Here is a 62,550-nt window from a genome sequence, read left to right as displayed (position 1 = left end):
CTTTCTAAGGGGGAACATAGGGTTGACAAAAACTCTTCTTATGGTGACCCCCCCCCCAAAAAAAAATCCGGAAATGGCCTACTTGTTAACAAAGGACAAGGCTTGCCTCGTCTTATTGTTATTTGTATCTTGTAACCAGAGCAGAAACCAGAAACTACCGTGAGATCAATTCTGTTTGTATTTTGAAGTCAATAAACTGCAGTAACTATGCGTTAAACGGCCGCATGGATTAAATCACTGGCGCCCTTGATTTGCAATAATTTAGCAGACTCTTTTTTCAGACAGAATTCGGAAGCTTTGTCAGAATTTTCATCCGGGTTCTACACACATTGAGGACATCGTGAAGGTGAATGGTAGATCGATATGTTTGTTCAAAATTTGAAGATGAAAAATGGATGCAGATTGAGTGGTCAACAATGTGTATTGACATGACCAGGCCATGTTTGTCTTGAAATATTCATCCAATAATATTCGGTCGGAATCGATAAGTAGTACAATCTATGTAACGCGGTTTTTTAGCATGAGCGCTAGTGAGTCTTAGCGACAAAAACTTCGCCACCAGGGCGTTGCAGCCTCCAGGGTCCGCGGAACGTTAGTTCAGTGGCTAGCTTTTAGCCGTGGCCAACCGGCAAACGAAAATGATGATGCTTCTGAAATAATTGCCTGTAAACACTTAAAATCCATAGCGATATCCACCAGTAATAAATATCCACCAGTAATAATAAAATCCACCAGTGACACAACTTATTTTGGGCATGCGTATTCGCAAATATTAGAAACAAAGACTTCGGCGCCAGGCATTGCAGTCTCCGCAGGCCGCGCAGCATCGGCTTAGATATTGAGCCGTGCCCAACGAATGGATAGAAATGATGACGCTTCTGAAAAAAGTACCTTTAAATGCTGCAGAACGCAAAATCTTATATTGGGAAGGCAACCTGGGCGCCTATTTCACGTGTACGAATCTTAGACTGATGATAAGAACGTATTGACCCTTAAGTCGCCGCGAAGCAGTGCTGGAATCTGGTGATGAAACTGGGGGAGTACAGGCAAAACCTACATTTTTCGTTTTTCTCTAACTACTGATTTGTCCAGAAGACATGTTTAGACGGCGCCTGCCGTCTAGTGGCACTTGCAGTGGCGGACGCCGTTTAGTTTTACGGAAGCAGTGGCGGACGCCGTTGAGTTTTACGGAAGCTGCAGCCCAGGCCATCGCTGTCCTTGCTCTCGAGGTTGCGGCCGGGCACGTTCAAACCTTTTGATGTAATTCGTTTCACTAACCCACTCTGAAAAATGAACGTTCTTGGGCAAACATGGAATGGCCTTGTTGGTTTCCTTTTATTCATTTCGACCCGTTATATTCAACAGCAATGAGACCCCACTCGACGTAACAATAATGAGACCCCTTATTTCCTTCCGGGCAAAGGGGCCCTTGAGTAGAACACCAGGCGCACATCGCCGTTTCCGGTCAAGGGCTGAATGGCCATTCCGTACCATCGTGAAGTGTCTTCTGGCTGTCATTCTGGCGACACTACGCGGGATCCCCTGGTCAATACGGAGGCCATTGGATGCATATGTCGCATCACGTTGTTCCCCTCCCTGACACGGCGGACCCCTCCCTAAAGCCTTCTCACCCGCGCAGTTGGCTTCGGATCAGCACAGGAACCCTCATTGACACAACATCCCTGATCAGCGCAGGTGGTCTAATAATTGTCAGATAGACCCCAGTTCCAAGTTTTTCTGTGTTCTGAGATGTTGGGGACTCCCTGGACGTAGATCATAGATGAAATGGGGTCCCAAATTTGTATTAACATGGCTAATTCATGTTCGTCTTAAAATGTTCAAGATTCAGCCAGAATTGATTACTCATAAAAAACATGTAAGGTGGTTTTGAACATGCGCGCTCGCATGTAATAGCAACAGCCTCGGCACTTGGCGTTGCAGCCTCCATAGAACTCCCGGCGTCAGCCCTGCGGCTGCGACACGAAGCGATGGCCAATGAGCAAACGAAAAAGAATGACGCATCTTGACGAAGGTGGCTGGTGAACTAGGTAAATCGCCATGCATGTTTAATGTAGTGCAAAAGTAAGCTTAACACACCTTTAATCTGAAAAGTGGGGAGCCAGTCAACACTTCTGCCCCCACCTTGAAAAGTGGGGGGCCATGGCCCCCTGCCCCCTCCCCCCCCCCTTGTTCCTACATCCATGTTTAAAGGTGCTCTGACTGACTGTCGGCTGTTCGATCGAGAATCGCCACATGTTCATTCACGCATCTTGCAGGTTAGATGCAGATCTCCCAAACTCACAATATGTGGGCTTCAGCCTCCCCCCCCCCCCATCCCCCTCCCGTGCTCCTCACCACTCACCCACCTCCACAATGAGAGAAAAGTTGGCCAAATTCGGGGTAAAAGAAGTCAGTGGTTTTTGAGGCCGAAGTTTTCAGATTTTTACGGTTAAACCCCAAGCCCTCTTTGCAAGGTTAAGCCCCTGCAGGTCTTTCGAGAAAGCCGTCTTCCTTTTATCACACACTGAAATTTCATCACCACCTCCAGCTCTAGTCCCGTTGTATGGAAGCCGTCGCCTCCATGCCACGCCCGGTATTCTCAGAAGTGTGTGTGTGAGGGGAGGTCCTGCCGGTCCCCAGACACCGCCGCCGGCGCGCCGCTCACCCGGACGAGGCGTTCGGCCAAGGTCACCGCCAGCTGACGCTCGGGCTCGGTGGCCGGTCGCAGGGGGACATTTTTCAAAATCGGTCTGGGGCGAGGGCTCATTCTATGAGGTGGGCCTAACTAAGGTTGATCTAGCTAACCACAACAGCTGATTTCTCCGCGCATTTCAGCCCTTTAAGCTTGGACAAGCTCGGACAATGGCATGTTTTATCATCAAAGCGAGAGAAAGGTCGACACATGTCTCCACAGGTCAAGCGTACCATGCTTGTGTCGTTCTGACCTGTCTGACATCCAGCCTGCAGGGATGAAAACCTTTCCTGAACTTGGAGCAATCTAGCCGAGGTCGTGCCTCATTACGTGTGAGATGGGACCCGAACTTGATGGGACAGTCGGTACAGCCTTGGAATTTGCACACACATGCCCACGCTCTACACTTAAATAATTTTGGGTGGTCTTGCACCCTTTTTGCTGGGTTGTTGGGCTGGAGCCAATTTATGACTGACCGGCCGCCAGCCAACCAGACCGCTTGTTCAAGTGAACGCCCAATCACCGAGACGGTGAAGTGATCCACATGTGTCTCCATATTTCACATGCGCGCACACGTGCCATGTTTGTGCCGTTTTGGCAGGTCTGGCATGTAGCCTGAGCGGAGGTCCTTTACTGAACGTGGAGCATTCCAGCCGAAGTCGCCCCTCTTAATGCGTGAGTATGGATCGGAAAGCGATGAGACGATCGGCACAGCTTTGGCATCTGGTCCCACATGCACACGTGCTACGCTTGTGCCATTTTGGCCGGTCTTGCCCCTGGCCTGCACGGGGGTCCGATACTGACCGAGATCGTTCCCGGCCTCCGCATCTGCTCGGGTGCACGTTGCCGCCGCATTACCGGCCGGGCTGTCGCCCGCCACCTGGTGGAAGTGGTGTGCGAGGGATATCTTTTTGCAAGCTGTTTATTACCTTATCTAATCCTAATGTTTCATATTCAATGTGTATGGGGATTAATTGCCTCTATTTTACATTGGCTCTGCTTGTTATTACTGTGGAAATAAACTTCTTGGGGCTAAGTTGTCTGATTTGGCTGTGACAAAATATTGCGCACTGATTGGTCGGCTCAGCCATCGCGTCAGCCAGGCGAGCAAGGCCGACTGGCGACGGTGGTTGGTGGAGATCTGGCGATATGGGTGTTAGATCTACCCTCCGGCGATCTTTGACTGCGGTGAGAGTACTATATGCAGGCGCCAGGCGCCGGTGAAGCCAGTCGCATCCCCGACTCTGTGCAGACTGCACGCGTCCTCCGCTGAGAGCACCAACCCGACACCATGTGTGGTGAGTATCCGAGCCCCACTTGCGGCCTGCGATGGCTCATGAGATGTGACTAGGTGGACCAAAGTGGCAGTTCCATGATGCATCTCTTAATTATTTTCGAGAAATGAATATGATGGCATTGGAAGTCGGTTAGGCTAAAATAAGATTTTCAGTATTTCAGGAGTCGTGCTTAGGGTAAACAAAGTAAGATTTGTGGCTAAGCAAGGATCAAATAGCCATGGATTTAAGATAGAGAATACACAAATGTTCACAGCATTGCTTATGATTGAGTGAGCAGGGCCTCAATGTCTTTACTCTGCTTTTGCAGAAACTTTGACAAGTAAAGTTTTATGAATTTTTGCTCATGTATGAATATAATCATGTAGGTTTGTATGCTGAGAATAAGTGACCTTTTAGGTATCAAGGAGGTCCAGGTTAAAGATATCGGGCAACCATGCATGAAGGAGGAAGGACATTTCATGGCAGTGCTCATGGTCATGAGTATACAGGAGCTCATGATATACATTTACAATGTGCTCTAGCCTGGTGTTGAGACCAGAAATTTACAATGTGGTGCATTCTATGATGTTGATCATGCACTGACTCCTCCAGCATTCTATCTGATGGTTTTTCTTGTATCTGGCATTGCTTGCACCAGCCATGTGACCTTGTATAACAAGTCCCTGGTCATGATCCATATACTTCGCTTTTGGACATTATGGATTACAGCTGTGCCTCAATTTGTTAAGCTGCAGGATTTTGTTTGGTTTTAAGCTTGGTTTTAATTGTAGAGTTTTGTCACATATTTTGTATGCTTATTGTATAGTCATGCCAATTATGTTATTCATCACTTACAACTTATGTTTGTGCCTACTGTGGATATTTACAATGAAAATAACCTAGCATTTATCTACCTTGAGCATATTGTCATGCAACAGACAGTTTTGTCTGCAAGTTTTGCTTGTAAAATTGAGCAGCTTTTCTAATTGTGGTATGCATTGATTTGCAAAAGCACAAAGTGGTTGATGCTGACATGAGGCAGGCACTGGTTTCTCAAAGCTGTAGTTGTCCAGCCCCAGCAGACCGCACTGGTATCTTTCCCATCTCGCCAATCCCTCCGGCCCCGCCGGTCTCTGCGCGTCACGTGACCTCGACTCGCCCCTGGCGGCAGTCGCCTCTGGGCGGGGCGGTTCGTGAAAGTGTCTGGAGGCAGCCGGGGGCTAGGCCGGTCCGAGTCCGCTAGCTGACCTTGCCTTCCTCCTGGAGCAGCCGGTCGGATGCCGTCCGCGGCCGGCTCGCCCCTGCCAAGGCCTCTTCGCGCCGCGCTCGGGGCCCGGCACCGTCGGCCCGGGACGTCCGGTCGGCGGCCCAGTACCGCCGGCCGGGAGAAATCACGGGGACCGTGAGAACTCTGGGAATATGGGGTGGGTCTGCGCTGACTGAGCACTGCGATTCTGACTTCTCCCCGCGGTTGCCCAGCTGGGGCTCACATGTTGGGTGGGCCACGAGCTGCGTTGGTTGCGGCTTTGCTCACTGTCGCCGGGCGTCTCTGCGCCCCGTCGGGGCCGTGCGTGCGTGCGTGCAGCTGGGGTGATGTCCTGGCGGAAGCTGTCTACTTTAAAGGCGATTGTCTGTCTGGACAATCTGACTTCACCATAGTCATGGCACGTGGCGTGCACGTGCCGACCTGGACACGGATGCTGATACGGAATGCAATGGAATGGTCTCCGCTTGTAGTTGGTTGAGATTGAAGTGATGAACGTCGTTTCTGCCGCCCGCCGCGGTCTCGTCGGATGGTCTGAATGATTCAGCACCTGGCCGCCGTCACGTGTGCGCGCTGTACAGAGCAGATGACTGGTGCCGCGAATGCGTGGCCGGCTGGCCTTGTGCGCAGCCTTTCAAATTGGTCTGGCCGTCGTGGTAAGGTTACTAGGAAATTCGTCTTGCCTCCAGTGACGGCCGGCTAGTCCTTGGGTTGTGGTATGGCTCGGCGGGTCGTTAAAGGGATGATGGTGAACCACGCCCTGTTATGTGATCACTTGAGCGACGTCAGAGGTGATCCTCCGCCGACCAGCCAGTGTTTGAACATTCGGCCACTTGGTTGACAGGGATGTCTGCCAACCAAGTGGCAGACATCCCTGTCGTGCTACTGCGCCTCCGGCCTTATAGTTAACTGCATGCTGTTCCTGCTCAGAATCGGTTATTCATCATTCAGTCGTCAGCCGGGCGGCGGTCAACTCTGAATCTCAGTGCCTCGGGCTTGACGGGTGGACTTAGCAGGTCAGGTGACTGGGCTAGAGGTCAGAGTGCAACGGATTAACCCCAGTGAATCGCATCCTGGGGCTGCCGGAGAGCCAGCATTCTTGTAACATGCATTTATATTGACAACCTGCGCACCCCACTGGATGATTTTTGGAACGCTGCGTTTGGAACGCTGCGGCCAGCCCACATCTTTGAGAATTCCTACACCCTTGTGGTGCGCCTCACTGACTCTGGCCATCCCACGTCGTGCTGGCCCACCTCGGCCTCGGGGCTGTGAGTCGCCTCGCCACGATGGCTGCAAAGCCGGCCGCCGGAGTACCGGCGTGGGCTGTCGGGGCGTCGCCCTTCCTGGCCCCTGCCCGACGCCGCCGTTGCAACAGCCCCGCCTCCCGAACAGATGACCGCTTACGACACGCCGACCGGTCGCGACCCACTGTTGGGGTTGTGCAAACGGCCGCGAACCGGTCCGGCCGTCAGCACCCGTTCGGCCCGTGTGGCGGCGAAAGGACCAGCGGACTGACCGACCGTGCGCACGTGTCTGCGCACGTGGCCGCCTCTCGCCCGCGCGGGGCTCCTCTGCCGTGCCGGGCCTCCGGCGAAGGCGGCCCCTTTCGCGTACTAGCCTTTGCTTACGGGTGAAGAGTACGATTTTGTGGTGGCGAAGTGGGGGACTTTTTAATAGTGGGTTCTTCTGAGGCTCCGATTGGGCGAGCGGCAAGGGAAGATCCAAGCAGGTCTTGTCGCATCCCCTCTCGACCCCCCCCCATGCCCGCCTTTTTTGCGATAGATGGCTCCCGACTGGACACTAAAAATTCGCGGGATGCGTACTCACTGAGCTCCCACTAAGAAAATCTTGGCTGCGTCCCTGGCGAGTGGCTAGCGTGCTGTGATATACGAACAGAAGTGGGTGTATCGGCTGATGCAGCCGCCCCCCAGTCGTCTATCAGCTGTTATCCGCCCAGAGGTGGGTGTGAAGTGTCCAGCAGCATGTCTTGTACGGCGCTCTCAAGCCAGACCTGGCTGATTGACCCGGCTGCGTAAACGGGTCACCAGATGCAGACTGAAATCCGGACGGCTGTCTTGGGCAACTTTCCTGAGCCGGCTGGCTCTAATAAAGAATTCTGTTCCGCTCGGTTTTGACTCTGTCCTATCCCGTGCTGTGGGGGGTATCCTCGCTCCTGCCGGCGGCGCTCGCCCGCGCTTGGCTTGCCCGGCGGCCCCGGCGGCCCGGGCTACTAAAATAACCTTTCAACCAAGCTGAGTATCGCTCGCGTATACAGTCATTATTTACTGCGATGCTACGCCGTCGACCGTTAAGTCAACTTATCCAATAAACAAGCCATGGACGGCCCATTCTGCAGTTGTCAGACTGTTGATCTTCCTTAGCACCAGACTGGTCAGCTCGAACCTTTCTGTATCATGCGTCACCGGTTTAATAGCAGCACTTGTCTAATCCAACATCGCTGATCCCGGCCCGGCGTGTCGCTGGGGCCGCCGGTTCAAGTATCTGGTTTCCGCCGCCCCCTCCCGCCGGCCCAGGTGCCCCGGCGGGTCAAGGTCCGCGTGCTTCCGGTAGCGTTTGCAAGATTGGTCACGACCCGCCCACGGCACGGAAACTCCGCTCGGGCCGCCGTCGAGGTCCACTCCACTCTGCCGGGCCAGGGGCGTGTCCGCTGGTCACGGCCCGCCCACAGCGCGGAAACTTCACTTGGGCTGCCGTCGAGGTCCGCTCCACTCCGCCGGGCCAGGGGCGTGTCCGCTGGTCACGGCCCGCCCACGGCACGGAAACTCCACTCGGGCCACCGTCGAGGTCCACTCCACTCCGGCGGGCCAGGGGGCGTGTCCGCGGCGCCAAACCCCTTTGTCCACTCGGGCCGCCGTCGAGGTCCACTCCACTCCGGCGGGCCAGGGGCGTGTCCGCGGCGCTAAACCCTTCCGCAGGTCTCGATTCCCATGTCATCGATGAACAGGAAACTGGATGCGTTGGTCGGGATAAATTGTTTGTGGTCCACACAAATCCATACGACACAGATAGAAAGTTCGCGGATTCGTACTTCCGATCGACTAAACTAGGCGCTGTCTTGACGCTCCTCAGACGTCAGATGTGCACATCACAAGTGCACTAGAGTCTGCGTGTGCGTATCTGTTGGGTCGGTCGCTCGGGTCTGTCCGTTTAGAGATGCGCGGCTGTCGAAATTCGGGAAGCTCGTGGGTTCCGCAGTGCTCTGAATTTGGAGAGCCGGCACGACTCTCGCGCAGGCTGGCGCGTGAGTTCGGTGAACAAACTGGCTAAACAAATCGCATTAAGCATGCTATTGGATTTTCAGGAGGTGCATCAGTCCGGGAACGAAGCGACCGATGCAGCATTTGTATACGTTGCCCAGTTGAATTGTTAAAGTTGCCTTGATTCCTAATTAGTTTTAATATAATTCCTAGAGTGCCCGCATGAGCGGTCTTGCACTTTTCTGAAGCTCTAAAGCCAATGAGTGGGCGGTCAAATGAGTGTAGATTTAAGTGACTACTTGCGGCGACGCGCTAGGTTTGTTTGCCGAATGTTGCGCATTGCTCCGATCCACAGGGGCACATTGCCAGTCTTGTGGACGCGGCAATGAGAAGCCTCGCCCGGCCTTATTTCACCCATGGCTCAATGGTGACGCTAGTGTTGCGCTCAAGATGCTTTTAACGCGGCCTGTGCTTCTGTACGGGCCTTGCGGCGCACTGCGTCGGACGGTGGCGTGAAACTGCCGTACTTGACATCCACTCGTCTAGCCGACTTTATTTCCTAACTAAATTCAGTTACGAGGTACTTGTTGGCTCTTAACGATAACGCTGGCCTGTTTGGCTGCCTCGTGGCCTCTCTTGACCTCGCGCTGATTCAGTGGAGATGGCCGCTTTGGCAGGAAGCGCCATCCCGTGCCCCGGACGGAGAGTAAACAATGCGACCACCGAATGTGAAACACGCCCCGCGCACTGCACCTGACCTCGATCTGTTAACCCGCGGAACTGGGCTACGCATCCACATGAACTGAGTGCGCGCTGGGGACGAGCGCGGACGAGAAGAGAGGATGACCGCTGCTAGCCTGCATCCTTGAGCTACTTGGCGGGTCTGGTTTTTGGTGTGTGGGCCCGCACGGGCGCCGCCCCAGTGCCCCACTGCTCGGACGTGACCTCCAGGCCAGGGTCGGGCATCCGCTCGCCGCCCGGCAACAAAAAGGGCCCGCCTGACCCCATCGCTGTCTGTCACTGGACAGCTGGGGCTAACTCTGCGAATAAAAAACCTCCATTGGGATCTGGCCTTGAAGCACGGTTTACATTGACGAGTGTATACCTTACAGTGTATGGTGGGTATCATCTTACCGAGGTGATTTATTCAAGGAGTTACGCCAGATGTGGCGGCATTCAGGTCAATATACAACCTCTGTATATATCCACTTTGTCTTAACTGACCTTCGCTATGGCTCTGATTCCATTGGGCAACGCCGGTGGTCTAATCATTGGGCACCTTCGATTGCCTGAAAATTATGTATTTTTACGCGGGCGCTGTTCTGCTTTGCACATCGTAGCGACGTGAACACTTGAAAAACTTTGAACGGACGTCTAAGCGCAATAGATAATTGTCTATGTGCCGACTTGTACTAGTCATGGCGCAATGCAATTCGATCTGATAGCTTTTCAAGCTTGGCATGACGGTAGTTTTGGGCTCCTTCGATACTGAGACTCATCAGCCAGATTCAGAGTACCAATAATTCAGTGGACAGTTGGCCTGGGCGGCACTGCGGGCGAGCGTTTGGAGGCTACCGGCAGCAGCTGGGCTCCATGCGGAAGCTCGTGTTGGACCGCCGTCCTCCGGCCTCTGTCCAGAGATGGCTCGGCCTCAGACGGCTCCGATTGGTGATGAGTGTGTGACGGCCGTAACGGCCTCCAAGGGCGGTGTTCACCGCTCGGCCTCACAAGGCCTATTCAGGTGTTATCCAAGGACGCGAGCGACTTCTGTCGTTTCCGCGACGCCCTGTAAATTGCGATGGATTAGCGGATGACTGCGCCTGGAGGCATGAGCCATGTTTGGCCCATGCTGATATCCCGGGAGGACGGACGCGGGTACAAGTGTCCATGCGACCTTCCTAGTACGCTGTCTCGACGCAATATCCAGCAAGTCGATGGTGCTGGATGGCGAGTGGCTATCCGGCTGGGTATGTTTGGAGATAGGGTAGGATGGGATATAGGATATTGAAGGTGGAATAAATTCAGCGCGATTGATCTCGTAAGACTCCTTTTTAGCTTTTAGAGGTGTCGTCACTCGCGGATAATGTTGCATGGTATGGGAGGACGCCGCGTGGTGGTGAGTTAGAGTCCGGCGAGCGGCTTTCTGTCGGCTCCCTGTGACGACCTCGTTCTCCGTTCCAGGCATCTTTGCGTACCTGAACCACCTGACGCCGAAGAGCCGGCGCGAGGTGCTGGAGATCCTGATCCAGGGCCTCCAACGTCTCGAGTACCGGTACGTCTCTGGCCTCCGCTCTCCGGCGAGCCTGGCCCCGCGCCGGCCGCCAGAGACCGCCGGCCGTACTCTGCCCCCGGCCACGGTCTGTTTGTGCGTCGAGCCGGGGCGAATTTACCGACGCTGGGCGCCCCATGCGCATTCCTGCGTGTTTACGCGTGGAGTCCGGCGCTCAGGCTATTGCGTCATTTTCCTTCTCTCCTACCCCCCCCCCCCCCCCCCCCCCCCCACCGTCGCCCAGCCAGAGATGACCTTTTAGACAGTTCGACGAGCCCTCTCACTGCCATCACGTGATCTGATGGGACGGGGCCAGGGCATTAGGAATGTGAGGGGCCTTGTCTGGTCTGGCTGCCCCGTGCGGTTGGTAGGGAATGTGCATGGATTGGCCGCCCGGGCTATGATCTGTGTAGCGAGTGCAGCTTACAGCCTCGGCTGCCAACACGAGCATGTGTGATCTTTGCGTGCTGAGTTGACGTCTGCGGAGTGATGCACAGCATGTCTGAGGCGGGTTCAGAGCTGGACGATTTGCAGGAACTCGGACCAATTCGTAGGAGTTTGGAAGACACTTGACGTCCGCCTCCCTCCGCTTGGAAAATTCTGGCCTAGTGCCTGATACCCAGTTTGCCATTCTCACCGAACGTCGCATTCACCCTAATGTGACTCGTATCTGCTGCCGAGCGAACATCAAGCCGAAACCATTGTGAAGGATCACGCCAGTACGTCTCGGCATAATCTGCTCTTGTGTCGATAAATTTCGCGAGACCTCAGCCAGTCTTGTTTTGCCTTCCACCAGGGATTTCCCCGGCCCTCCTCGGTCGGAGGAGATGAGTAAGTGGTGTTCATGGCCCTTCACCGGCGGGCAATTACGTCAGGATTTTTTTGTAATTGGATTGCCCTTGTTTACGAAGTCTGGCAACAACGTTTGGAAAGCCCGCTTCTCTGACAAACACGTCTGAGAACCCTGCCGACAGCGGCGCTGGTAATTGCCTCTCACCAGCCACAAGGGGCCGCTGGTGAGGTCCGCCTCCCCCGCCCCTCCCCGCGAAGGTGACCCTTATGGACGGCGGGGTCTGATCACCTGTGAGATGTTTGTGATTTGAACAGAAAAGCCCGGATGGAGTGATGGAGTAGGGTGGCGGGGCCGAGCGCCGACCGCCCGCGGGAGGGGCGAGCGGGGCAAGGGGACGCTGTTGATCGGCTCAGTCGCCGGCCCGCGGGCGCCGCCGCCGCCGTCGCTGCCGCCGTCTGGGAGCCTGTTCGCACCCGCCTAATGAGTCTTTGGCCGCCGTTCGCAGGGGATATGACTCTGCCGGTGTGGGGGTGGACGGCAAGGATGGCAGCATTGCCGTCTTCAAGGAGAAGGGCAAGGTGAAGGTGCTGGAAGACGCTATCTTCTCCGGTGGGTGCGCACGGCCGGGCTCGGCGACGTGGGCGCCGAGTCTAGGTGCGGCGGCTCTCTGGCCGCGGGCCGGCGGGGTACTTCGCACCAGTCCCACGTCAGAAACAGGAGACAGAATTCCGAACGTGTTAAATCACAGGGATGGGTACATTCTTCATCACACGCCTGCGAGACGAAAGCTACACCTTATGTCTGCTGAAATGATCGTACAGCTATCTAATGTTGTGCCAGTTGACGGCTGCCTTGTGGAGCGAACTGCACGTTGCAGTACACGCCACCCCTGTCGGCTGCCTTCGTCGCTCGGGCGCGGCGTTTGTGACCGCCGTTCGCTCGCGCCGTCCGCAGGATCCAACGACCTGGACATGGACGAGATCCTGAGCACCCACATCGGTATATCTCACACGCGCTGGGCGACCCACGGCGTGCCCGCCCCGGTCAACGCCCACCCGCAGCGCTCGGACGAAGACCAGCAGTTCATCTGCGTGCATAACGGTGCGTGTCGCCCCAGCCGCCGGCTGCAGCGGCGCTGGCGGCGCTGGGGGCTGACTGGCGCGGTCGGGACGGTGCGCTGGGTTAGCCAGCGACGCGTGTAGCCACAGGTGACCGATGCCGCGTCTTGACGGTGCGTGCCTAGTTGGTGATACGAGACCCCTCATCTGGCGCTGCTGTATTGATGTGCGGCCATCACTCGCTGGCTCTTGCCGTGCTGCCAGCCGCCATGCCAGCGGCGGCGCCGAGGTGTTGGCTGTGCGCGGTGCGGTTTCCGTGGTCGCCTTGCCCGAGATGGTCCCTGCCTTGGCCGTGGAGCTCTCGCTAAGTCGGCTCCCGGCTGCGCCCTGTGCATGCTGCTCAGGGCTTCGCAGCGGCTGCAAGTCGTGTCTGATGCTAATTCGGCTGCGGGTTGCACGTGGTGTGATCCACCTTGCCATCGTGCGGGCAGTAGGCCGGGTGTAGCGCTATTTATATTACGAGCGTGCAGTGAACCACGTTAAGTTTAGGTGCAATGTGTTTTGTCGTGGCGTGACGTTATCTGTGTACCGATATGGCCTGAGGAGGAGGATAATGCGGCATAAGATCCACGAAATACGTGTGCGGTTTGTAATGGGCAATCACTGCTCATAGTTGAGAATTGTCGTGAAGTGTTTTGTTCTTGTGCAAGGTTCGGTGTTACATTCGTCACGCAGAGCTCCGACGCCTTTTTCTGGAGTAAACCCTGAACAAAGTCTTAGTCAGATTGAGTGCGGTGATGGTGAATACTGTAGGCGGAAAGCGTACAGGCGCTTTTTCTGTGCGTTGCATCCTGACAACCTCGCTTTTCGCTCCGCCGCCAGGAATCATCACCAACTACAAGGATATCAAACAGTTCCTAGTGGCGAAGGGCCACCGTTTCGAGTCGGAGACCGACACGGAGATCATCGCCAAGCTGACTCTGCACATCTACAACGACCACCCGAATCACACCTTCCAGCAGATCGTCGAGATGGTCATCCAGCAGCTGGTGGGTGTCCGGCCGCCGCCGCGGTCCTCGGAGGACTGGTCCCGTGTGTGAGGAGCGGTCTCACGCCTGAGAGGAAACCGGCGAAGGTCCGAAACGTCGGCGAGGAGGGCTTGCTCAGGACGGAGAGTCTCGTGGTGGCTGGTCCCGTCCGGCCCGGCGTCAGTATTGCGTGATCAGCAGTTCTTGCCTCCGATTGCTCCCTGGAGACGGCGCCTGTGCTATGACTGACGGGCACCGTTGCTTCCACGTATCTCCTTTAATGGCGACCTTCTCTGGACATGTCGCGGCCCCTCCTCCGCAAACTGACACCCCTTCGGATTGCCAGTCGTCCATCTGCTTCACTTGACCCCGCCTAAACAGACGCCCATGTCTGGTCCCGCGCGCTCAGCCGCGCTGCCTCCCGCGCACCACCACCGGCCGTCGGTCGCAGGATCGCCGGGCCCGCCGGGCGCAGCGCTACCCTTCGATCTCGGTGTGCAGTCTCTGACCGATAGCCGGCCAGCTGGAACACTAGGTCGTCGACCTCTGCCCCGCCCAGTTGGCCAGCACCCGGCCTTGGAGACGGGCTAACTCCGTCCACCGCCGTCTACGTCGCTGCTCGTGTTCGATTCGCACTAATCGGCTGTTTGTATCTGGTGTCATCGTGAGGGGCGCGGCGCCAGCGGACGCCGCGTGCTGCGGCGACCATGGGCGATGCATGGCCTCGGCGCGACCCGCCGCTCTGGGTGAATGTCCACCTCCGGGGGTAATCCGGCCGGCCGGGCCAGTTTGGCGGGCCCGTTCACCGCCGCAGTATCGCAACAGCCTCCGCTGGCCGTGTCGGCAAAAGTCCTCGGCTAGCACATGGGCCGGGGATTTAAAGGTGTGCTTTCTTCGCTCTATTTTTTCGTAATGTTTTTGATGCGTACCTCGGTGATTGCCTCAACGAGCAATGTTGACTGTGCACAGGCGGGCTGCTCTAGAGCGTGGTTGAGCATCACGTTTTTTGGGCCTCGAGCCGGTCGCGGCTCTGGTCATGCCGCAATGTTCATGTGAGGGAGAGTACGTTGGGCAAGCGGCGCCGGCTGGACCGCGGGCGCCACGGCATTGCGCCGCCGCCCTCGGTCCGCGCAGTCTCGGGGTGGCGCGCACCGGGACTGCGAAGGACTGACGGCTCCAGAGGACTCCCTCCTCAGCAGTGACCTTCCCGGCCGCCGCCTGGCGCCGGGGCGTGCCCGCCGCGGCGACGGGGCGTCTGTCGCGGAGAAAGCACGGGCGCGAAGGCCGCCGAATGGAAAGGTCTTATCTGCCGATCCCGGTGTCGCCATCGTCCCCGATCAGGGGACGGTGAGCGGCCGAGCCCCCTCACGCGCCGTCCTGCCGACCCTGGGGAGGGGCTCACGGAGCCGGGCTGACTTCTGCCAATGGCCAGGGGCCGCCGGCCTGATCAGTATCGGCGTCCTCCCATCAGGGGACCGGCGTCGGTCGCCTCGACTGACGCCGGCCGGCGCGCTGGCGCCGGGTTGTTTGTCGCGCGGCGTGGACGCCCCCCGCGTGCTGGCCGCGGCGTCTGGCGGTAGCTGGTCGTCCGTCCCGGTGTTTGGCTGCGATCGTTGGGGCCGGCGCCGGCGGCACCCGCGCATACCGCGGGACCGGTGCCGCCACCCGGACGCGGCTAGCCTCTGACCGGGCCGTTGCTGGGCTGGCGCGCTGATCTCCGCGCCGGGGTCGGGCGGAGGCTACTTCTGATGAAGATGCTCTGGTGCATGAGCGGCCGGCTCGCGGAATCAACTTTCTCTCTCCCTCGGATGACATCTTAAGCCGTTGCGGAATGCCTCACGTGACCGGGCTGCATGCTGTCTCTGTACTTAATTATGCTGACCGGCTGCTGCCCTTTAGCTCGCTCGCTCCGGCATTATGCCGTCTTCTCATAGGTGGATTATGGAGCATGTGATCGTTATCATTAACGTATGGGAACGGTCCATGCGACAAAAAGGAGCAACTCTTGCACCTCTTGTAGGAGCAACTCTTGTCCCGCCCTTGTACGCCGTTCACCACTCGTGATCGTAAAGCTCCCTGCGCGTTTTTTTCTCCGTCTCCTCTTCGTCTATCTCGTTTTATCTCTGGTTCTCCGATCCCTCCTGGTTTCCGCACGTTGCCCGGCTTCGCCCTTGTCCGCTCCTGCCGGGCCGGACGTCCATCTGCCTGTGAACGCTCGCCCAGATCGCTGCTATACCCGCCCGCCGCGTGGCTCGCCGGCCCCGGGGGTGCGCCGCTGCCATGGTTACATCGACGGCCGTCGGCCGTGGACGCGCCGCGCCGCGCCGCGCCACGTCGGCGTCGATAGGGCTCGCCGGCGGCGCCCCTGGCTGCCGTACGTGTGGCCGGGGCGGGGCGGGGAGCCGGGGTACAGGTGGCCTCCCCGCCGGCGTCAACCCGCATTGATAGCGGCAGCGACGGCTGGCGACGGCTGATGTCTACGGCTTGCGGAACCAGATTGCGGGATCAGGTCGGGGCCACCGCGATATCCGCGGGGCGTCACCGGCACACCCGGGTGCGCAGGTTGCCCGGTTGTCTGACGGAGACTGCCTCGAGGCAGCGCTGCTGGACGAGACCGGGAAGACGGCGGTGGTTAAACGCCCGGTCATGGTCGGCGCGGGTCGGTCGGTCGGTGCGAGTGGCGCAGGCTTCGTCTGGAAATCGTAGTCCGTGCTTGCTGCAGACACGGGCCCGACGCGTGACACATGGCGAGTTGGAATGCGTGCCAAGCTCACAATGTTTACGAGAGTGGACTCTGCCTCCCTTATCTTCTCTTGCAGAATTAATTTGATAGTTTTCCGTTTTCACTGATCGGGTTGACGCGGGAGGTGGACCTTTCAGTCTTCTGAATCTTCAGGTTGTCGATGCGAGCCCTCCCCCCCCCCCTTGACCGGGCTCTCCCGTGTCTGGTCTGCAGGAGGGCGCGTTCGCACTGTGCTTCAAGTCCAAGCACTTCCCAAACCAGTGCGTGGCAGCTCGGCGGGGCTCTCCCCTGTTGGTGGCCATCAAGACCAAGGAGCACCTGGCCACCGACCACATCCCCATCATGTACAGCAAAGGTAGGCCGGCGGGCGGTCACCTGCGGCTGGTAGTGTCCGGACAGGACGCGCCAGAGCTGAAGCCGTGCCAGCCCCGTCTGGCAGCTCAGCTGCCTGGCGTCTGGTAACTCTGCCGCCAGAGAGGACGAGCAGAGGAAGCGTTCATGTCGGTTGCGCTTGGTAGAATCTGGTAGAAAAATGTAGCATTGGTAACCGAGTTGAAGTGCGATTTTAATGCGTGTTTTTGTAGAGGTTTCTTGGTTGATGCGATGCATTGTTCTGTGAACTGCCACTAGTTGTACCTGTAGTTTGCTTTGCGGCAGCGTGCTGGCTTCAGAGCCCAACAGTTGGTCGGCTTCTCGCAAGATCAGCGGTATGTCTGGCACGGGCGCCAGTCGTACGTAACGCTGGCGGCCGCGCTTCACTTTTTCCGTTGCGTCACGACTTAATCTAAATGGCCGGATGATAAACTGATAGTCGTATCGGCCGGGGTGCGAACGATGGCCACGCGTTGGGCGACGGCTATCTGGACTCCCTGTCGACAATGCTAATGCTGCAGACGGTGTTATCTGGCGGAACCTAAATTGCTCGATAGTGCCTCGGTGCGGTCGCTTGCACCAGTTAGCTGAGCGAGGCCTGTGCTGATTCCTGGTCTGTTCAGGATCATACCAAAGGTCGCGGGCGTCGCCTGACACCTGCATGGCCGGCGCGATGGTTTCCTAACATTGGGCGTGGGCTGCGGTACGCCATGGCTTGGCGCTAAACCCCTGGCGTGTTGGCTGACTGTGGCAACGGCCGTGCGGCAGCCTCTGTGCGCTCGCCGGCCTTGACTAACCCTGCCCTCCTGCACCTCCCCCGCCGGCGCATGCTAACCGCGCTGTGCTCCCAAGGCTCTGGCGAACCGGTAGAGAAGCTCTCGCTGGCGGCCATCGGGCTGTCTGGCCGAGGTACGTGTTCAGCCGCCAAGGCTGCGGTGCCCTTTGCATGCTGCCGCGCTGGCTCCGTCCCCGCGGGGGTTTGGCTGACTAGTGCACCCAGCTTTCTCACAGTCGGCTGGCTCTCTGACGTTTGGCTGCAGCGAACGGAGGCCGAACTGCAGATGCCAGTGCGTGGTCGGAAATAAAAGGCATAGAAAGATCGGTGGAATTACGTGCCTAACAGTCTAAGTCGCCTGTTATCGTTAAATTGTCCCTTACCTATATACCTCATTTGGCGCGCAAATGAAAAGCGTCTGCAGTTTCGTCTCTAAGCTGCTGTCTACTTGATGTGGATGTGCGCATGCGTAGAGTGGAATGTATCTGCCAGGATGCCTTGGGTTCGGTCCCCACCTACCTTTGCATGATTCCTGTTCGCGCTGGCTTCAGGTGCGCACGACATGGCTCTGCATGCATCCGTGTGTTTGCAGGCTTTCGTAGACCCTGTGTCGGGCATCTGTAGGTCGTAGAGCGTTTGCGGTTTCATTACGCATGTTAGGTTGCGTGTGGTATTTCCTGTTCATTTTTTGTCACGTCGGCAGTACCGAACGGTTTGCCTCGGACCCAGACTCTCTGCCCTCTACATTCAAAGCTATCGCCTTTCTCGATATTACCAGTTTGGTGATTTCTCTTGAGTTGAGGCGCCTCGGCGGTCTGAGCGCCAAGACGCGGCGTGGTTTCTTCTGTTCTCGAGTGGGCGAGCGTCTGGCTCCGGGGGCCGGGTGCGGCGGCCGACCGCGCGTGTTTCGCGCTCACTGTAGCCCTCTCTGTTGTCTCTCCCTGTCTCTGCTGCTGGCTGTGGCGCATGCTCCATCTTCTCTCTCTCTGAATCTGCAGACGACTGTCCAGGTACGGTGGTGGCACGGGCCGGCCGCGGGCCACAACCACACAATCACACAATCACACAACCACACAACCACACAATCACACAACCACACAACCACACAATCACACAATTACACAATCACAGGCGCACGGCCAAGGGCTGCTACACACGGGAGGGGGGGGGGGGGGGTGCGGGCCTACAGAGCGGAAACACGCGCAAATTGAAGTCTACCTAGAACCGTATCATTGAACCGTAGTTGGCATCATTAGTAAGCAGAAACCGTAGTTGGCGTTGTATTCCATGGAGTCCCGGCGCTGTTTTTTTTTTTCGTGCGCCCACTAATTTAGTTCCGTGTACTGTGTACATTTGATTTTTTATTGCGCTTGTTTGTTTTAGGTTTGTGTTTGCTCGTTGCACATATGGCGTTTTTGTCGGCATGTCATCTGATACACGTGCCGTTTTATTTGCACCTATTTATTAACTGTTTTTGCTTTTACTCATCTGTTCTCGTTTGTTTCTGCTTGCATGTAGTATGTTTTGTTTGCATTTCTAGGCGACGATACCAAGGCACGGAAGATCAGCCCCACAGACAGTAAGTGGTTTCCTTCATCTGGCATCGCTATGCGGCCGCGAGTGTGCACGATCACTGCAGTGATCACACGGATCAGATCACTCGCATCTCTGAGCAGTGCAGTGCACATGATCACTATTACTGTGTGCACTTTTATGGGATGGCGCTAGGCAGGAGCTTGCGCTGAAGGAGTCCATCATGCTGTGGCTGGTAGCCTTACACGGTTTTCCATGTGGGATGTAGTTGCAGTAATGACTAGGTACTGCTCCACCTTGGGAGGCTGGTTGGCGAGGCGAGGCGTGCTGCATCAGTATATTTTCACCCCTTGGAATGTGCCCGCTTCATGAACACTTTGTACCTTCCTCTCTGTTTTCTTGTCAGCACCGGGGCAATTCTGTCATCCAATCTTGCTTTCTTCATGGAGGAGCGGTTTCGCGGCCGGTTTTCAAGTCGGATGTTGTGCTCGCTCCTCCTGATCACCCCTTTTCAATGTCGTGACGCATCGATCCAGCCGCGCAGGACTCGATCAGTCTCTTCGCTTCCTCCGCTTGTGTGGTCTGACTGGCATTATGCATCGCTTCGCGCCGAACATTTTTCGCTGTTAAACTTCTCCCCAGCTCTCCAGGCCACCTAGTTGTGACTGGTGCATATATTTTCGGTTGATCGGCTTCTTTGGCTGACTCCGCCGTCTGACTCCCGATGTCCTGCAAAGTTACCACTCTGTGTCGGTGCCCGTCCGACACTTTTTCGCTTACATGTCGCGTCTGTCTAGTCTCCGTCCCCAGTCTACCCCACGTCGTCGCTTGCCTCTCTTCGCGTCTCCCCCGCGCCGCGAGTGTCCCGGTGTGGGCGCGGGGTCTCGCGCGGCAGCCGAGCCCTGACGTGCTGACATCATGCCTTGTATTGGCGTCACTGTGACGTGCACTGACGCGGCGCCGCCGGCAGTGCGCCAGCCGCCACGAAACGTGCCGCTCATCCCTCGCTCCGAGTCGACGGCCGAGTTCCTGCCGACCGGCGACACGCAGGAGATAGAGTTCTTCCTCGCCTCTGACGCCTCGGCTGTCATCGAGCACACCAACCGCGTCATCTACCTCGAGGTCGGTGGGCGGCGCCGCTGCGATCCCGGGCGCCACGGCGTCGGCTGTGCTGAAATGTGATCGTGTTTGACCTGGCTGTCTAATGGTCTGCTGAGAACCGCGGGAGAACGTTTGATTGGAGATGGTGGCTGCTGCGGTTCTCGCTTGCTCGCTCGCTTCTCGCGACTCTTGCTCGCTCTCGCGGTACAATCTTGCCTGTATATTCCCATGAATGCCGATTTCATTGTGGGGAAAATGAAATGTCTCGCCACTCTTCACTCGTTCGTATTCGCTCATCAGTCGGCAGTCGTCGTTCACTCAGCTGCCAGTCGCTCGGCCATTGCCTGGCCAATGCCGGGGCAGTGCCCGTTCTGTGTCGTGTCTGTGGTGCGCCCCGCGCCCGGGGCTGACCGGCCGTGACTCCGGTCGTCAGGACGACGACGTGGCCTGGATCAGGGACGGCATGCTCACCATCCATCGGCTGAAGCGGGCCTCTATGGACGAGAGCAGCACCCGTGAGGTGCACACGCTCATGATGGAGATCCAGGAGATCATGAAGGGTGCGTACCATGCGCTCCGCTGGACGGTGGGGCTGGGGGACTGGTCATACATGCGGAACATTGCCTGCGTGTTCCACTGCGATGAGAAGCGTGCCGCAGTTTTGCGTTGATTATGTGTATTGAGGGCATAAATGGTATGTTCTCGGCCGCCTTGTGTCTGTGACTTTCATATCGTTACTCTGTAGATGCTGATGAAGGAGATGACGGCTAATGAACCTACCTTGCCCCGTAGGAAGCTACAGCTCGTTCATGCAGAAGGAGATCTTCGAGCAGCCCGAGTCGGTCGTCAACACGATGAGGGGCCGCATCAACTTCGACACCGAAACTGTCGTGCTCGGCGGGATCAAGGCGAGTTCTCGTGGCTTTTCGATCGCCGGTTTCCGTGCAGCCCGGCCGTTTGTTCCGCTGTTCTTCTTTCGGTTCAGACACTGGCTGCATGGGGTGTCCACCCCGTAAGTTGGTTCTGTCGTTAGTCTCTATTCGTTCCAGCATCAGGTTGCTTCCCGTGTATTCTGAGGTCGCGCTTACCATGCATGTGGTTTGTGTGCGCTCCAGTAAAAGAGTTGATGAGCACCCCAGCGCTCGCTCGCCCTCCCTACACGAGGCACCTCTCCTGACACCGGCCCGCGTCGTCTGCCAGGAGTTCCTGCCCGAGATTAAGCGGTGCCGGCGGCTGATCCTGATCGCGTGCGGCACCAGCTTCCACTCCGCCATCGCCACGCGCCAGCTGCTGGAGGAGCTGACCGAGCTGCCGGTGATGATCGACCTGGCCTCAGACTTCCTCGACCGCAACACGCCCATCTTCCGCGACGACGTCTGCTTCTTCATCTCTCAGTCGGGTCAGTGGAGCGGCGCCGCTTCCGTCTGGCGGGTTGGTGGCATTGTCTCTGCTTTGGGAGCTGCGCTGGTCCTGCGTCTTTGAGGTGTGTACGATAGGAGCAGCTCTTGTCTTAACGCGCGTTATGTGGTCAAGGGCTAAAGGGTGGGACATTTGTCCCGCTTGCGGTGGTTTTGGTGACTTTGAACTCGGCAGTCCGTGTCTTGTCTGCCCACGCTCGCCACGTGAATCTGCCCACTCCGCCTGTCGTGCGGCTGACCTGTGTTTCGACCGGGCAGCCGTCATATGAGACGCCTTACGCACGGCATGGCAGCGCCTCCCGCCACACCGTTCGTATCGGCGTACCTCTGGTGCGCGCCCTGACCGGTGCTCCGGCGCTCCGCCAGGCGAGACGGCCGACACGCTGATGGCGCTGCGCTACTGCAAGACGCGCGGCGCGCTGATCGTCGGCATCACCAACACAGTCGGCTCGTCCATCTGCCGCGAGTCTCACTGCGGCGTGCACATCAACGCCGGCCCTGAGATCGGCGTCGCCTCCACCAAGGCTTACACGTCGCAGTTCATCTCGCTCGTCATGTTCGCGCTGGTTGTGTCCGAGGACCGGCTGTCGATGCGGCCCCGGCGCACCGAGGTGAGCTCCGGGGCGGGCCGAGGTGCGGCACCCGGTGCGAGGGGTGGCCTCGCAGTGCGGTGGGAGGTGGTGCGGTGCCTGGCGGGAGGGGGTGGCCGCGCGGTGCGGTCGGAGAGGTGGGGCGGCGCCCGTTGGGGGGGGGGGGGGGCGTGGCTGCGCGACGGGGTGGGAGAGGGGGCTGGTGGCGGTGCGGCGCGGTGGCGGATGGTGGATCAGGCGGGGCGAGCCAACTTTGCGAGCACGGGCATGGTGTTTGTGCTGTTGGGAGTGTCTTTGTCGGATGCGCAGCTGGATGGCTGTTTTTCTGTCTGTTCATTTGATGTCCTCTACGGTCATCTCGTTTGCCACTTTGGTGTGAGTTTTGCTCGGCGTGTAGTGCCTGTCATCCTGCCTGTGTTTTGAGCCCGGTGCCTCCCATCAGATTATTCGGGGCTTGAAGCAGCTGCCCGAGCTGATCAAGGAGGTTCTGAAGCTGGATAGCCGGATCGAGGAGATCGCCAAGGGCCTGTACCAGAACAAGTCTATGCTGGTGATGGGTCGCGGATACAACTATGCCACCTGCCTTGAGGGCGCGCTGGTTAGTTGGCGAAGGAGACGCGGTGTGGCGCCACTGGGTTGGGGTCGTCGTAGAGGAGATCTGACCTGTTACAAGGGACTTGGTGCTTTTGCTCGGGTTCTTGGCCAACATTAAATCTTCGGAGACTAGGTGAAGGCTGTGGTGCCGTCGTGTGATGTAGATTCATAGCTCGGGAAACGAGCGAGGGCTTGCTTATTTGGAGCTGAAGTGTTATGATGGCACGCGGGCGCGGGCTGCTGTGCGCGGTCTTCGATCATGTTTGGTCACTTACCTTGCCATTCAGATGTGTCATGTGTCCCCACTCCTGTCTCGTGGCCGGCCCTCTGAGCCACCGCCGCCGTCGCCGCCAGAAAGTGAAGGAGATCACGTACATGCACTCTGAGGGGATCCTGGCTGGTGAGCTGAAGCACGGTCCGCTGGCGTTGGTCGACCCCGGCATGCCGATCATCCTCATCTGCACCCGGGATCCCACCTTCGTGGTGAGTGTCTGCTGCCTGGTGTCCGCCCGGCAGCGCTCGCAGGACGCGTGCTCGCTCGCAGCGCTCCCGGGCACGGGGCGTGCAGCGGTCGTCTACCGTAAGCTCGCTCGCGGGACGCGGGGAGTGCTCCCGGGCACGGGGCGTGCAGCGGTCGTCTACCGCAAGCTTTCACCGCTGTTGTAAGCGACGCTTGCGTGTTGAAACAGCCGCAGTCTATTCTGACGCTGGGCTCAAATCCTCACAGCAGCGGACGCCGTTCGGTCGGTGGCCTCCCACGCCGGCTGAGGCGACGGCCGGGGAAACCGGAGGGGCCGAGGTGTCGCGCTCCTCTGAGATGGGGACCGGCGACGGAGTCCAGGCCGGACGGCCCCGCCCGGTCGTTCGCTGCTGTCACGTCACGCTTACCCGTTGCTCGTGTTGCAGAAATGCATGAACGCGCTGCAGCAGGTGACTGCCCGTGAGGGGCGGCCCATTATCATCTGCAACAACGGTGACCCCGAGCCGGCCCGATTCGCCAACGAGCTGCTGGAGATCCCGCCCACCGTCGACTGCCTTCAGGTGGGCGCAGCGAACCGGATGAGGTGCTGAGTGTGATTTCGTGGTAGAGAAAGCTGACAGAGTGGAATTGTGTTTTGTGACTCTATTCCTAGGAAGTGTCTGTGTTTGTGGTGAAACTGTGATAAGGCCTCATGTTGACCCGCCATTGACCGTGCCCGCAGGGAATCCTTACGGTCATCCCACTGCAGCTGCTGTCGTACCACGTGGCTGTAATGCGTGGATGCAACGTCGATTGCCCCCGCAACCTGGCCAAGTCTGTCACGGTCGAGTGACGCGCTCGCCCCGCCCCCTAGCGAGGATTTAATGCGTCGAAGGCCTCCGCCACGGACTTGCTGCCAGCTGGCTCAGTCGACGCTGCCCAGCGGCCGCGTACCTCACGAGAGGTTCGCGCCGTTGTCACCAGATGGCCGTGCGTGCGGGCGTTCTAGTGGCGGTGGCGGTGCCACACTTCAGTGGGATTGCAAAAGGAACTATTTGCCGCCGTCGATGTGGCGTTGGCTGGATGCCAGAGAATTGGTGAGGTTACATGTCTGGAGTGGAGGACGTATCATGTGTGTGTGCGTGGGGTTTGCCCTCCCCGTGTTCGGGACATGTTGACGCCGCTGCTGTGATTAGGTAATCGTCGTTGTATTTTTGGTAGGTCATCGGATACGACGCCGTCTCGTTCGCTGAAACAAGTGCCTTATTTCGTTGCAGTGAACGTTCGCTTGGTCACAGAACATGATTTTCATTTTCGTTGTGTGAACGAGGCTGCGTTGCATCTATTGTATATTTTCTTGGTTCTGCTATAATTTCCGGTTTTTCGTCGGTTTAGTGTTGGTATATATAGCTCCTAATGTCTGCAGCATGCGTGAAAGTAGACCGCATCTTGTGTCCATTTTGAGCGCAAGTGTGCATTATTGCTACCCTGAAGGTTTATCCGTACAAAATAACCCTGGGACATCCTGTGTGTTCTCTGAGTCTTGTTCTCTATCGCGAATGCGTGCTTGTAATTGACATTCCATTCAGCGGTGTCTGCCGCGTTGATGGTTGCTAGATGTCGAATGTCTTTGCCACATGTTGCTTTCGCGTGTACATTTTTTCAGGCATATACAATGGCTCTTGTCCACTCTTTTGTGTTTCTCGACTGGAGTCCTCGCTCGATTTTTGTATCTCGAGTCTTCGAATCTTTGTCCGGTGGGTTTCGGGGAAACACGACGGCGTTACTGCGGCTCGGAGGACGTCTGAAACAGTCTGACTCATGCCGGGCTGGTGAATCCGGGTCCGAATGTGGCGCATCCGACCACCGGTGTAACTGCCGTGCTCTGGCCGGTCCGGATGTCTGCGGCTACCGGTGTAATGCCGTGCTCTGGCCGACCCGGATGTGGCGCCTCCGACCACCGGTGTAATGCCGTGCTCTGGCCGGTCCGGATGTCTGCGGCCACCGGTGTAATGCCGTGCTCTGGCCGACCCGGATGTGGCGCCTCCGACCACCGGTGTAATGCCGTGCTCTGGCCGGTCCGGATGTCTGCGGCCACCGGTGTAATGCCGTGCTCTGGCCGGTCCGGATGTGGCGCCTCCGACCACCGGTGTAACTGCCGTGCTCTGGCCGACCCGGATGTCCCGAGACCACTAGTGTAAATGTCGTGCTCTGGACGATCCGGATGTCTGCGACCACCGTGCCTCTGGCCGATCCGGATGTCTGAAAATGTGAGGCAGCATAAACGCCCGGTGGATTATCCCCCGCCTGCCCCATTTTGGAGGAGCTGGCACCAGCCGGCTAGGTCGGTAGTGGCTGGGCCACCTCCTGACGGCGCCGGGCGTCTCCGGCGCATCGGCGCAGTACCCTCTCCACAGCAGTCGCCAATGTAGGTCAGAAGCTAGCTTGCGTAGGTCCTGCGCGAGCTCTGGCGGCGCGATGGAGACGGCGTCACGTCGCATCGCTCTGGAGGTGGGGCCGGCGAGGGCACCGGCATGTGGGATGACGTGAAGACGCTCTCCGTCTTACTCGGCCGCCGGCTGCATGCTTGTGCGAGGAATTGGCTCTGCATTTTTAGATTTGCTTGCATCGCAGAATGCGGTAGATTCTGCAGTCACCAGCACGCCGAGGCAAATAGAACCGGACGGATCAAAAACGCTGAAGTTGTTTGAAAGTGTAATTACATTTTTCACAGGGGGCTATCCCATCTCAAATGGTATGTTCCATCTTAATGTCACTCGGAAACTTGACTATGTAAAATCAACATACAATCAGCAATGACGGGTCACACAGTTCTTTGAGGGAGACTGCTCCGTAATTCATCCAAGGCAAATCATGACTAGCTGAAACAGCGGTCCTCTAATCCTAACTAAAGGCTAACTACACAGGCACAAAGTCCTTTCGAGCTCGACTATAAATATAGACATATCGTCAATGCTCTTTGGTGGGTGCCTCGTTTATTGAAGTGGCGCAACTCATCAAATAGTGTTTCACGCGTGCGCCAGATGCTCGTGCTGCATAAGCCATGCACAAACATTATCGATACGTGCGATTAGCAAACACCCATTCGTGCCACAGAAGGCTGCTGTGTTCACCGCCATCCCCAGCAGGATCGCACGAGTAACACGAAGTTGACATCGATGAATAATTGATCATGGTTGGGTCAAGCCTAAAAAACCGGCATCATCACCCCAGTCCGCAACTCATGACTACGTCAAAACACATCGCTTGACAAGCGTTATACCACCATGATCCAAGGCTCACCAGACTAGCCGCATCTGCAATAAAATTATATCAGGAACTTATCCCTGCCTAAAACTCAAATCCGACGCGCATTCAGACATCATGAACATGCTGCAGCAGGTCACGCCTGCTGGCATACGACACCATCTTGGAATGGTTGGCGGCGTCGCCACCTGAAAGTCCGGCCAGCGGATACTGTTGGGGCGAGATGGTCGGCGGGCCGGCCGACGGTCCGCCGCCATCGACCCAGCCGTCCTGCTGGCGCCCTGGTGGCGGCACAGAGGGGGTCTGCTGCGGCGCAGACTGCTCGTGCCGCCGTGGCAGCGGGGCCGACTCCGGCGGCTGCCTGGGTGGACTCGCCCGCGACTGCTGCCAGTCGGCTGGCGCGCGGCCATCCGGCCTCTGCTGGGGGAGGCCCTCCGAGGAACGGTAGTGGCGCGGGAGCGTGCCGGCCCGCTGCAGCGCCGGTGGCGCCTCCTCGGCCTGATCGTACCACCACGGCGGCGCGCCGGACGACGGCGGCGCGCTATCCAGCCGCGACCGCTGCCGGGGCAGCGAGCCGGTGCCGGACGGTGGCGTGTGCCGCCGGGGCAGGGTGCCCCCGGCCGGCAGCGGCGGCGCGCCGGACTCGCCCCAATCCTGCGGCGGCCACTCCGACGCGCGAGGCCGCGGCGGCGGCAGCGCCAGCGAGGCCGGCCGGCCGACCGCCTCCAGCCGCTGCTGGGAGGCGCTCCGACGGCGCATCATGCCACCGCCGGGCGCCGGCTCCCGGCCACGACCCGCCGGCGCGCCCGCTTCCTCTGGCAGCCACTCGGGCACGTGCCAGCGCGCCGGCAGGTGGCGCTGGCTGTGCTCGTCCGGGAAGCCGAGCGTGACCCCCCGGCACGCGCACCAGGTGTGCCGACTGCAGCCGCCGGATCTGCGCCAGCTGCTGCTGTCGCGTCTGCGCCAGCGGCAGTGGCCGCGCAGCCGCGCCCGGCTGCTCCTTCTGGGCTGACTGGTACGGCTGCTGCTGGACCAGAGCGTGGTGCGCAGGCTGGTACGGCCGCTGCTGTGTTGGCTGATACACTGTCTCCTGGGCTGGCTGGCACAGCCGTTGCTGCGCTGTGTCGTGCGGCAGCTGCCGGTGAGCTGGCGGGAGGTGCGGCAGCTGGCCGGCAGCGGCCCGCTGCGCCCGGGCGCGCAGCTGCTGCACGTCGGCCTGCGTCAGCTGCTTCTGGCGGATGTAGGCCGTCGTCTCCGGGTACCCGATCGGCCAGTGCTGCTGCGGAGACCTCGGCTCCACCCGCTCGTGCTGGGTCTGCGCCGACGGCTGGGCGTGACGCTGCACTGACTGAGGGGAGCGCACCTGCACAAACTGCGGCAGGCGCGGGGGGCGATGGCGGCTGTTGATACGTCTGCCCGGACTGTTGCTGATATATCCGTCCTGACTGCTCCGGATGCATTTGCCCTAACTGTTGCTGATGCATCTGCATCAACTGTTTCGGATGCATCTGCGTTGACTGCTGCTGATACATCTGTGTTGGCTGCTGCTGATACATCTGTGTCGGTTGTTGCTGATACATCTCCGTCGATTGTTGCTGATACACCTGGCCCGGCTGCTGGGGATGCATTTGCTTTGACTGTTGCTGATACAGCTGTACTGACTGCTGCTGATACGTCTGGCCTGACTGCTGCTGCTGCGCAGGCATCGGATGCTGCGGATGCGATGCAAACCGAGGGTTATGCTGAGCATGCGCTTCCGGTGACGGTTGCAGGTACCGTTGCCCTGCCTGTTGCCACTTTGGCTGCTCCACCGCCCGCTCCTGATCGGCCCGACCGGCCAGCGGCCGCTGGTGGCGCCGCTCGGCGGCCGGCGGCACAACCACGCCGCGCACGGCCGGGCGCCGGGAGAAACCGCCGTCGTCAGCGGCGGCGTACCGGCGCCGCAGCCGCTCCGTCCGGTCCGCCTGCAGCTCGACGAAGCCGGCCAGCTCGTCCTCGCGACCGCGCAGGTCGTCGTCCTGGCTGGGAGGAACGTCCTTCGGGCGGAGCGAGCGCTCCACCGGAGGCGAATGGTGGTGGTCGACCCACGTCGGCGGCGGCGGCTCGCTGGGGAAGGCGGTCGGCGCCGCATCGGTCCGCAGCGCGTCCTCGATGTCGTCCAGCGAGTAGCTGTCGTCGGACGCCGTCGGCGACACCTCGCCGACGGCGGGGCGCGACGCGCCGCTTGTTGGCGCAGCCGGTAGCGGCAGCCCCCGCGTCGGTGGTAGCCTGTCGGTCCGAGCCGGGCCGCGTGGCCTCGGCGAGGCGCGGCGGCGAGTCGGGAGCGGGGATCCTCCCTGGCGGAGAGCCAGCAGCGGGGATCCACGCCGGCGGGGAGTGTCGCTCGGGGCTGGAGCTTAACGAACGCTCCGAGGACTGCTGGGAGCCCCGGTCCGGGTCGAGGGAGTCGCCGGGCGGGCTGCCCTCCCCTCGGCCCCGCTCCAGCGTCCTGTCCGTCCACCAGTCGCCGAGAACTGAGCGCGGCGGGCGGTCCGGCGTAGGGCTGGGTGCCGGGCGTCACGCTCCAGAACCGCTCGGGGGACCCTGGCTCACCGACCGGCGACGCGCTCAGCTCGATGTCGGCGCCCACGCTCGTCACCGCACCGTCCGCGGCAGGGGAGGAGTCCGAGTCCAGCGACTCGTCCGGACTCGACTGGGCGGGAGAGTCCGCTGGCGTCGGGTGGGCACGCTGCGCCGACGGCGGCGGCTTGTCCGACGCTGGCTGAGACCGAACAACGCCTCCACGGTCGTCCGCAGTCGTTGTCGTCGCCGGTTTCCGCGGAGAGTCGACCCCGTCAGAGTCGATTTCCGGCTCGGGGATGAACACGGGGACCGGCGTCTCGGGACTGATGTCCGAATACTGCAGCGGGGCAGGAAGCAGCTTCACGGATTCTGATGGCGCCACCGTCGCCTCGTGTAGAGACGGCTCCTCGTGGCCTACTCTCTGGCCGCCCACGCCTAACTCGGTGATGTCTTCGTCTCTAATCACCCGGAAGACATATGGTCCCGTGTCCTCCTGCGCCGGTGTCGGGGACGTGTCCCCTCGCTTTCCGAGCGCGACCGACGCGTCGGATTCGACGGACGAGACTGTCGCATCGTTTCTGCCGTCTCCCTCCACGCTCTCCGTCACCACATCGGGGAGATTCGGCCTCCAGAGCTGCCGACCGTCGTCTCTCAAGTCGGCGGGCGCCATCGCGCGTAGGCTGTCTGTCAGCAGAGCCGTGACCAGCGTCTGTGGCGAGGGGATCTTGCGGACGTGTTGCGAACTAAAGGTGTTGCTAATGTCCGCCAGGTGTGCTGTATCCGCTTCGGTCTCCGGAGGGCTTTCGACGGCATTGTGACCTGGAAAGAGGGGAAGAATAGGTCAAGCACCCCGATAGAAGCCCCGCCACTCGCATCCTGTCACCGATAACGCCACGCGAGGATCATTAGGCCTCAAATGATCCACGACGCGGTCAATGGGCTTCGGGAAGTAAAAACGGCCGGCCGCCTGCTTCGACCACCGGCGTCACAAAAACCTGAAACGTCACGTGACCAGGCAGTCTCACTTGGGCTGCACGGGCCGCAACAGTGAGCAGCGGACATCGGGAACTAACGGCAGCGGTGATGAGGCTAAAGACAGAGGAGACGCGCCAGTCCCTTCCCCAGCCGGCTGGCGGCTCTGGCGCAGCCATCGCCGCCCCTGAAAACGAACAGTGAAAGAAGAAAAGAATGACTTAACAAACTGCGGTGAAACATTCGACAGAATCCGGCTAGCCAAGTGGTTACGTCCATACGCATATCCGATGGCGCATTCCTGCAACGACCTGTATGCCCTCGACACCCACACAATTTAAATCTGGAATCTGAGCCGGTGGAAACCGGCATAGCATAAACATGCGTGCCCACGCAAGCATATGCAGCCGCGCCGATGCATTCAACCCAGAGCCGTGCTGAATGGGGCCATTCTTGGAGCGCTTCAACACATCGGAGGCACACACAAATTCTTGTGGTGTGTTGAGCCGTCCGTGCTGAGGTCTTATCTGGCATCCGGCGGACCCGGGCCGGCCTGCACCCTGCAGCCGACTACGTCACAACTGGCCCACTGCTGCGCAGGTGCCGGACCGACGGCGGCGCCCAGCGGCGCTCCCTCTGACGCGCCGGGTACCCGGGGACGTGCGTCCTGTGGCGGGCTTACCTCGCGGCGAGTTCAGGCCACTGTCTCCTGGTCCGTTGTGAAAGGACTCGGTTCCGCATAAAACCAGTTTACAGCTCACTGAGTCTGTGTGTTGAGACAATACTGGCGTGCTTGCTGACAGGTGCATGCCAAAACGGCAACAGGGTGGTCCTGATTCCCTTTAGGTGCGATGGCGCTTCGCTCCTAAACTGTGTTTGTCTGCTGCGAGAGAAGCACTCCAAACACCATGCACGACCTCAGAGTGCTCCATTCACCATCCTGTCTGTGATGTACATTGTACCTGTCCTCGCGAGCCACTTACACACGGAGAACTTGGTTGGTCGGACAGGTGAACGGTATAGGCAGACGATGTCTAAATATATCCGTTCGATATCCGTCAGTTTAAGGGACGGGACGTAATCGAAAACTGAAGAGTATTCGTTGCTATCAGACATTCAGTACTGAAACGGTGAACGTTTTATGAGGTGTCGTGTTCCACACGGATTCTACAACCCATCAGCCAATGTCAGAACATTACGAATAGTGATGACCAATGGCTATCCGTTGGCTGACGAATACCTCCACTCGTCACAGCTGAATCGTGCTGTAAATGCCACCCCTCACAGCTGGGTCATCAACTTCCCCGAATTTCTTTTAGGTATGAGATCTCGGTGCAATGAATAATCATTGGTTTATGGCAGAAAATGCCTTCATAAATTGACTGCGTTGTGTCTACGCAAGCGTGCATGCGGGCAACACGGCGGTTCTAAAGGCATCGTGTATCCAGAGTGTATTTGCTTCAGAAACACATTACGCCTCGTTAACGTCGGTTCGTATACGACACGACAGCACTGCTAGCAACATCGTGTATCTACTGGAGTGCGTGACGAAGTGGAGCTATCTCGTAGAATCTAATCCACGTATCGTTTGTCGAACTATCAGAGGCGAGTGACGTCACTGGTTTTGGTTCCGGGGAAATCGTGGATTTTCCTGTACTGTGAATATTACGAGCAAGTAGTTCAACTGACCGGGAACCAACTCTTTCCCTCCTTGTCGATGGAATGAGGAAGCTTTGGTCCGGATAGTGGCCCATTAAATGCCAAAAGAGAGTGTAGGCAAAACTTTGCCGCGAAGATACAAGCGTGCGTAACAACAGAGATGCACGTTTTGTCAACGGCGTAATGAGGCGGTCAATGAAAAGGAGGTGAAACTGATGCTGGCCTCCAGCCTAGTTTCAACCACGCGCGCCCTTTTAACGGCAGGTAAAACGTCTTGCATGACCGACAAGTATCTTTAATCACATGACGTCCCATTTACGAACCTCATCCGCTGCCATTTCTTTCGAGCAAGATAGTATGACTTACATACGATATCCATATCCAACACACTTGATGTCAATATCACCCTATACGATATCCAAACAACGACAAAAATGTTCATAAGCCGTTCAAAGACAAGCACGCGCAAGGCGGCAGGACAGTTCGTCATTTTTTGTCGCTGACCCGTCAGCTAGGCGCAGGCATTCCGAGGTCATTACTGCGCGCCAATTCGAGCGTGACGGCGGCAATTTTGATAGCCGCCGCCGATACGGAACCGGGCGCGCGGAGCGGCACGTGGCGTCGGCCGGTCCGACCTGCGTCACACACCCCGCCTAACCGCCGGCTGCCACAGCGCTGGCGGTTCCAGTGCGGCGGTGGCGGACGCGTCGGCATGCGCTGGCTGCGCTGGAATTCGACGAGGGGACCCCTCTCCCCAGCGGGGACAGCGGGCACGAGCTGACGGCGGCCGGGGCGCCACGTGCTGTGTCGGAAGTTTTTCGGATTAGAGGCTGTTGCCGGTACGGGCAGGTGCGCGGGAACGGAGCGGCGCCGTCTCCGAGCGAGTCACGTCCATGAAAGTTCAGCAGCGAGACTGCGGGTGTGAGGCGGGGCGGGGCGAGGTCTGGGATCCGGCGTCCGAACCGGGCCGTCGTAGTGAGCAGTCTCGCGGGGCGGCTGACTGACGTGCCATGAACGTCGGCCGCGGGCTTAACGCCCAGGACGGGCTGGCCCAACACTGGCCTTGACGTACTCAATGTCAAGATGAACCTAATGAACTCGCGCGTTGTGTGGCACGTGATGCTATTCAGTGGGGACATATCCTACCTGCGCTCTGAATGCTGATACACCTTCGATATCCAAAGTTGGTCCCAACGGGAGCCTTTGTCGCAAAGGAGGACCCGCGCCTTACATAGCAGGCACTGCCTTGCGTCAGTCGACTGAAAGGATCATCGGAAGGTTCATGGTACCAAGCAAAAGAAAGTTACGATGTGATCGACTGCCAATTTGAATTAATTGCGTGTGAGCATTTTTGACGACGCTAACCGAAAGCTGCAATGCTTTGCGCTTCGGATAGACTTGTCAAACAACTGATTGGACGTGTACCAAGGACTAACTAAACTTAGTGCGCACCAGGAGCGCGCACGCCGACACTGGTGGCCAAGATTGGCCGTGCCCTCTCTCTACGGCGAGAGGTTTATATTGATTCATTCCGCACGAATTCGGCTAAAACTTGCAGGAATACGGAAAACATGGGACATTGCGTCTCCTTCACGCGCCTTAGGAAAAGTTCTCGCTAAAACATAGATTTTTCTGACGCTACAAAAATCCCACAGAAATGTTTGAGATGCCTCATGTGGCAAGCTTGCTTACGAATACGCCGCAAATTCCTGTTCAAAACTCGATCTCGCAGACCAGCCGTGAACCCAGCTTCATCATGTGAAATCCCCAGTAACACCACCCACATCAACACGGTTTTTCCCGTCCCTGTTCGATGTCTTATATGTGCTCCCTTTACTTCCCCTCAATGTGCCACGGTCCGGAGCACGACTTTGGGCAGGTGCGCAGGCGGTCTCCGTCCGGACACCGACCAGCCACTACACCGAAAACGGCCGGCTTCCGGTCGCCGGTGCGTCGCTCGAGCCGGAGGAAGGACCCATTTCACGCCAGACCGCGGTCCGGACGGAACAATGGCCGAAACACGGAAGCGCGTCGATTGAGTGGCGTCGAGCGCCTGAGGTCCGCCGGCTGGCTGAGCAGGAGCAGCAGCCGCTACCAGCGGAGCCGAGAAGGGCGAGCGGGGCGGGGCGCGGGCGCCGGCAGCGGATCAGCAGCTCCGGTCAGGGGCCCCGGCAGGGACCGGGCAGGGATCGGGCAGGGACCGGCGGCTCGACGCGCGGACCGAACGGAGTGTCCCTCGGAATGGGCACAATCGGAGTGCGGCGCTCACTTTGCGCAAAACCAGTCTGTTACGACAGCCGCATATGCCGGGACAGCCCCTCGGGGGGACGCAGCTTACGGACGTGAGTGCTCTGTTGCGCAACGCCTCGGACGCATTCGATTCCCACCGGTGCGTAGCGGGCGAGGTAAACAGAAGGATAGAGGAGAGAGTCGTGTGGCACCGCACCAGTGGCTGTTGCATGACTGGGGAGCCCCACTGCAGAATGCAGTCAATATCGAGGACTTAATCACACTCCGCAAACAGCCAGACATCCGCAAGCATCAGATAAAGACCAATCACAGCGACTCAGGAATGCGGTCCACCTATAAGACCACTAAGTCGGCGGGCCGCTGAGAAATGCATGCACCTGCACTCATAAGGATCGTTCTAATCGGCGACCTTTGCAATGGTCAGCTCTCAGAAGGAGTCCATGCAAATGAGTTTGTTATAGCACACGACTGCTTCGCACATTTCGCGAGGTCGGTAACCGTTGCATCGGATACTGTTTCCCGCATTCGCTGCTCATATGTTAGAAACAGCCAAAAACAGAGACGACTCTGTTCTGCCAACGAAGCCATCCGCTAAACGCTTGCAAAACAATACTACGAACTCAATCGTTTCCACTTTACTCGGATGGATTATCATTGATGGAAACTGTATATATATATATATTATATATATATATATAGTATATATATATATTATATATATATATGTGTGTGTGTGTGTGTGGTGTGTGTGTGTGTGTGTTGTGTGTGTTGTGGGTGTGTGTGTGTGTGTGTTGTGTGTGTGTGTGTGTGTGTGTGTGTGTGTGGTGTGTGTGTGTGTTGTGTGTGTTGTGTGTGTGTGTGTGTATGTAATACGTGGGGAACTGTGTAGTCCACAGCATGCAAAGGGCATGCAGAGCACCTGTGCACAACATTTGTGCTTCAGGTTAACAGCATGGCACCCTACCTGCCTGGCAATTGCAAGCGCTTTCGTGGCTAATCTTGCCAGGAAAGGCGTACATAAAACATATGACGTGACTGGAGGTCACAGTAGCGCTGTGACGTGACTGGAGGTCACAGTAGCGTTGTCCCGCAATGCAAGCTCAGCTTGTATGATGTCGCATTACGGACACTAAACTTGGTCTGTAGATATATCTGCAGCTGGCTTAGGCTGACAAAATCACCATTGTTAGCGACACTGAAAGTATTAATAAATGCTCCATAACAAGGACCGTCCAGGTATTTAACCGGTAACACATAAGTCCCTACGAGTGTGCAATACGTTATACGGAATACGATAATGTACGTAGATTACAGCTGGGCATTAGAACTCTGAGTACTTACATAACCGACCACACATTCGAAATCGGCGAACATCTGCGGTGCTGAAATCAGCATCCCAGTGGCCGGGGAACTACAATAATTATCTACCTAATACCCGCAGGCATAATAAAAGCACTCGAACGCAACTAAAAACCTAACTTACTGTTCTGCTACGATTCACCTTTAATGAATTCACTACGAACTGTACTTACTTTTTTTACCTAGCAATGCCCTGCTACCGCATGGATGACGGTAAGATAAAAGCGTCCACTATTATTGCCCCCACAGGAAACTAACTGCGCTCCAATTCTGCCAGATCCACAGATGAGTGTTTGACTTCATAGTAAAAATACACCATGACGCAGGGAATCAGTGGAGTATCTATTCCTTTAAAAATATGGGTAAGTCGGAGTCAAAATTGGGATAGCCACATATTTAAAAATCATCAGCGGGTCAACCCAAGTTGACACGCAAGTAACAACTGATATATTTCTTCGCGCGGTTCTTTTTGTGCAGCGATTGGAGTGCTGGATATATTGCATCTTAAATCAACATTCTTGTCGCGTGGGCTTTTCGTTAAGTCGATGGAATCGACATCTCGTGAACTACTTACACCGCGGTCGACTCCACCGGAATCGACTGCTCAAAATGCTGACTTCTCCAGGCTCCTCAAAATTCAGTGTCAGAATCGGAACCAATCACAGCCACCACTAGTCGGAATGTAAAAAGGAGTGCGGCGGAGCGAGATCAATCATAAGTTTGAGCACCACTGACTGCCTGGCTTGCAGGGTAATTTGCAGTCGATGCGTCCAAAAGCTCCTGCCGGACTGCTAGCAGACCAATGATGAAGGCAAACACTTTGAGGGTATTCGCAGCGCTAATACCAAAAGGTTTTCAACGGCGAAGCAACTGAGAATCATGTAGAAATCGCATAACATATACACCAGGTATACAGTTTACCCTGCAGCCTCGTTGATTCGCCTACACGTGCGACGCACTCAGGGTGGATTTCTCTGCCGACCCTCGGCAATGATCTTCACGCCTCATTGACATCCTCCACCCGTGCGTTGTGACTAACAAGATGTGTAAATATGCCCAGGCCGCCTCCGTATGAGGCAGAATATTCACTTGACAATTTGTGTAAAATCCCTGAGCGTCCGAACAAACGCAGGGGCGTGCTTGCGCCACCATTCCAATCAACTTCGATTTCATCACGCTGAAATCACATAAGCAAATAAATTTATCTTGTTTGAGCTGCAATATTCGCCCAGCATGTTTGCCCAAAGCGTATGCATATCGATGAGCACGAGTACTCGTGAGCCGGTGTTTAACACACAGTAGCATATGTATACAACATAAAGTACAAGCCATAGCCCGACAGCTGTAGCATCTCCAATACCACAACCGCACCACAATCCTTCCGCAGAAGCTTTGGACTCTGTTAACCCGGACGTGAGCAAAGGTCGCGATTACGGACCGATGGCCAAAGTCGAAACTGTGTGCATCATTCACCGATTGCTGCCAATACCAATGCGGCGGCAGATTCCCGCCCGCTCAAAGTCCACCTCTTTCACATCCCTAGTGAGAGCACGAGATGTATGCAGTGCAAACCTCCTCTTAGCTCTCTGTCCCAGTCAGGGTGCCTTCCACACGGTAAACCGTGCCAGACACGTGCATTGCGTGGGCGCTTTCCTCCAGCTCGGTCCCTGCGCGACCATCCAAGCTCAGCGTACAAGCCGCGGCTAAAGTCAGCCGGTCGGAGTCATCCGGTGGGTCGGCTCTCGCTGCTGCGCGGAACACACGCACACCAGCGCCTGTGAGGCGGCGCCCCGGCAGGCGGAGTAGGCGCCCGGGCGCCTCTGGCAGGCTGAGCAGGCCTCGCGTCCGGCGGCGCGCCTGAGCGCCGTCAGCAGTCGCCGCAACACCTGTGCACTGGTCGCCAGCTGGTGTGCACATTGCACTGTGCACATGCTCATGTGTTGTGCATCGCCCAAGGCCGGCCGTAGTCGGCTCGTGAGCGGGCTCGCGGCGCGCCGGTCCCTCGCCGGCGAGGCCGCACCGATCGAAAGAAGGTGCGGTCGGCCGCACAACCCGGGCAGGACCGGACCGCCCGGTCCCAGCGGTCGGCCCCCGGGACCATGCCCGGTACGGGCGGGCCCCACCGCTCAACGTTCGCACACAGGACGGCGACGGTCGCGATCGTGGGAGGAAGTCCGGTCTGTGTTCTTTAAACAATGCGGATGACACAGGTATTTTGCGCGAGGTGTTCTTGGCCCATTTGTGTGGAAGCTAGAGTCCGCATATTGGACGTTCATGAATGCCCGAGCAGCAGGAAAAGAAGTGACAATGTTTTGCTCACAGCTGCATCACGGCGAAAAGGCATTTGCAACTCATTTGCAGCGCGGCTTTGTTGTAGACTGGCTCACAGCAAGATTTAGAGTCAAGGCCATGTTACAATCCGCCGAAGGATGACCGCGTCGGCGCCGATAATTTTCAGATAAGCGACACATCGAGTCAACACTTTCACCGCCGCTGGCCATAACCTATGATAGCATTTGATACTTGATTGATCTCCCTCGCGCAGCACACAAAACGCGAAGACATATTTCATGAAGCATGGTGCCGGGGTGAGAGAGGCACGCGGAGCTCATTTCTCCTCGCTGCTTTCTCAATGCAATCATTCTCAACAGAAAACATATCGTTGCACTCACGTACGCGTAGTCTACTTCGTAAGCCTACTGCCACGACCCCGCCCCGTCCCCTCCCCAGCTTCCGATCAGTCACTGAGCCCTGCCAGACATCTCACAACCGCGGAGCCGTGTGCGCCGACACGCAGGGCCGAAGGCCGCTGCCACTCGCATCGGCGTTCCGATTTCAGCGCGGCTCGGCTGCGAGCCCGGCCGTGACAGCCCAGCTGCCAGCCCGGCCTTGACAGCTCAGCTGCGAGCTCGGCCGTGGCAGCTCAGCTGCGAGCTCGGCCGTGACAGCCCCGGCTGCGGGCCTGGCCGCGACAGCTCAGCTGCGAGCTCGGGCCGTGACAGCTCAGCTGCAAGCCTGGCCGTGACAGCTTAGCCGCGAATCTGTCCGTGACAGCTCAGCTGCGAGCTTGGCTGTGGCATCTCAGCTGCGAGCCTGGTCGTGACAGCTCAGCTGTGAGCCTGGCCGTGACAGCTCAGGTGCGAGCCCGGCTGGGACAGCTCAGCTACGAGCTCGGCCGTGACAGCTCACTGAGCCTGGCTGTGACAGCTCATTGAGCCCAGCTGTGACCGTTCACTGAGCCCGGCCGTGACAGCTCACTGAGCCCGGCCGTGACAGCTCACTGAGCCCGGCCGTGACAGCTCACTGAGCCTGGCCGTGACAGTTCATTGAGCCCAGCTGTGACCGTTCACTAAGCCCGGCCGTGACAGCTCAATGAGCCCGGCCGTGACAGCTCAACTGAGCCCGGCCGTGACAGCTCACTGAGCCCGGCCGTGACAGCTCACTGAGCACATCACCTGTTGGACCGGCCCGACGCCACCTGAGACCGTACACGACCGGCCAATCGGCTCCGGTGAGTCAGCACGTGCCAGCAGGCGTCCGTAACGGCACGCCGTCGCAACAGCTCGGTGGCGCTCTGACGCGTTCACTTAGGAATCGCGAGCAAACCGGGCGCGCGTCAAAATCGTCGGATTTTAAGAAATGATGTACGCTACCAACCGTTAGTATTTATCACGTAAAATATTTAAGATGTACTTCCCAATGCACAAAGTGCAGATTTTTCCCAAATGGATAATGCAGGTGCGTTTCGCGCGAATGAGTGGCATTGTGTGGTTGAGCACGTCGGACTTGACTAGTGCACACTATCTGCTTATTGTTCCCTGCTTCCGTCGTCCCGCTCGTGCCAGCGCACCCGTCCGACAAACGACCCATATTCTTCGCGGGAGTCTACCGTTGCCTCAAGCAGGAAGAACTGCGCCGTAAAACGCCTCCCCTCCCCTCCCCCCTGCGAATCATAGAGCAAACGCTTCAGCGCGCCGCTCGAGAGCCCCGTCGCGCCAGCCTCTTGTTCCGTAGCGGCCGAGCCGGCGGGGGGCGCACGATAGCGGCTATCTAATCGCATGGTTCGCGCGACCCGTCAGGCTGTGGACAGCGCCAGCGGCCGGTCCGGGCTCGGCCTGCAAGATGGAGGATGTGATCCGGGGGTCATCAGAGAGGGGCGGGGGCGAGACTGGCCGCACCGCACCTGAGGACGGGTGGGTCAGGGGGCTGAGGAATGGTACGGACTGTTTGGATGCGGAGACGTAAGACTGACCGCAGCGAGGAGAGGATGCGGCGTTCAAAAGTCTATCTTACCTGCAGATGGCTTACATGTCCGCAATCGTAAAAAATGCCCGTCAGGTAAAAGTTGTTCACTAAATGTATGAAGGTGCAAAAAAATCGGTGCATATTTTCGGCAGAAAGGTGGGCATTTCTGCCACCAATGCAATCGCTATCAAACACCGACGTATCAAACAACCCCCAACATAAGCGCAAAGAAAAGGGGAATGTTTTGATAATTAGTGTGAGCACGCACGTCGTGGAACAGGCTGCTAGCCACGATCAGTGATCTCACTCACACGATCGAGCAGAGAAGCTCAGTTCAACAGCTGAAGTTCACAAGTTTTCAGCTGACCCATTTCGAAGGCAGTCAGAAGCGAAGCAGTTGAACAGAGCAACGCAGCGCCGCGCCCGCCCGACCTCACGCATTTCTGAAACAACGCTTCTCAGCAGCCTGCAACACCCACACGAGCCCGCTTCGTTAGCTTTGCTTTGTTCGATGACGCACACCGCTCACCGTCCACGCAGATCGCGACGCATGGCGCACGCCGGCGGGTCACGTGACCTCTATGTGCCGGCCGCGCTGCGTATCGCAAGGTAAACCCGGCCTGGTATGTGTCCCTGGGACTTTCACATGCGGCTGTGTAACACGTGTTGACATTGTGACAGCGGTAAGGCCCGGGAGCTGAGCCGGCGCCGGACCTGGCCGCTGATTTTCACAAGCGGAGACGTGGAGCAGATTGATGCAAGATGATGGCGGAGATACGCTTGTAAACAACCGCGTGGATGTGACGTAACTACGCATGATCCCGGAGTCTTCAAACAGCTCTTTTCCGGGGTCTGATGCTGGATAAAAGTCCGTGCAGAAATTGCTGTGAAAGAGGCGACTGGCAGCCACGTTCTCGAATGTTGCGAGCGATGCTCCACCTGACTGACATCTACCGCGGCGAGCGATGCTCCACCTGACATCTACCGCGGCGAGCGATGCTCCGCCTGACATCTACCATGGCTTTCAACAACCACGTAACGTGGTGGCGCCATGCAAATATAGCATCGCACCACCATCGCCCCCCCCCCCCCCCTCTTCCGACGCACTTGCTCCGCCCTTGGCAGCCTCGCGGCTTACCCGGAGAACGCTGCACCTGTGCCATGTTCCTCCTGGCGAACGCGGCCGGCCGAGTCGCCTGCGATCCAGCGCTCTCACGCGCCGTGTGACCAGCACCAGCTGCGCTGCGTCTCTGCCGACGGCTGCGCTCGCCTTCCCCGCCCCTCCCGCTTACCCACGCTCAGACACAAGCTCGTCGAATCCGACCGCACGGGTACGCCGGTGCGTGCGTCTACCCACGCAGTCTCGGTGGAGCATGCGGGCCGTGTGACATGTCCGGGTCCGGGGCCAGCACGACCGGCCGGGAGACGGCGCCGCGTCTTTTAAATGCTCACACCCGGGCCGGTTTATGTCGTGGCGATAACCCCAGCCCGCTACGCAAGCCCAGACTCTGCGTTAAAACCGCGCCGGGAGTACCGTACATCCCCATTCGCCGATCAGATCAGCTGACCGCGGCGCCAGGTCGCGCGTGTGCGCGCCGGCCGGAATTCCGTGCGAACGTCTCTGTGGACCCGCCGACATCTCCGCGGCGTCGGCGCAAAAAAAAAGAAGGAAAAAAGACCACGCGGGCATCTCCGCGGACTGCACCAAGCCTCGGGCAAAACGTTCCGGCACTGCACGCCTGGCCACCCAGCGCGGAACGGTCCGCGCATTGTGCCGGCCCGGCACGCGCCGGCCAGTCCAGGAAACGGCACACAGCCGTGACTCCGACCCCCGACGTGCACGGCCGCTGTGCACCGGAATCGAAGAACCGGCCGTCTGCACGTCGCGCTACGGACAATTTCACTAGACCCGCGGTCCCTGCCCGCACGCGCCTAAATACGGCGCGAGACTCCCGCGGCCCCCCCCGCTGCAAGGCCGGCCAGCCTGCGTCATTTTTTGCTGCTTCCGAGGCGTTGCGTGTGTGTACGCCGCGCGGCGGTCGGGTACGTGTCTCTGGGGCGCAGGGCGGTCCGTTGGCAAAAGGCGGGAGAATGCACGGTTCTGTCCCGCATTCCGGCGCTGTTTCGAGGGGCCTTGTCCGCTCTTGCGGGCCTCACGGCCAACCCCTTCTTCTGTTATTTCGGGGGGGGGGCGTTTCCGCTCGCGCGTGGGGCGTTGTCGCCCGGCCGGGAGGGCGGTGGAGGAGCCGTCACTCCTAGCGCGCTCGCCGCCGCTGGCCGGGGTTCTCACAAACAGGGGGCGCACCGGCCGGCCTCCAGTTTTTGGCCGGCCGTAGTGCCGGCGCTCTGGCATCGCAGGGCGGCGCGTGCAGCGAGGGTGCGGACGCCAACCGGGTGGGCGGGCCACGAACACGCGGCCCCCGCACGCGGAAAGGAGGCACCGGAGTGCTGGAATTCGGCCGCCGTCGGGCCGCCGGCAAAGCGAGCGCGCTGCTCGAGACTGTTTTCCTGGGTGGTGTGCCGCCAGTTCGGAGCGTATTATACGGGACGTGGTTTGGTCGCGTTCAAGTTGACATGCCAAGTGAAGCTGGGTCGTGTTGTACGGCTCCTGGCCCGCGCTCCGATGCCCACACGCTCCAAACGCAGCCACCCGCCCTCAATTGGGTACAGGCTGTTTGTTACCGCGTCTTGCCGCATTTATGGCCTGTTGATTTCACTTACCACCGTGTGCACCTGAAGTGAGACGTACACAAGTTCTTGTGGGTGGTCGTATAGCCGGCGCCGCGAAGTGTTAGGCCGCTTCACATGTTAATTACGGGGTATGGAGCCAGCAGGGTGCCAGCTATGCTTGGCTTCATCAAAATCTACTCCCAGCACGTTGAGTTAGTCACAAGAACGTCCTCGAACTGGAGTGCCGTTGCTCAATTTGGACTACCAATAATTTCTCCATATAATGCGGCCCAATTTCGAAATCTTTAAGGTGATCCATGCCCGCGTTTTGTGCGGTTTATCAATTAACCTTATTCAAATCTAAAGCATGACGAGTTATGGTTCGGTGGTGGGGGCCACCGCAACGGTGCCGTACTTTTAAAACTGGACAGACCATTTAATTGACGTGCCACACCGACGCCTGTAACGGGACCCGTCACTCAAAAGGTCAAATTACGGATCAATTAGGCGCGCTGTAAAACAGAAAATGTTGCCATGCTCATGAAAACCGCGCCTTTGTTTGCAAACAAAGTGGGACTACATACGAACCCGCCAGTCTGCATGCGCGCCTTCCGGTACGTTTGGCGGGTCCGCCTCGGCCCCGCCGTGTTGTGCACACCGCCCCAGCGCGGGAGGCCGGTCAATGGTCTCCGCGTTAATAGGCAATTACCGCTCGTGTTGCGGCGGGACGCAGCGCGGCGTGTCCAATGCATCAGACACCGATGTTTTGTGACCCACAAACGAACGTCCTCTGCCTCTCCGAGCGCTGTTGACTGCGCCGGAAGTAGTAACTTCCGGCCATACCCGGCGTGACCGACGGTCCGTGGTCTCGCTACCGGCAGTGGGACCGGCGAGCGATCGTCGGGCAGCCGCCGGGCAGCCTGCGGCGGGCAGGGAGACGGGCGCATGACCGTCGGGCAGCCGCCGGGGAGCCTTCGGCGGGCAGGGAGAACCGGCGCATGACCATCGGGCAACCGCCGGGCAGCCGCCGGGCGGTCTGTGGCCGGCAGCTGACAGCGTGGGCTCTCCCATCGCAAACGCGGCCGTCTGCCGGCCGCGAGCACTTGGAGCGGAGCTGTTCCTCTGCGGTTGTGCAAACCGCCAGCGATTAGCTGCGATCTACTGACGGAAGACAACCGCATTTCGCAGTTAATGGTTGACTTTTTGTTGTCATCTGGCTGTGGCTACCGTTTAAACATCATCGAGCGAAAGGTTCTGTTGGGAATTAGCCGACTAGGAAATATTTTTCCTAATAACGCTTAGCCCTTTGTCTGGCCATTGTCTGAAAGTCCGGCTGATGCGTGTGTCCGTGGCATGGCAGCCACGCAAGAACGTTGTTCATCTAACCTGAGTGAAACACGAAACGCGTACTCCTGATGAGAATCGCAATGGCCAGGGCCTGCACACGTTAGGGTTGACGAATTCTCACGCACCTTATCGAGCTCTGAGTTTTGCACGGACACCCCAACAGATGACCGTTTCGCCTGCACAGAGAACTAACGTACCGCGAGTGATGTGAAGGCGTACACATGCAACAAGACGGAGAGGGGAATAGAGAGAGAGAGAGTGAGAGCTGGGCCGAGAGGGAAGAAACGACCGTGTGGGAGGGACGGCGAGCGCGCACACGCCCCCTACCCCACGCCCACGTCCACGCGCGTGGCTGTCCGTGTAATTGATGATCCCCCTCCACACGGGCCTCACGCTGGCGGGTAGCCTTGTCCCGATTCCAGACGGCCGTCCCCACCGGCCTCAGCCGTGTGCCGCATAAAAAACAGGAAGGACAGGTGGAGGCCCGTGTGGGTCCGTGACCTCACAGTGCTTACGATGAGGCGTGAGCGATCCGATGATGACAAACGGTTATGGGCAGGGATTGGGCCGGCCAGCCTGGCTCCATGTCGGGCAGCGGATGAAGGGACGGGACAGTGTGGGCGTGGCACAAACTGGCGGCCGGCAGCCCGCCCGAACCGCCTCTTTACGCCGCCGACTCCCAAAAGGGTGTCGATGTGGCCTGCGTTCGTTTTTTTCCTACCGACATGCCGCCTCGTCCCAGGGGCCACCGAGCGCGGAGACTAGCGCCGATTAGCCTCGGTGGCCCGGGACCCCCGAGTCGATTCAGGTGCCGCCAACTGTGAACACCACACAGCGCGGCCGCCATCAGCGCCCCATCGGCTTAGCGCGCATGCAAACATTCCGCCGCCCGTGCGGCCGCAGCGCTCGACGGCGGCTTACCCCGCCAGGCTTGTCCGCCGTCGTCGCCGCCTCCGACAGCCGCGCGGCGTCCACGTCGGTGCCGACCCCTGCGGTCGCCGCCTTCGTCGGTTGGGGCCGGCCGAAGGCGACCCGCCGGCCCCGCTCCGTTAGCGGCACGTCGTCGAAGAAGAAGCTGGTGGCCTCGCAGTACGTGTTTCGAGCCTCGTCGATCACCACCTGTCGCTTCCGACGCGCCGTGCCCTTCTTGAGCGCCGACTTCAGAGAGCGCGTCGGCGGCGGCGGCCGGCTGACGGCAGCTGCACCACGGTCCCGGCCATCTCCCCGCCGTCCTGCGGCGGCGTCCCCACCGTCCTTCGCACCACCGTGCTCGCTGTGCGGCGCTGGCGCGTGCGCTGCGCGCTCGATTTCACGTGACGGCGGCCACTCCGCAGCTCGGATCCCGCGCGACTGACGGCGACACGGCCGCGCGCCGACCGCTGACGTCACAGCTGGGCCCCCCCCCAGCCCCGGTCCCTCCCCACTCCCGGTGGCGGCGCGGACCGCGGCTGTGTGGAGGGCGAGGGTGTGGCTCGCGAGTAGGACGGGAGTGTGCGTGTACGAGGAACCGGGGGGAGACGGCAGGCGGCGACAGGGGACGGCTGGGGCGGGGAGGGGGACGACCAAGGACGAGATTGGCCGAGGCCGCTGGACGCCGCGGCGGCGCGTTCGGAAGCGGAGAAACACGGAAAAGCTGCGCGGCGGCCGGTGCTCGGGGAGGTAATTTTCACCGGAACGAAAGCAGACTTTCGAAAACGGTCCTCGGGGGCTGCGTGACGACGCCGAAGAGCCCCGCGACGCGCTCACTGTGGCAACCGCGCGCGCGACGACCAAACACGACGCAGATCAATCGCCACACATGGCGCGGAGGGCCGAGTGCGGCTGTCACGGCGCGAGTACTTGCCGCAGCCGATACCAACCGGAGATAACGCCACTGAAGCGGCCGCTCCGCAGACGGGTGGTCGACGCACCTCACAGCGCTTGTGCCGGAAGCGGGCGGAGCGGTGTCGTCGTCTGCAGGGTGACAGGTGGCGTAAGGAGCCCCCCGGTCCTGGGCCGGAGCCGCACCTCCCGCACCTGTGCCGAGTCGGCGCCGGCCCGCCCTGCCGCCGCCACCCCATCGGAGGGCATTTACATACGCCCGGCACTCGGTTAGTGTGCCGGCCTCCACGCCGACGCACACGTGTGACCCTGCGCTGCCTCGCGCGCTTGACCCCGCGCTGACACACACGTGTGACCCTGCGCTGCCTCGCGCGCTTGATCCCGCTGACACACGTGTGACCCTGCGCTGCCTCGCGCGCTTGATCCCGCGCAGACACACGTGTGACCCTGCGCTGCCTCGCGCGCTTGATCCCGCGCTGACACACACGTGTGACCCTGCGCTGCCTTGCGCGCTTGACCCCGCGCTGACACACACGTGTGACCCTGCGCTGCCTCGCGCGCTTCCCCGCGCTGACACACACGTGTGACCCTGCGCTGCCTCGCGCGCTTGATCCCGCGCTGACATACACGTGTGACCCTGCACTGCCTTGCGCGCTTGACCCCGCGCTGACACACACGTGTGACCCTGCGCTGCCTCGCGCGCTTGACCCGCGCTGATACACACGTGTGACCCTGCGCTGCCTTGCGCGCTTGACCCCACGCTGATGTGTGCACGGCGTGAGTGGTGATTTAACTGTCGTGTGGAGGCTTGACTGAGCGCAGATTTATTGCCGTGATGTTTGATTGTGACGGCAGCCAAGCTGACATTCCGCTGTTAAATAGCAGACTGCACTGAGTGATTGTCCCACGTGGCCACTCTCATCAGAGCACTGGGGTCTGAGACAATGGCTCGTTTTTGTTTTTCTTGTCCCGACAATACACGGTAGGTTTCGGCCTCAGAATGATCTGCACCCATGGCCTTCACACATGGCATTCGAAGTTATGTCGCATGACTGCTTTCAAAACGTGTATTGCAGAGTCCATAACTCATGACAACGGGCACCGATATCCTGCACCCGCATCTCAAGGGCGCGCTCAAGGAAATTCAACTAACAGCGCGTAGCCTCGCGGGGCTTTAAGATGTCTTGTGATAGCACAATACCAATTAACTGCCGGTATTATTAGTGTGCCTACGTATGGTAAGCGTATGTATTTGTTTCCCTACAGCCGACGGTTTTGCGCATGTTGTGTGGCTTGCGTTAACATGCGCGTTACTGATCCAACTAGAGTGGTTTTACCAAAGACGGCAGGCCATTTTTGACGTTGGTTTTAGAACGGCGCGCTTTAATTGTTGCTTAAAATTTTGAGTTGGACACTGGCATCGGAACTTACGATGCACTAAACACCGTTAAGTACGTGTGAACACGTCTGGGTGTCAAAAAGGATATTCTCACTTCTTGCATGTTGTAAGCAAAGCGCGAGGATAGCAAAGCCCTGTAAACGTTGCACGTGAACACCCATTTTCATTTTTGTCCCTCATGTTGACAACTTCGATTTATTTTTATCCTTCAAAACGCGGATTTTGCCTATAAAGATGCCGTCAACAAGGAGACCCATTCAAACAGTGACCAAACATAGCATGCAGAGAGCCGAGAGAGTTGACAGCTTGCAGTTTGCAGACAGTTTTCTGGAACCAGACTCCAGCTACTCTGTAACGTGGAATGACATGCCACTGAAAGTGAGAGTAGCTTCTAGCCAACCGGCGCGCTTGGGAAGGACATTTCCAAACCGGACCAAACCAAACCAAACCGGTGAGAGTCAGAACACTGATCTCAGCCGGTGAAGATCAATATGGACGACATTCAGGGAGTGGTTCCGCAACGGGGTGGTGCAGGGCTCGGGTATGTACTGTGTCCACGAGAACACCATGCTTTGCGAACGCATGACTCGACGTCTGAAGGCTGGCGCTTGGGATGATCAGTCATTTACAGCATCGATATTGACATGCCGCTCATTTGCTGAAACTGGCTGTTTCAGGCACATCTGAAGTTGCCTTGCATTTCAATCATTTTTGCTGCCATCCGTTTACACCGCCTAAGTTCCAAGGCGAGGGAAAATCGGTTGTGCCTTTCGTGAAGAGATATCGACGGCAGATGACAGGCTAGCAGCTCCGACCTGACGACCAGCTCACTAATATAGCCACAGAGAATCGGACGATGACGTCACTGGGCCTCGGATACGAGTTAAATACAAAAGGAACGTACGGATGCCAACTGCCGCTGTTCGTGACGGGATGCTGTTGTCGTGTTGTAAAGGACCCAGCCTTCACAGAAACATAAGTTGGGTTCGTTCGTAAGTTGGGCTCATTTTCCACCCTGCTTTTGTCATTTGACGTTGTGGAGTTTTATCTCCATGCAGTGTTATATATAAGGCCATCAATTATTTAGGAATAATTCTGCAGCTTTGTAATAGCATCCTTCCCTTTCTTACAATGAGTATTACACAGTGGTGGCTGGAGGAAAAATATGTGGTGTTTGCGGGAATGTGAATGATAGAAACGTCCAGAAAGCGTCACTGATTCTCGCTGGTTCTACGTATGGTGTGTTTCGACAAGTTTAGAATACTGGTTGGTGCCTAAGAAACTTCGCTGCCTGGGCAAAGTCAGCGATTCTCATATGGAATGGGTTTTTGAGCTCGGCTGGGCACATCTGTGGGCAAAATAGGGTATCGACATTGATCATACGTTTACAAAATTTCGGCTGTACCCTTCAAGAAACACTACATGTTAGTACTGCCTGCGCCTTTGCGTGCCAAAATTACCTTCATTCGCACCACTGCAGCAATTATCCACGCAAAAGAGTAAGTTGTTTTAGTGTACGTTCACGCAATTTGTAACAAGTTGGGTCTGAAGTGCTAGAAAAATACAAACGGGGGCGGGTGACGCGTGGGGCTACTTACTGGTCATGGGCAGCGGGTGGGTATAGGCACAGCTCCACGGATGGCGGGTGGGTATAGGCACAGCTCCACGGGTAGCGGGGTGGGTATAGGCACAGCTCCACGGATGGCGGGTGGGTATAGGCACAGCTCCACGGATGGCGGGTGGAAATAGGCACAGCTCCACGGATGGCGGGTGGGTATAGGCACAGCTCCACGGGTAGCGGGGTGGGTATAGGCACAGCTCCACGGATGGCGGGTGGGTTAGGCACAGCTCCACGGGTAGCGGTGGGTTTAGGCACAGCTCCACGGGCAGCGAGTGGGTACAGGCACAGCTCCACGGGTAGCGGGTGGGTATAGGCACAGCTCACGGGTGGCGGGTGGGAATAGGCACAGCTCCACGGGTAGCGGGTGGGTACAGGCACAGCTCCACGGGTAGCGGGTGGGAATAGGCACAGCTCCACGGGTAGCGGGTGGGTACAGGCACAGCTCCACGGGTAGCGGGTTGGGTATAGGCACAGCTCCACGGGCAGCGGGTGGGTACAGGCATAGCTCCACGGGTAGCGGGTGGGTACAGGCACAGCGTCACGGGCAGCGGGTGGGAATAGGCACAGTTCCACGGGTAGCGGGTGGGTATAGGCACAGCTCCACGGGTGGCGGGTGGGAATAGGCACAGCTCCACGGGGCAAGCGGGTGGGTATAGGCACAGCTCCACAGGTAGCGGGTGGATTGGGTAAAATAAATGTTATCCTTGAACGCCTCCAGATGGTAAAAGCGTGCACGAAAAAATATTATATGATCCGCGGCCTTGAAAAATAGCATGTTTCACTTCAAGGTAATGACAGGACTCGATAGCATTTGTAAACGCATATACATTTGAGGCAGCACGCAGATCACATTTGATAATATCTGTATTTGTAAAACACTTGAAAGCACTTAAAGAGAAGTACTTGAAATACTGGATCGTTGACCTGTTACATACGGTGAAGCACGGCTAGGTCACGTCAGGCCTCGTGTTCATCGACTCCACGTCAACTCCACGAGCTCTCTCTACCTTTCAGTGCTCTTTCGGCGGCATACGTGCACACGTCTCAGGATGAAAGCAGAGAATATTTGTTAAGAACTTACGGTCGTAACTAGAGCAGTCCGAGTGTCATACTGAGCGCTGGACAAGTGCACGTGTCGTATATGCTGCAAAATGTTCGGCGTCTGCTTGCCAAGGAATTTGGGGCGCCACGAACTTTCCTTCCAGGATGTCGGGCGGTACATGTTTCGCCAGTAATACAATGTATTGATCATATGTCATTGATTGACTTACTGTCACTGGTTAGATACCATGGTGGCCTTGACTTATCGTCATCTATAAAACAATTCGACATTTGTGCTACCTATGTAGTCTGACGATTTCTATCCGAGCAACCGAAACCGAGGTGGTAGTGCCCGTAAAGCAAACGCCGGTTGATAAAAATGGAAAACTATCATGTCGCAATCACGATGGAATACGGACTAGCACAGACGAGCACGCTTGGTCTGGATGTCGTAGCGCATTCAGGTTGCGGGCTATGCAACTTACTTGATTTTTAAAAGAATATTAACACAACTGTTCCCGCCATGGGTACAATTTATCCCAAGTTGGGGCGTGTTGTGCAGTTTGAAAGATCATGCAGATGGCGGGTGCTAAAAAACGAAGACGTGCTCTGCTAAACTTTGCCACTGCCTATGAAGTTGAAGATTGTGCCTGCGTGCGGATATAGCAATCTTCAGGCCTCCTGCTCAGGATGGCCTGGTGCACTCGAAGCCAAAAATGCGCCGTAGGCCCACAATTTCCACCAATTTTCGCCGCACAGAGCCTGGAGACCGAACGCGCAAGCTAAGTGACAAGGTACGAATTTAATAATTTTCCACGCTAGGTGTGAAAATGTTTGGAATTTACTTTCCTAATTAGGGCCGTCTTACGAGATGCGACTAACCTAACTTTCATTCTATTACGCCGAACAGCTCGGAAGACATATTCCGCAAAACGGAATGAAACGGAAAGGGTGCATGAAGCCCCCGTGTCGGCGGGTGGTTGATGAGATTGGCCCAAGAAAAGCGTTCTCTAATATCAACATAACATAATATCTTGATTAACGATCACATGTAATGCAAACTTTGACACTTACTAACGTTTTTTGCGATGCAACTGAGATTCAGGAGCTTTCTACACATTTCTACAGTTACATTTCTCAGCAGGCATAATTCAGTAAAAACGTTTTGTGTCCTGCATGAACGAATCCTTATCTCGGCTTGTATCGATTACGAATGGTCAAGATCAAGCTTTGGTGCTCGAAGTTAGTAAAGACTAACAGAAAGAAATCTTGTGATGCAACATGAAGTTACATCATCGCTACTGGGACTTAACAACGCATTTCGCAGCTGAGGCGACATAATGTCGTTTGCCTCTCGCCCTGACAGAAAGGGCGTGACACAGGGCCGTCAGTCTGACACGATAGTGTTATGTCAGCCAGTTTTATGTCAGTTATTGACTTGCAATGGATGCTATCCTAGTAAGTGCAGAAAAATGGGGACAAGGTGCCACCTTCGAGAAATGAAAGTTTGGCTCGGAAAGAAGGGCAGTTAAGGGCATCGCTTTTAGAGGGTACTTGCATGAAACAGGCCTTTTGTCGTCCATCACCACCCGACTAAATATCCCAGACGTGACCTCGTCATGCAAGGAATCCAAGTCAAAACCTGGGACGAAACTGTGATACTTTTTTCTGGGCACGTGCAGAAGGGGACAAGAGGGTATCAAGGGGAAAACTCTGAAAGCGAAAGGGCTGCAAAGTGTAAGAACGTCCAAAATTTTGAGACGGAAATTTGCGAGCATTGTCCGTTGTCGCTCGTAATATGGATAAACTGTGTCTCTAAGATACAGAATAACATGCCGATCATTGGTCACGCTTCCTCTGTTTCATCATTCGAGCGATTTCGATCCCGCATCCAGGAGCACCGTTGGAGCGGGCGTCGTATTGGCGCCTGACCATCCGGGCCGTCGCCCGAAGCTCGCTGACCCGCCCTGCGTCCGCTGACGCAAGGCCTCGAGCTTCCGACCGGCACCTGCCGCCGCCCTGCACGCTGATCGGACGGGCTCCGGTTACAGTGGCTTCATCTCACCCGCTGTAGCAGAGCACTGGCACTAAGCTGGCAGGGAAAGCGAAGCAGGGGTTTAGTTCATTCTCCTCGTCGGTAGCGAAGGGTCAGAAATTACTGGTCCGAGCAGCGGGGAGTCACTCCACAGGCTCTAGGAATCGAACTCTGTCAGGGTGAGTAATCTCTCGTCCCCCGTGAGTAGCCAACGGGTAGTCGCCCGGCATCACCCGTTAGCAGCCAGGCGGGGTAAGTCGCTGCGGCGTGCGCAGCCGCCTCGTTCCCTGTGACCAGCCAGCATGCAGCCGCCTCGCCCCCGCGAGCAGCTAGCAGGCAGCCGCCTCGTCCTCGCAAGCAGCCAGTGGGCAGCCGCCTCGCTCCCACGAGCAGGCCAGTGGCAGCCGCCTCGCTCCCACGAGCAGCCAGTGGGCAGCAGCCTCGTCCCCGTGAGCAGCCAGCGGGCAGGCCGCCTCGTCCCTCACAAGCAGCCCAGTGGGGCAGCCGCCATCGCTCCCACGAGCAGCCAGTGGGCAGCCGCCTCGCTCCCACGAGCAGCCAGTGGGCAGCCCGCCTCGTCCCCGTGAGCAGCCAGCGGGCAGCCGCCTCGTCACCTCGCAAGCAGCCAGCGGGCAGCCGCCTCGTCCCTCGCAAGCAGCCAGTGGGCAGCCGCCTCGCTCCCACGAGCAGCCAGTGGGCAGCCGCCTCGTCCCCGTGAGCAGCCAGCGGGCAGTCACCGGCGTCCTCATGAGCAGCCAGCGGGCGGTCACCGGCGTCCTCCATGAGCAGCCAGCGGGCGGTCACCGGCGTCCCCCGTGAGCAGCCAGCGGGCAGTCACCGGCGTCCCCCGTGAGCAGCCAGCGGGCAGTCACCGGCGTCCTCATGAGCAGCCAGCGGGCGGTCACCGGCGTCCCCCGTGAGCAGCCAGCGGGCAGTTGCCGGCGTCCTCGTGAGCAGCCAGCCCGCCTCGCCCCTCGTAAGCTGCCAGCGGGCAGCCGCCAGCGGCGTCCGCAGCCGCCTCGTTCCGGCTGTGTTCCGTCCTCGGTCCGTTGCGGCGGGCCGAGCCCGTGACGCTCGGTCCGTGCGGTGACGTCCGTGACGGCCGTGACGGTCGGGCGGCGCGGCCGGCCGGTATCGTTGACGAACCACCCGGCGGCTGGGGCCGAGCGGTCCATATCGACGCACGTGACGCGGCCTGGCTGACGCTGGTAACGCAACACCGCACCGGTGACGGGTGCAGGGGCTGCAGGATGTGTGTGCGGCACATGGCCCATGCAAACATTCGTCGCACACAGCAGGCGTGCCGTGCAGCAAAACCACAGCGCAGCACGCTCGCAGCACACAGCGCACTACCGAACGCGGCACACTCACAGTACGCAGCACGTACCACGAAACACATCCACGCACACGACATCCCTCGCACGCCCACACAAACACACCCACACCCACACACACACCCCCACACACCCACACCCACGCCACCCACCCCCCCCCCCACACACCCACCCACCCACACACCCCCACACCCCACGCACCCACACACACACACCCACACCCACACACACACCCACACACAAACACACACCCACACCCACACCCCCCACACCCACACACAAACACACACCCACACACCCCCACACCCCCACCCCCCACACAAACACACACCCACACCCACCCCCCCCCCACACCCCCCCCACACACAACACACCCACACCCCTCCCCCACACACCACACCCACACACAAACACCCACCCCACACCCACACACACCCACACCCCCCCCACACACACGCACACACACACACACATACACACACACCACACACCCAGACACAACACACACACACACACCACACACACACACACACACACACACACACACACACACACACACACACACACACACACACACACACACACCACGATGCCCCCAACATAAAGCGCAACATGCTACCGCGATCTACAGCGTACTCACGACACGCGGTTGTAACCACTTACACCACATACCATCTCGAACATTATGCGGGCAAAAAACCTTGCGCATGCTAGTCGAGTTGTGGTGGAGTATTGATCATAGTATCGAGCATACTGCCATACTGCCGGTCAAGTCGTGGATGGCTTGCTTTGAAATCCTGGATAATTTACCAGGGGCAGACAGTTACCACGCGTTTACCAGTTTACCACGCCCGAGGTACTGTCCACGGCTGAGGTAAAGCATAGCATAATACTACACATGCGCCCCCGTTGCTGTGTGAAAGTGGTCTTGTGAATGAACGAAATCAGGTTTGGGTCTTGAGCGCGGGTTCTACAATATCAGTTTAGAACGACATGAGAAACTGTGAGCAAGGTTCTATCCTTTCCCATAGTTTGCAGCTGCTGAGCGCCCAGCCACGCCGCTCCAGAATGCCTGCTCGTGTGACTAGGAGTCGCAAACTACGCCGACCAGTGGCCTGAGGCTGCTACTGCCGGGTCGTAAACACAATTAAATTACTTCGGACAAAGGGTCCCACTCCGCCAAGCAACTCACATACGCTAGTAAAGCTGTGGTTTCCAAAGATCCTAGAAAGTGCGCTCCGTACTGCCCGTGGGGCGCCACAGTGCGCTCCGTACTGCCTGTGGAGCGCCACTTGGTTCCTATACGGTTTCTCCTCACTTACTCGCTTCGTAAATCGGTTTCTCTTCCTTCCTAAAACTACGGCTTTTATAGGGAAATCGAGCAGAGCGTTTTGGGTTCGCTCGGTCCTAAACCACGCAAACATCCTGTCAGCTGGCTGACGTTGACGAAAATTGCTGGTTGACGCACCGCCCAAGGTCACGCTTGACAGCCTTTTTGACTCAGCGGAGCACGCAAATCACTTAATAGCTTTCATTACGTCACAAGTGACCACCCATCGCGAAAGAATGCATGATTCATCGATAGACAAGACCTATTCGTGTGAAGCTTCAGCGATCCTTTACAATGCATGGAATATGCTCTGGTGTCTGCATAGCGCGGCATAGCAGTGCAGCTGTTTCTCATCTGCGCTGCCTCTGTTTTATTTGCTTTTATTTCCTCAACTGCAAGCTTTCAAACAGGCATCTGCCAATGTGGCCAGCCCAATACGGGCGTCGGCCTGCTTTGGTGCTGACACTTTGCCCTTCACACAGGTTTACAGACGATTTCCCAATGATCGATCGGCGTGTGCTGAACGTCCCAGCACCTGCCGGCGATGTTGCTGGTGACTTGTCACAGGTGCGTAGGCAGGATTTCGCAGTAGAGAGGGCCTACTTTTGTGCCAAAAACTTTAAACACGGAAGTTCTTACACTTGGTACGATTATGTTGAATATATGTGTTGTTTTCAATGCATGTATTTTGACATGTCCGCCACAATGAGTTAATGGCAACAATTACTCAAATGCATATGAATAATTGTTTCAATCTGATGACGGGAAGTGGCCCCGGTTTCCCCCCTCCCTGACTGCACTCCTCAGCTGTTTTCTCTGGCTACGACTGGACCGGAATCGCATTTAGCATGCGGCAAGCTCATGCTCCATGTCCGCGGGATGTAGGAAATACAGGCGGGCATTGGGCGCACGTCCTGCGCGTTTCGATCCAGCGCCTTAAAGGCATTTCTCAAGCAGGAGAACAGGTGAGATGGTTGACCTTACATCCTGGACGTGAGATACAACTTAACAGGGGCAGTCGACAAGAATGAAACGGCTCCTGACCTCACTGGGCATGAATCAGACCCATGTCGCTCGTGCGCCCAACGTCCGCCATCGCCTCATGTTCAGGTGCTATCCAACATACGCGAAATCGTGGCATACTCACTGAAATTAGTGAATATGCCACGATTTCGCATTTAAGATGTTGCTTTCGGTTCCGGGTGTGCAGTAACGGGCGGATAGGCATATGGTGTGAACGAACGTACTGTACCGTTAACCATAGAAACACGTTGATAAATAACCCGATAAGCAGCCATTTGTAAGCAGTCCCCACTAACATCAAAAGCGAGCCACGGGCCCCGGGCCCAATCCCACGCCCGAGGCTGGTTGCCCGTCGGCCGGCGGCACCAGCGGCCGTCTAGCCGCACGCGGCGCCGGCCATACTAAGTGGGGCCGCGCCACGGGCGCCGCGCTCACATTCACACGGCGCACTCGCCGCCGCCGCGTCGGAGCGAACTTTCTCCCGCCGCCGCGGCCGGCCGAAGCGACGGGCCCCGGGGGACGTGTGGGCACGTCCCGCCGACTGCCGAAGGGACCGACCGGACGCGGCCGGGCCCGGGGGACGTGTGGGCACGTCCCGCCCGCCGGCCTGCCGAAGGGGCCGACGCGGCGGCCCGAGGGGCACGTATAGGCACGTTCCGGGCGCCTGCCGGAGGGGGGGGTGCCGACGACGGCCGCCGCCCAGGCGCCGCACGTGAGGGGCCGGATCGAATGGGGGCGGCCTGCGGTGTCCGTGGTTCGGGAGCCCGCGGCCTGCGCCGCTGGTCGGCCGCGCGGTGGTCGGTGGCCTCCCTCCTCTCCCCCCTCCGGTGGGTGGGTCGTGGTGCCGTTTCCCGCGAGCGGGTCAAGGTTGGGCCCGAGCCTGCCAGATGAATGGTCACTCGATATGGGGTTGCCGGAAAACCGGCGCTGGTGCGTTTGTACGATGGGGGCGGGCCGTGCGACGACGCGAACGCGCTGCCGGGCCTCGAGACGGGGTGGCCGCTGAATGCTCTTCAAGGCCGGAACTGCAGATGCAGTCGGACTTTCCTCGTATTGTATCTATCTGCCAGAGCACGACTGGTGCGTCTGGTGGTTGACAAGCTGCTTAGAGGCTCGCCAGCGAAAGCCGTTTGATATTGCCAGATACGCTAATCGCACCTCGTCTTGCCACGCACGACACGCGCGCGTCAGAAGTTGGCGACTTTTTGTGGTCTGTGCATCTGTGGTTCGCTGTATCAGCCACATACCAACATGCAGAAATGCGCTACAGAAATCACAACCACCCAGCCAACGCCAAGTAGAAACATCTGTGGAGCCTTTTAAATCACTTCTGCTGCAGATAGAACAATCACTGCTTATCAAAAATACAAATGGTGTGCTCACGCTATTTTCGGTCAGCTGTTGTTTGAGTCGTCACGCAGAGACAGAGGAGGTTGTTGATTTCATTTTCCTCAGCATCTCAGGTCTGTGTGCACTCGGCTTTGATGTGAGTTTTGAGTGTTACGGATTGACGGCCGGACGGCCGTGGCGCCGCGATTCCTCGCTTTAAAGCGCGCCCCGGCCGGCCACCAGACTTTGGCACTTACGCTTCCAACTTCGTTTTGAGAGATTGCTGTCGTGGTCGCAATTCGACATTCTGGTTTTGTGTAAGCATCTGTATTCGTGTGTGAAGGCATTTCACCTGCGTGTGTTTCCTCTTCCATGTGCCGTAGGTCGATCTGACTGCAGCGAGTACCGGGTTTGCAGCTTCTGAGCCATGGTCAGGATGTGAGCTACATCTCGATATCCTCACGAGATACGGCATTGAAACCTGTTGCCACAATGCGGAAGCCGGACTCATCCATGTGTGATGGGGCCAGTTCACCGTTGCTCTTCCCATAAGACTGCCAGTCACCGACCGTTAAGTTGTGAGATTTCGCCTGGAATGCACGCCTTCGATGCCTGAGCCGAGCAGCAGTGGGGTGGGGAACGCATGCGATCATGCAACCGAAGCGCTTGTCGCCCACTACCCTAAAATGCGCATTTTCCTCCGAATATTTGATCCACAAACGCAGGAAGCTCGTGCGATTTTGACGCATTTCATGAATTCAAACAAATTTATATCCTAGTCAGTTTTGTGTGCGAGAATTATCCAGCTGTACGTATTATGTTGTAAATTTAAGCCAAAAATTATTTCAACGTCACCACTTTTCTCAACTTTTGCCGTGAAAAAACAACCCAACTCGGAGGTTTCAGGTGCGCTGAAATAAGCTGCATTTTAAAGATAAAATGCATGGAATTCATCCACCATGTTCTTTATTACAAAAATCAGACTGTCCGTCCAACCAGCTTCCCAAGAGTATGAGTTGAATTGAATTGAATACACGGACAACGAATGGATTAGGAGCAACTTATCAGGTTGGCCCAACTAGTTCACAGGAGATCGTACGCTGTAATAGCACGGCGCCGTTGCTGGCGCCCATGCTTGAGCCAAACGTGTGAATACCTTGTTTTTTATCATCGGGAACGGCAAATACCTTGCAGGTGTTTTTGGAAAATGACCCCGAAAGAGATTGAAAGTGGCCATACAATATGCACGAGGTATAATGTACGAGGTTAACTTCACGTCGTTGACGGCTGTTGCACGGGGATCGGTCCGGAAAGCTGTTCCCGTAAGACCTGATGTTTTTTTTTTCTCCTTCAGCAAGTGAGAATCTCCCAGGTTTGTCCTCATGCTATGGACAGGAGCGGCGCGCCGCCACTGACTTTTGCCAGGGGGCAAGGAGTTCTCTGGGGCCTCGTGTCCCAACCTTTTTCCAAATATGTTCATGGATCTCGCTCACTTTTTATAAACTGGCACTATCTTAGGCTTATAAACATTCCCTCTGATTTTATGTCATGTTCCTTCCCGGCCCCCTGGACCGCTGATGACGCGATGAAGCATTTTGAAATTCGGATGGGAGGTGGGGAACAAAAAGGCATGCTTGCTCCATCGCCAATTTGGCAATAGGGTGGTTGCTCCTTTGACCATGGTCGTGCTGCCTTTGGTCGTGAACGATTAACGTCTCTCACCTCACAGGCATCACCCGTCCCTCCAACCCTCTCTCCTCCCTCCCCCTCTGTTCAACATCTCTTGGTCGGGGCCCTGCCGCCGTCTAGCTGAAGGTTAGAACGGGCACCGCAACTGGCCAGGTCTCGGGCTAGTTCACCCAATGCGATTAAACTCTGTCATACATGCCGTCGCGCTCGGAGGTCGGTGGGTCGCCGGACCGATCTCACCCAGGCTAGGTTTATGCTCATCCCGCTCCGGCCACCCACCGCGTGCCAACCGCCCCTTGCTACTTGAATTTTCTGTCTCCTTAAAAAACATCGGCAGCCGGCAGTCACGGTGTCGGTCTTCTGGGAGTAGGTCTTCCGGGCGTGGGTACTTCCGGGAGTAGATATTCTGGTAACAGATCTTCCGAACGTGGGTGTGCCAAGCGAAGGTCTTCCGCGCGTGGGTACTCCGGGAGTAGATCTTTTGGTAGCAGATCCTCCGAACGTAGGCTCGTGAGGCGTAGGTCTTCCGTGCGCAGCCGTCAATCTTCCGAGGGTAGGTTTCCCGAGTGTAGATATTCGGGGAGTAGTTCTCTCAGGCGGAAGATCTGCCGAAAGTTGGTTGTTCAACCCTCAGCCGTTGTGTGCTGTTTTGCCTATGCAACTAGGAATCATTCAGCGCGCACGCCGCAGTGCACGAACTATATCAACGAAATAGCCCACCGTGGGCATGATATGAGAGCATACTATTTAGAAAGGATTCAATTATGATTGAAAGCAAACAACATTGGAAAGGTAACTGAACCCCAGCCGCGTTTTCGAAGCGCGGGCGACAAACACATCTACGCAATCTGAGCACATTCGAACATCGTCGAAACAGAGGTTGAACAGACAGAAACAGAAACAAATTGCACGTAACTCGGAGACACCAAGTTTTTAACGAATCTTGTGCTGTATTTTGTCATGGGATTATGAACTGATGCGGCAAAGTCGATCTGTTTCGATTCCATCAAATTTGATACCGCCTTCTTTCAAAAACCTACATCAGCCATAACCAATTGAATTAACAAATACAAGCGGAAGGCATCATGCACAATGCACTCGCATACTTCTCTGTAAAATTAAAACGACACGTGTCATTTTGCTGACTATGGTTACCCACTTATGGAGCAGGATCTAGTCAGTTCTGCAAGCCACCCTGGCGGTACGCATGCTTCATAAGTTAATAGCAGTGAACAGCACGACCTGCTGGGAAGTGCATTTCCAAGTCATGGAGCTCCATGCATGTCAAAGTCACAGCATACATCACTTGCTGATCAGCTGCAATAGAAAGGAACTTGGGAAACCTACATTCTCACTATTCTTGTTCTTATTCACTCCACACTCTTAGACATTCCCACACCCGTAGGTGTTTTAACATGTACGGACATTCTTACATTTTGAGACATTCTTACATTCTGAAATCTTCTTACATTATTGGATTGTCTTACATTTTTAAACATTGTTGCATTCTAAGACATTCTTAGAAAAATTTGAGATGCAATATTTTCAATATTTCTTGAAAGTTGGTGCCCCCGACGGTCATTAACCTCTTGCTTAGGGCATTGGCGCGCGCTAACAGTCGGATGATTCGCACCGTAACGGGGGACTGTGCTGGGTTCGCCCTCACGCACCTCCGACTTTGAACGCTTGTGTCCAGGCTCAGACCATTACGTCAAGCATAAAATAGGAAGTAAGCCCGAGTGCTTGGCAATGGCGACGGCAGAAGAACAACTACCGTACTGTGAAATCAGGGCCAGACATCACGTGACCAACCCAATATGGAGACGGACCGACTGCGGGAGCCGACGCCGGCGGCGGGGCAAGCCTGAAATTAAGTGCGTCGGCAGCCTCACTTTATATCCTGATTGTTTCCGGCTTTATCATTGTGCGTCGAAAAGACAGATGGGCCTGTTTATGATCTGGACGATTTTCATCTGGGTGTGAAAACTGCCGAACGATCGGCAGGAGAAGGTGGTCGGGTCTAAAAAGATGAACTCTGGCGTTCGTGGTGGGATGGAAGGACATGACATGGCTGGTAACACGATTCGTCTCTTCATAGTGGGAGGAAGTGCATCAGCTTATTCCGCCGTGATTGAACGAGCCAATGGTGCAGTGCTCTCCACGCCCGTCAGGAATCAAGCGGTAATGCATGCCGGAACATGAACCTATTAGAGCTATTGTAGCGGATAACTCTCGGTAGCAATGATGTGACCTTTTGCTAATTTCAGTAGAGCTCTGGATGGCCGTTATCAAATCTGCCGTGCGGCATTCTCCACCTATATCATGCCCTGGGGGAGTTTCATTCTCAGGGGGAGGGGATTTAGCCTCTCCTCCAACTTGGGCCCCAGTCCCCTTACTTTGAGAAGAAAGTGGGCCGAATCGGGGGAGAAACCCGTTTGTTGGTATATTTTTGGATAGGTTGGGTCATTTTTCACCGTTCAGCTCACTTCACCCAACTCATTTTGTGAATGCCCAAATTGCCGAACAATGCGATAAGATGTCAGTCGTTCGATCTCTCCACTTGTGGCAAAACCATTCTTTACACCTCTTGACATACAGACACAGTATATATATATATATATATATATATATATATATATATATATATATATATATATATATATATTGTAGCGCACAGCTATAGGAAAATAGCATCTATACTTATGCATATAAGTATATATATACATTTGTTCAAAATCGCTGCGGAAGGCAGCACTGGTGGCCGTTTTTTATGTTTTGTTTTTTTTAAATCAAAATGGCTCCAAAGCTCATGATACAAAGAAGACATAGATTGTCGTATTGCATGGCCTGGTATAACTTATAGTGCTCGAAGTGTCATTCTTCATTAGGCATTTTTAGGGTGACAATTTTAGACACAACTCTTATAATCACGTATTTGTAAAATTCAAGTTCTCGTGATTATTCTAACATTGATCTCATATCTAAATACATCAACCTATATGCTTGCATATATATATATATATATATATATATATATATATATATAATGGATATGCTTAAAATACCAACACCGATTTGAAGGAAAATATCCCAAGACTGCGTGGAGTGAAAGGAGAAACATAAGTCACTCAAACATTCCAAATTTTCCTTGGAGTAAATGCAGTGAAATTCGGTTTCTGCCTAACATAAAGCTGCGATGGCCTTTAAACCAAAACCTGTTAAGATTTAACTTGAAAAAACAATTGTTTTCTAGAATAATGGCAATGCTCGGAAATTACTCACGTTAACACATAGCACATGATAAATGTGAGCAAAAAAACAGACTGTGACGTCCTGCATAACTTGATGTATTCCTAGACCAGTTCAGCTTATGCCCAAAACGGGCAACGTGAATGGCTCATGTCGTCCATGTTTTACATGCCTTTCGCCAAGTGTTGTTTTGTGTCGGAGCATGGAAATAAATCTCACACTGTTCCTCTTAGTAACAGCAGTGGCAGTGTTCACACTTCCTGGATATGACATCGGAGAAAGGAAGCTAAGAAAAGACCATTAAAGATTGTATTGGGTCAAGCCATAACAAGGGGTGAACACTGCGCACAGCCATCACGCTTATGGACATTGAAACTTATCGAAAATACATCATTTCACCACACTTGCCATTTACCATCAAGCGGTTGTCTGAGCGCGAGTGAAGATTCTGCAGCAAGAACTACAACCTAAAACAATTTGTACAAATTTCAGCCGTATTCTTCTCCGAACAGCTGTAGTTTAGGCGAATATTGATCAAACATGTTGACTCGCGGCCAAAGACTATTTTCTCAGATAAGAAGTATTTCGATGTGGGGAAGCATTTTTAATTGAGACCCGACATGGTCTTACCAATTGTACACACGGCTAGTTACTCGAAGAAAACAAATAACGGCTGGTGTTTGTAGAAACGGTCTCAGACTGCAGCTATTCCAATGGCAACTTGGCATCCGCTGATCGGGGGCGGGCAGTGATATATGGGTTTGGTGGTAGATGGAGTCTTTCCGAGAAGAAATAATTCTGGTCTTCCGACGCTGTGTTAGCATCTTTTATTGTACCCCAGTCGCGTGCACTTTTCCAGAAAATCGCGGAAGTTTTTATCCCAGTAGGATCGTGTGCGCGATGCCTTTTGGTTTCATGTGGATTTGTACATGAGCACCAATGCAAAAAAAGACAGCCATTTAAACAACTTTTCACATATCTTTGTTAACATTTAAGAGAAAATCCAAACCGCAAACGTATGGTCTCCTTGGCGTCGCTAGACCTGAGTTTCTGACCGAATTTCGCCCTTGGTCCTTCCCCCCCATGTCATAACCTTGGCATGGAAAGCAGGATGGTTTGATTTTTTCACCAGGTTTGACACGCAGTGTCATTTGGTATTG

General features: G+C 56.8%; 3 protein-coding genes across 7 annotated transcripts in view; 1 reads left to right on the top strand and 2 right to left on the bottom strand.

Moving 5' to 3' along the window:
- The first annotated feature begins 3,823 nt into the window (after positions 1-3,823).
- LOC119109376 (glutamine--fructose-6-phosphate aminotransferase [isomerizing] 2) lies at positions 3,824-24,880 on the top strand. 5 transcript variants are annotated; one of them, XM_037232988.1, is made up of 18 exons: positions 3,824-3,990; positions 10,636-10,726; positions 12,022-12,125; positions 12,471-12,617; positions 13,457-13,623; positions 16,559-16,700; positions 17,570-17,626; positions 18,491-18,502; positions 19,033-19,071; positions 19,996-20,147; positions 20,560-20,686; positions 20,919-21,034; positions 21,327-21,525; positions 21,911-22,155; positions 22,577-22,732; positions 23,083-23,211; positions 23,635-23,769; positions 23,931-24,880. In XM_037232988.1, exons 1-18 carry the CDS (start codon positions 3,984-3,986, stop codon positions 24,039-24,041), a joined length of 2,136 nt encoding a protein of 711 aa, XP_037088883.1. In that variant the 5' UTR covers positions 3,824-3,983; the 3' UTR covers positions 24,042-24,880. The 5 variants fall into 5 exon arrangements, with proteins under 5 accessions (XP_037088883.1, XP_037088884.1, XP_037088886.1 ...); XM_037232989.1 differs by lacking the exon at positions 18,491-18,502; XM_037232991.1 differs by lacking the exon at positions 17,570-17,626 and having other exon boundaries at positions 3,825-3,990.
- Positions 24,881-26,563: 1,683 nt separating this feature from the next.
- Positions 26,564-44,684, bottom strand: LOC119109377 (proline-rich receptor-like protein kinase PERK10). Its single transcript, XM_037232994.1, has 5 exons — positions 44,443-44,684; positions 28,984-29,836; positions 28,432-28,561; positions 27,666-27,827; positions 26,564-26,665 (listed from the first exon to the last, which is right to left on the bottom strand). Exons 2-5 carry the CDS (start codon positions 29,685-29,687, stop codon positions 26,564-26,566), a joined length of 1,098 nt encoding a protein of 365 aa, XP_037088889.1. The 5' UTR covers positions 29,688-29,836; positions 44,443-44,684.
- A 13,855-nt stretch (positions 44,685-58,539) lies between these two features.
- Positions 58,540-62,550, bottom strand: part of LOC119110684 (hyaluronidase) — an 8,991-nt gene continuing 4,980 nt past the window's right edge. Inside the window, exon 6 of the mRNA XM_037234584.1 lies at positions 58,540-58,746. The gene's annotated coding sequence lies outside the window, so the exon portion shown is untranslated. The remainder of the gene's footprint in view (positions 58,747-62,550) is intronic.

The sequence above is a fragment of the Pollicipes pollicipes genome, unplaced genomic scaffold (genome assembly GCF_011947565.3).
Source record: "Pollicipes pollicipes isolate AB1234 unplaced genomic scaffold, Ppol_2.1 Scaffold_7231;HRSCAF=8579_pilon_pilon_pilon, whole genome shotgun sequence".
Classification (NCBI taxonomy): Eukaryota; Metazoa; Arthropoda; class Thecostraca; order Pollicipedomorpha; family Pollicipedidae; genus Pollicipes; species Pollicipes pollicipes.
This window is presented reverse-complemented; position numbering and strand designations above follow the sequence as displayed.

Coding starts and splice junctions, on each gene's coding strand:
- LOC119109376 (XM_037232988.1), top strand. Junction 12,618..13,456: donor GTTCATCTGCGTGCATAACG/GTGCGTGTCGCC, acceptor CTCCGCCGCCAG/GAATCATCACCAACTACAAG. Junction 20,687..20,918: donor GATCCAGGAGATCATGAAGG/GTGCGTACCATG, acceptor CTTGCCCCGTAG/GAAGCTACAGCTCGTTCATG.
- LOC119109377 (XM_037232994.1), bottom strand. CDS start 29,687: ATGGCGCCCGCCGACTTGAGAGACGACGGTCGGCAGCTCTGGAGGCCG. Junction 27,828..28,431: donor AGGACGAGCTGGCCGGCTTC/GTCGAGCTGCAG, acceptor CGCCTGCCGCAG/TTTGTGCAGGTGCGCTCCCC. Junction 26,666..27,665: donor AGCAGCTGACGCAGGCCGAC/GTGCAGCAGCTG, acceptor TCGCCCCAACAG/TATCCGCTGGCCGGACTTTC.